At 34.8% G+C, this 72,089-nt stretch overlaps 1 protein-coding gene across 1 annotated transcript; it reads right to left on the bottom strand.

The window, feature by feature from the left end:
* Window positions 1-35,802: 35,802 nt before the first annotated feature.
* LOC137398374 (CARD- and ANK-domain containing inflammasome adapter protein-like) lies at window positions 35,803-60,822 on the bottom strand. Its single transcript, XM_068084483.1, has 16 exons — window positions 60,813-60,822; window positions 59,429-60,013; window positions 58,317-58,382; window positions 58,108-58,173; window positions 57,907-57,969; window positions 57,703-57,786; window positions 57,263-57,346; window positions 56,754-56,817; window positions 40,101-40,200; window positions 38,720-39,407; window positions 37,604-37,669; window positions 37,193-37,255; window positions 36,999-37,082; window positions 36,555-36,638; window positions 36,344-36,418; window positions 35,803-35,906 (listed from the first exon to the last, which is right to left on the bottom strand). The coding sequence occupies exons 1-16, from the start codon at window positions 60,820-60,822 to the stop codon at window positions 35,803-35,805; spliced, it is 2,286 nt and encodes a 761-aa protein (XP_067940584.1).
* Window positions 60,823-72,089: the final 11,267 nt, after the last annotated feature.

Here is a 72,089-nt window from a genome sequence, read left to right as displayed (position 1 = left end):
GTCCTCCTTATGACTTATAACTTGAATGCTCTAATAACTCGAACACTTTTGCTCGGTTTCTTGAAGTTTGAGTTATCCGAGTTTCACTGTATATATATGTACTTGCTTGTGTGTTGTCACTCTGCAAAGTTGTTTGCTCTGTAGATTACCCTTTGGTATTTCTTGTGATGTATTGTTCTCTTTCATAAGTAGTAGTGACAGTCATAATTGATTATCATATAGTCATAAATCTCTTTCATGTGTGGTGGCGACAACATATATGGTCATACATCTACCTTACTTATTAATATCTATCATCAGCTGAATTGGTTAGATGGCTCCTGTACTTGATACATAGGAGCATGGGAGTAATACATCATTTACTACATTGTTTGTAGCAGCGAGTGGAATTGCTATTCCTCTCAGCTTTTTAGTTTCTAATGTTTCCTACATGGTCTGTCATAGGAAGCTTCCAACGCTGGTTCATTTCTAGGTGTCATGTACAATGCTTCGCAATCGTAGTTTGCCGGTTTCTCAAGCTGACTTGTCAGTGCTTCCAACGCTGATGCATTCCTAGTTGTCATGTACATTGCTTCGCATTCCTATAAATAAACGATGAATAAACGTTGTAATAAGTTGTAACAACTAAGACTAATATAATTGTAACAGAATTCAATGGATTTTGCAGAGCTAGCATGCGTTTGCTCGCTGAGGCCATGTGATGTTTCCGTAATCATCCGTCATAGAATGATGTAATTGAGCAGCTTGTGTAGTTACATGCAGTGTAACTTTGTAGTAGCCTCAGAGCTCCAACCTATTTTCATAAACTCTTGTTAGTTGCGCAGTGCAAAAACCTTTTTGGGATTATCCAGTTCTACCATTCTCTATTCCTTCCTACCAGACTATTCGTCCTGATATTTTTGGATTGGCAAGCATTTTACCACAAGAAAATGTTTAGATTGATCAGTTCATAGTGATAAATAAAGCTCATAATATTAGACTTTGGAGTATTTTGTGGAGTTTGCCTCAGGAGACTTCATCTTTGGTACTTTTTACCTTTGACTCATCTTTCTCAAGTTTTACAAAGGTGGACTCATTCTAATTCAGATTTAATGAGATTCAATACAGCGGAACATCTATATATCATGGTCAAATCACTGAATTATAGTTATTTGTGTATTATACAAATAACTAGGAATCAATTGGTTTTCAGAGGTTTAATATTTTGTATTAAGAGGTCTAGTGTGACCAGACCTCTTAAAGATGTAGTTGCGTCAAATTTAAGTTGATCTTAAAAGAAAGCATTTTTTTTCTCTATCAGTTGATATGTTGTTTGTTGTATTACGCGATTGCATTGCCAAGATATTTGAAGATTAAAACCGAAAAAATCTGATCGTCGTAAAAACGCTCCAAAGGCCACCAAAACGTGCCCAGACTTGCCCAAAATGATGTCACGCGTTTGGCAACCTGTCTCTATCTCTCGTATTCACATCGGGTATTTGCGATAAAAGTCTAGTCTTACGCGGCTCTATTGGCATATATCTTATTTTGTATTTGCTCATGTTGGCTAGAATAAAATTTTAAATCCTGCTACAGATGCATTATTATGAATGTTTCAAAGGCCTCAAATAACGAAAATTGAAAATTTGTTCTACTGACTTTCTCCAAATGTTGTGTAAACATTTGGGTACCGACTACCAATTCTACCGGTCTACGGTAATTCTGTCAAGTCACTTTTGTAGAACGCGGTCTTTGTATCAGCACAGTTCTGCAGCTACCCATACAAACGATATACAGCCTCCCATAAGCCCCGCCCACATTATGTCGCCTATTACCTATTGCCTACATACTAGTTTCTTACTAGTAGTATTCTTACCGAATACTAGTTAAGTGAAATAAGCAAGCCACCTCTTTGAAAAGAATATAGACAGGGATAGAGTTTTAAGGATGAGAAGTCTGCTGCAAACTGGATTTGAACTCACATTCTCCAGTTCTGCGGACACCCATATACCATATCCGATTCACTACAATATTCTGCAAATCATGTTTTGCATTATCTTCAACAATATTATTTTATTATATAATTTTTACAAGCAAAAATATTTTCATCTTGGCATAAAGCTTTTATTAAAAATATTCATCAAGTCGTGGCCACTCACATAGTATTAGCTGATACAATAAGACAAATTCATCTACTGCAACAAACTCAAACAAAACATCATGGCTTATCCAGCACGCATTCAAGTCTCGCTTTCTTCTTTATGGCAGTTTCCACACTGACAAAGCTTCTTCGGCTGGTGGGACGACATAAACATTCTGTAATCAGTGAAACAAGTAAATGTAAACAAAGTAGATGCAATAAATATGTCATTCATAGATATGTCATTCTAAAGCGTATCTATTGACGGCTTCCAAATTGGGAGTTAAATAGATTGCGAGTGTAATTTTAAAAACGACTAAACATTTAATAAAGGCACAAGTACGCCAAGCCAACGATTCGAAGCTTTGGTTCTGGAAATTAAAGATTTGCAATGATCAATCGATTTTACCCACTTCCTATGAGTGAAAATAATTTGTAATCATCACTCTAATTTACCAAAGAAAATTCGAAAAAAATATTATAGCTAGGTAAAACGGCAGATAAGCTATGAAACGATGATTGGAGATAGCAAAGAATTATCATTTTATTAATTAGTATATGTATTTATGACTATAAAAAATATTACATTTACTCAAGTATAGAAGACTCTAAGTTAATTTACCTCCATTCTGTCTTCTTCTGCAGCAAAACGCTGCTGACGCCTGTCAGCTTTGGCCATAGGCTGTCTACTCTAATCTTTTACTAAAAGTTGCTCAGATAACTCTGAGTAGCCGTCGCTCGAACTTGAAGCCATTTTAAAACTATGTATAACTTAGTAATTGTTGAAACGCGTTGAATCTGTAACGCGTGATGAGAATGAATTCTCTAATTAGGAGAATCTTCGAGATCACAGATAAGGCGATTTACGAGTGATAACATTTATTACGGCCTATATAAAAATTTCGCACGCATGATTGGCTAACAAATCGACCTCATATTTATTGCTCGTGGTTTCGTTTCAGATACCTTGCTTGTGACGTCACGAAATAGGCACCCGCTGGAACGTGAGCTTTTTAAAAGAGGGCCTCATTCAAACGCATATATCTCTGGACAGGGTTCGTCTACAAAGACAAAAATGGCATCAATTTGTAGCTGATGTTTTAGCCTTTTATGGGTCCTAATTGACTTTTTTGACGCAACTACATCTTTAATACAAAATTAAGTAGTTTGAAGATGTACTTTGTATGTTAAAACATCAGAGTGCTTTACGAACTGCTTTATTTCCTGAAGATATTTTTGATTTCCTGACTGACTAGATGATCAACTTTGTATTGAGTATTGTTCTGATGATGGTTCTGATGAAAACAAACTTCAACGTTTTCTAATTTATTGAGTTATCAGTTTTCGCATCTTCTCCTATCTAAATTTATCATGAAGAGTAACTAGTCACACTGAAGGTTTAGGTTTTTGTAACATCTTCATGTTGTATGAGCAGAGATGTTTCATAGTTTGGGGGAAAGGTTCAGCATATTCTACTTTCCTTCTACTCTCATAATTCCTCAACACCATATGATTTGTCAGTTTTAATTGAAGCTACATTTCACACATCTATAAGTACTGTAATAGTAGTAGAGTTATTATTATACCATTATAGTAGTAGAGTTATTAGCGTACCATTATAGTAGTATAGTTACTAGTGTACCATTATAGTAGTAGAGTTACTAGTGTACGATTATAGTAGTAAAGTTATTAGTGTACCATTATAGTAGTAGAGATATTAGTGCACATATATAGTAGTAGAGCTATTAGCATACAATTATGGTGGTGCAGTTATTAGTGTACCATGATAGCAGCAGACTTACTAGTTTTCCATTACAGTACTATAGTTACTAGTGTGCCATTTTACTAGTGAAATTACTTGTATATCCCTATAATGCAGTGCACATAATCTTATCAATCCTTTCATAATTTTTAGTAGGTGGTTTTTCTCGCATTGCAGTAAAAACAAATCTTGCTTTACTTCAAGTGTTAATTCTGTCGCTCTAGAACATTCTATTAGTTTTATTTTAAAGGCAAATATGTTAGACCATAAATTTATTCTTGCAGGTACTAAACTCAATTGCTGCAATCATCTTAGTTTACCACAAATAATATGCTTCTGTATTTCTATATTGTTAGTGTATATACATGTATCGTCTGGTAAATACATGTACTCATGACAGTGCATGGATAACTTGAATGCTCTGATAGACAAAAAACCTTCACTCAGTCTCTTTAAGTTTGGGTTATTCATGTTCGACTGTACTTTTTATCATAAATGTATTCTTGCAGGTTGTACACAGCAATACCGGAAAGGGATGAAGACATAACCACACTGTTCATGGACACCCTAGTCACTGACAGGAAGTGAGTTCCAATTTGCTCGATCGGTGCTATGTTCATACGTACTGTATTTCGGTTAGTATTTCATTTAAAGTTTAGTTTGAGCATTATCTTAGAATCATATAATGTTCAGCTTTAAAACCTTAATTGAAATGTTATAAATACCGTCTATCTGTAAAGGTTTGATACAAAAAAGTTAGATGCATTGGTTATAGCTGATTTAGTGCCTGGCATTAAAGTTTACGGCGATAGCTGTATATAGTGTACAGGTGATGACTGTATAAAGTGTACAGGTGATGATTGCATAAAGTGTACATGTGATGACTGTATAAACCGTATGGGTGATGATTGTACACTAGAAGCTCCTATAACGTATACCTCCTATAACATAAATAGCAGATAACATAAAAAAAATAATGCAATGTTTTTGCTTCCTACTGCGGAAAAGATTCCATATAACATAAAATGTCACGTCGGGCGAGATTTCAAAATCGATTCAAGTGTTAGTTTATTTCGCCGCATTCGCGAAAAAAAAACGCCGTGTGCTTAGCGTACTATTTATTATATATGACATTCGTGACATTCTAGTTCATCGAAATAAATCGTTAAATGCGTCGACGAATAGAATAGCTGCGCAATGGTTCACAAATACAAAGGCGAAAGGTAAGTGTAGGTGTCAAAGTGTCGGTCTACCTGTTTTATTGTCACAAGCTAGAGTATCGTCGAAAATTATCTTTATTGTAGCCTTGACCCCTGGATAGTAACAGATGACGAACAGGTAGAACTGCTTTTTATAGTAAAATATTCTGTTGTTTTGCCTTATTGGAGACGAACAAAATATTTGTTACTAGCTTTTCTTTGCAAAGTAGACTTTACCGTTTAAAAAAATAAGCATATCGTTGTAAATGAACGTCGAAAATGTACAGTTCCTACCAACTTGTGTAAATTTACCGCAATCATGGTCTATTAAAGCAGTGAGATTGATCAAAAAAAGGAGAAAAGTTGTTGATGCAAACAAATATTTTTGCAGGTATGGTACATCCCATGAATTAAAAGAGTTAAGCAAAGGTTTTCCTTTTTGCATGGCCAATGGGGTGAGTTTGGAAAGATCTTGGAACGGCTTAGGCAATTTACATGTATTTTAATGTTCTTATAACGTAAATTCCCTAAAACATAAACGTTCCTAGAACAGATTATTTGCATTATAGGAGCGTCAACTGTATAATGATTCTAGCTAGGAATGCTGAGATATCAATATCCTTTCACTGAAATATGGTCTCCTTGATGTTTTAGCACATCTACTCTTTTTTATGAGAACTTAGTATTTGCCTTACACTACTCTATGGTCAAGGAGATCGGAAGTCAACTGGTCATTTCTGAAAAAGCTAGGCATACCCTTTCTAAGTATTTATAATTATACTAAAAAATCAGTGAGTTCTTGCTTTATCTATCTATAATAGTGGTATGTATTGTAGTATAATACAATGCATGTATTTGTATGCTAGTTTATGACACCAATACGCATGAGTGTGCATATATATATATATATATATATATATATATATATATATATATATATATATATATATATATATATATCATAATAACACCTTATTAGGGGCAGAAGTGGTACTATATATTGTAACTGTTGACTTACATTTAATAGGTACACATTTGAGTGGTTCTCACACAGAATCCGCTATATAATGATACAGATGGTGTCTCTTACGTTCTCCCGTCAAGGTATCTTTATCATTTGTTACGTTATGGGAAATCTATGCTGTTCTTTTAGTTTTTCCCAGAAGGCAATCAGGAAATATCTGAAAAAATAACAACAACAACAACATTACTATAGTTATCCATTGCCATGCCTAATAAACTAGCCTCTTTGATCATCTTCAGGTAAGAAAGATACTCCTCTATAAGTCATCATACTATTCCAGTATTCTACTCCAACTTTCTGTAGTACGTATTTTAGGTTGTAGAGTAGACAACTCTAAACCTCTTTAAATTGACTTGAGAATTACAAATACATAGTATTATTTTGAAGTCTATATAAATAATTAGACATTGTAAAAGTCATTTCCTGTTTCATCCATTTGCTACATTTTGTTAACGTACTTACCAGGGTCTACTCATATACACGTTTTTATACTGACAGGTAAATTTGGGGCTGGTTTGGAAAGACAAATGATGATTCCGTGTATTCTAAAATTGAGTTTCCTTCTCGAGAGTCGTGTCCTCCTTTCAGGAATTGCAAAGGGATGTCAGATGAATAAATAGTAAGGTTTGAAAGCAACAGTACATTGAACTTGCTAGCATATGATGAGCAAGCCTAAGGTTTTCTGTGTTCAGCATTCCAACTTTCTGTAGTACAACATAAACATGATAAAACATGTCAAAGAAGAGTTATCATAATAAAACGGAGAATAACAATAATAATTATAATAATGTACTAATATATTATTCTTGTTTTCTCTCTTCAGTTCGTGTTCAATCTTTTAAATGAGCTAATTTAGGAACACTTTGAGATGCTTTCAATGTAAAAGCTTAAAAAAAGTCAACATCATTGAATCAGCTTTTACAAAAACACCAGATCACAGTTATTGATGTCCTCTATCACATTAACTCTCTTTCCTAATAAAATGATATCATCAGCTTCTGGCTCACATGCTTTCCATTTTCCGACCAATCAATATCTTGTCAGCTGACGGCATCTGGCAACAGTTTTGTTCAATTTTTCAAAGCAATTTTATTTTCATGCCTCCAGCCTAGCCTTACTTCTATTATAGCACTAGTAGTTTTCATGACTCCAGCCTAGCCTTACTTCTATTATAGCACTAGTAGTTTTTATGCCTCCAGCCTAGCCTTACTTCTATTATAGCACTAGTAGTTTTCATGCCTCCAGCCTAGCCTTTCTTCTATTATAGCTCTAGTAGTTTTCATGCCTCCAGCCTAGCCTTACTTCTATTATAGCACTAGTAGTTTTCATGCCTCCAGCCTAGCCTTACTTCTATTATAGCACTAGTAGTTTTCATGCCTCCAGCCTAGCCTTACTTCTATTATAGCACTAGTAGTTTTCATGCCTCCAGCCTAGCCTTACTTCTATTATAGCACTAGTAGTTTTCATGACTCCAGCCTAGCCTTACTTCTATTATAGCACTAGTAGTTTTCATGCCTCCAGCCTAGCCTTACTTCTATTATAGCACTAGTAGTTTTCATGCCTCCAGCCTAGCCTTACTTCTATTATAGCACTAGTAGTTTTCATGGCTCCAGCCTAGCCTTACTTCTATTATAGCACTGGTAGTTTTCATGACTCCAGCCTAGCCTTACTTCTATTATAGCACTAGTAGTTTTCATGCCTCCAGCCTAGCCTTACTTCTATTATAGCACTAGTAGTTTTCATGCCTCCAGCCTAGCCTTACTTCTATTATAGCACTAGTAGTTTTCATGACTCCAGCCTAGCCTTACTTCTATTATAGCACTAGTAGTTTTCATGGCTCCAGCCTAACCTTACTTCTATTATAGCACTAGTAGTTTTCACGCCTCCAGCCTAGCCATACTTCTATAATTATAGCACTTGTAGAGTTTTCAAGCCTCCAGCCTAGCCTTACTTCTATTATAGCACTAGTAGTTTTCATGCCTCCAGCCTAGTCTTACTTCTATTATAGCACTAGTAGTTTTCATGCCTCCAGCCTAGTCTTACTTCTATTATAGCTCTAGTAGTTTTCATGCCTCCAGCCTAGCCTTACTTCTATTATAGCTCTAGTAGTTTTCATGCCTCCAGCCTAGCCTTACTTCTATTATAGCACTAGTAGTTTTCATGCCTCCAGCCTAGCCTTACTTCTATTATAGCACTAGTAGTTTTCATGCCTCCAGCCTAGCCGTACTTCTATTATAGCACTAGTAGTTTTCATGGCTCCAGCCTAGCCTTACTTCTATTATAGCACTAGTAGTTTTCATGCCTCCAGCCTAGTCTTACTTCTTTATAGCTCTAGTAGTTTTCATGCCTCCAGCCTAGTCTTACTTCTATTATAGCACTAGTAGTTTTCATGCCTCCAGCCTAGCCTTACTTCTATTATAGCACTAGTAGTTTTCATGCCTCCAGCCTAGCCTTACTTCTATTATAGCACTAGTAGTTTTCATGCCTCCAGCCTAGTCTTACTTCTTTATAGCTCTAGTAGTTTTCATGCCTCCAGCCTAGTCTTACTTCTATTATAGCACTAGTAGTTTTCATGCCTCCAGCCTAGCCTTACTTCTATTATAGCTCTAGTAGTTTTCATGCCTCCAGCCTAGCCTTACTTCTATTATAGCACTAGTAGTTTTCATGCCTCCAGCCTAGCCTTACTTCTATTATAGCACTAGTAGTTTTCATGCCTCCAGCCTAGTCTTACTTCTTTATAGCTCTAGTAGTTTTCATGCCTCCAGCCTAGTCTTACTTCTATTATAGCACTAGTAGTTTTCATGCCTCCAGCCTAGTCTTACTTCTATTATAGCACTAGTAGTTTTCATGCCTCCAGCCTAGCCTTACTTCTAATATAGCTCTAGTAGTTTTCATGCCTCCAGCCTAGCCTTACTTCTATTATAGCACTAGTAGTTTTCATGGCTCCAGCCTAGCCTTACTTCTATTATAGCAATAGTAGTTTTCATGCCTCTAGCCTAGTCTTACTTCTATTATAGCTCTAGTAGTTTTCATGCCTCCAGCCTAGTCTTACTTCTATTATAGCACTAGTAGTTTTAATGCCTCCAGCCTAGCCTTACTTCTATTATACCACTAGTAGTTTTCATGCCTCCAGCCTAGCCTTACTTCTATTATAGCACTAGTAGTTTTCATGCCTCCAGCCTAGTCTTACTTCTATTATAGCTCTAGTAGTTTTCATGACTCCAGCCTAGCCTTACTTCTATTATAGCACTAGTAGTTTTTATGCCTCCAGCCTAGTCTTACTTCTATTATAGCACTAGTAGTTTTCATGCCTCCAGCCTAGCCTTACTTATATTATAGCACTAGTAGTTTTCATGTCTCCAGCCTAGCCTTACTTCTATTATAGCACTAGTAGTTTTCATGCCTCCAGCCTAGCCTTACTTCTATTATAGCACTAGTAGTTTTCATGCCTCCAGCCTAGCCTTACTTCTATTATAGCACTAGTAGTTTTCATGCCTCCAGCCTAGCTTTACTTCTATTATAGCACTAGTAGTTTTCATGCCTCCAGCCTAGCCTTACTTCTATTATAGCACTAGTAGTTTTCATGACTTCCAAAGTGTTTGAGGAGTGTCTCTAAAGGTTAGATCTGGTCTATGAAGTTGTTTATATTCCAATTTTATATCAGGAGTTGTCATATTTTGCTGTAGGCTGAGAACACATCCATGAACAATGGGAGATTATAGTAAAGCAAAATACCATAGCTTAGTAAACAAGCTTGGCTACTCCTGCTAGCCGCATAGCTCAAATCATAGCTGCCATGTGTTTGCTATATTCCAGCAAACCAAACAGGACAGAACAGGCGCATGAAAGCTCAAAGAAATTTCATAGAATATGAAATTATCTCAAAATCATAACCGTAAAGATTGCTCAAGTACTGCAGTTATGGAGTATAATTATTACTAGTACTCAGGTAAATCTGTGTGTCATGAGAGGTCATCATGTGTAATAACTATGTGCATAATTATTCTATTATTATTTAATGACAGTATAATTTATTATGGCTGGTACTCTAGCAGTTCTGTGTGTCATGAGAGATTATCATGTGTAATAACTATGTGCATAACTATTCTATTATATACCAATATATTTTATTATTGCTAGTACTCTGGAGTTCTGTGTGCTATGAGAGGTCATCATGTGTAATAACTATGTGCATAATTATTCTATTATTTTTTAATGACAGTATATTTTATTATGACTGGTACTCTAGCAGTTCTGTGTGCCATGAGAGATTATCATGTGTAATAACTATGTGCATAACTATTCTATTATTATTTAATACCAATATATTTTATTATTGCTAGTACTCTAGAGTTCTGTGTGCTATGAGAGATTGTCATGTGTAATAACTATGTGCATAATTATTCTATTATATTTTAATGTCAGTATATTTTATTATGGCTAGTACTCTAGGGTTCTGTGTGCCATGAAATATTGTCATATGTAATAACTATGTGCATAATTATTCTATTATTATTTAATTCAGTATATTTTATTATTGCTAGTACTCTGGAGTTCTGTGTGCTACGAGATCATCATGTGTAATAACAATGTGCACAATTATTCTATTGTCATTTAATGCCAGTATATTTTATTATGGCTGATACTCTGGATTTCTGTGTGCCATGAGAGATTGTCATGTGTAATAACTATGTGCATAATTATTCCACTATTATTTAATGCCAGTATATTTTATAATGGCTGGTACTTTGGAGTTCTGTGTGCCATGAGAGATCATCATGTGTAATAACTATGTGCATAATTATTCTATTATAATTTAAACCCAGTATATTTTATTATGGCTAGTACTCTAGAGTTATGTGGGTCATGAGAGATTATCATGTGTAATAACTATGTGCACATTTGTGCTATTATTATTTAATGCCAGTATATTTTATTATGGCTAGTACTTTCGAGTTTTGTGTGTCATGAGAGATTGTCATGCGTAATAACTATGTGCATAATTATTCTATTATTATTTAATCCCAGTATAATTTATTATTGTGACTACTCTGGAGTTATGTGTGCCATGAGAGATTGTCATTTGTAATAACTATGTGCATAATTTTTCTATTATTATTTATTATCAGTATATTTTATTATGGCTGGTACTCTAGCAGTTCTGTGTGCCATGAGAGATTATCATATGTAATAACCATGTGCATAATTATTCTATTAATATTTAATGCCAGTATATTTTATTATGGCTAGTACTTTGGAGTTATGTGTGCCATGAGAGATTGTCATGTGTAATAAATATGTGCATAAACATTCTATTATTATTTAATGCCAGTATCTTTTATTATGGCTGGTACTCTGGAGTTATGTGTGCCATGATAGAATGTCGTATGTATTAACTATGTGCATAATTTTTCTATTATTATTTATTATCAGTATATTTTATTATGGCTGGTACTCTGGATTTCTGTGCGCCATGATAGAATGTCATATGTAATAACCATGTGCATAATTATTCTATTAATATTTAATGCCAGTATATTTTATTATGGCTAGTACTTTGGAGTTATGTGTGCCATGAGAGATTGTCATGTGTAATAAATATGTGCATAAACATTCTATTATTATTTAATGCCAGTATCTTTTATTATGGCTGGTACTCTGGAGTTATGTGTGCCATGATAGAATGTCGTATGTATTAACTATGTGCATAATTATTCTATTATTATTTAATCCCAGTATAATTTATTATTGTGACTACTCTGGAGTTATGTGTGCCATGAAAGATTGTCATGCGTAATAACTATGTGCATAATTTTTCTATTATTATTTATTATCGGTATATTTTATTATGGCTGGTACTCTGGAGTTCCGTGTGCCATGAGAGATTGTCATGTATAATAACTATGTGCATATTTATTCTATTATTATTTAATGCCAGTATATTTTATTATGGCTAGTACTCTGGAGCTATGTGTGCCATCATAGAATGTCATATGTAATAACTATGTGCACAATTATTCTATTATCTTTTAATGCCAGTATATTTTATTATGGCTAATACTGTGGATGTCTGTGCGCCATGAGAGATTATCATATGTAGTAACTATGTGCATTATTATTCTATTATTATTTAATGCCAGTATATTTTATTATTACTAGTACTCTTGAGTTCCGTGTGACTTGAGAGATGTTCATGTGTAATAACTAAGTGCACAATTATTCTATTATTATTTAATGCCAGTATATTTTATTCTGGCCAGTACTCTAGAGTTCTGTGTGCCATGAGACATTGTCATTTGTAATAACTATGTGCATAATTATTCTATTATTATTTAAGCCCAGTATAATTTATTATTGCGACCACTCTGGAGTTCTGTGTGCCATGAGAGATTGCCATAGGTAATAATTATGTGCACTATTATTCTATTATTATTTAATGACAGTATATTTTGTTATTGTTAGTACTCTGGAGTTCTGTGCGCTATGAGAGGTCATGTGTAATAACAAGGTGCATAATTATTCTATTATTATTTAATGACAGTATATTTTATTATGACTGGTACTCTAGCAGTTCTGTGTGCCATGAGAGATTATCATGTGTAACAACTATGTGCACAATTATTCTATTATTATTTAAACCCAGTATAATCTACTAGAAATTCCACTGTCATACAGCCCACGACCAAAGAGATGGCCAGAGATATTGGCAAAAAAATAAGGGTACTGATGGTTGAGAAATGCAATATTAGCAATCAAATGGCTCTGCAGTGCAATAGGATAACTGCAATGGTAGCTGTAATGTACTGGGTGTGGGTGTTATTATATACAACAATAAGCAATAATGAATGGAAAAGATGTTTATATTTTCCCCCTGCAACAGGAGAAATGCAATATTGGCCAATATTAGAAGTAAAATCCACTGATATTCTTAGAATAATCAATTTTATCAATATAGTAATAATAGAAAACCAATACACAATTTTGTTTACATTTCAAAACGTCATAGGTAGCAATATCGAGAAGTTGTGGTATTTATATAGGTTTTTAGAAAATTTATTTAAAAAGTGTTTGGTCATGACAAACAACGACAATGAAAGGAAAATATTACACGTTTATATCTCTCCCTTGCAATAGGAGAAATGCAATGTTGGCCAATATTATAAGTAAAATGCACTGATATTATTAAAATAACCAATATTGTTAATATAGTAATACAGCAATAATAGAAAACCTATGAGCGTTCATGCGTCTCGAAGATTTCTGCAAACTGCAGCAAAATAAAAGCTGTTATAAAAGTGTTATAAAGCTGTAGGCCTAACTTACTGTAATGTATGTAATTCAACAACAATAAAGAAATATGTTTATTATAACTCTGAAATGCAAAATTAGAAGTAAAATGGAAAGCTACTGTGTACTATACACAGTTTGAAAGTTGGTTGCGTTGAATGTAGAATGGTTTTGATAAGCGATCTTTAACAGAAAGCGGGTAGGAGCATTCACATGTATAAAAATGTAGCAAAATAAAAAATGTTCTCGTCATGAAGGGGCGTTGTAGTTCGGCCCTAGCTTGTACATAAGTTGTAAAGAATTTCGGCTAACGTTTCAAATAATGAAACCTTCGGTGATTGGACAAAAAAACAGGCCGATAAACTGTGTACCACAATTTCGTACCTGTAAATCGGTCTACGCCTCAAACGGTCTACCTTTATTACAGAAACCTTCGAATAAATTCGAATACAAGTAAAAATGGCCATGGACTGATGAAATGAGCACGGTTTTCTGGTGAAATGCGCACTGCTAAATAGTTCTACAATCGGTCGCACGGCTTTATTGGCAATTAAATTTTCGGTCTTAACTTATATTAAACCGAGCTTTTCAAGCTTTTTGTGGCAATTTTCGCTCAAATTAATCTGTCTATTTGTGTATAATCCGATCAGATGGGTAAGTTTTAAAATAATACCGACGGTCTACAAAGACTTGGTAACATATTTAAATAGGTTTAAATGTGTTTTGTATTGTTATTATACTTTAACGACTTTACATTCCAATGCTTAAATTTTTTGATGAAATTTCTTGACGAGGGTTCGTCTCAATGTTGATGAATAATTTTCGTAAGTTGTGTGCACATGCATTTATCATAAAAACTCCCACACTTCCGCTCCGCTTGTGTGTTCGTGGGATTATTACTAGTACTCTGGAGTTATGTGTGTCATGAGAGATTATCATGTGTAATAACTGTGTGCACAATTATTCTATTGTCATTTAATGCCAGTATATTTTATTATGGCTGATACTCTGGAGTTATGTGTGCCATGAGAGATTGTCATATGTAATAACTATGTGCATAATTATTCTATTATTATTTAAACCCAGTATAATTTATTATTACTAGTACTCTGGAGTTATGTGGGTCATGAGAGATTATCATGTGTAATAACTATGTGCACATTTATTCTATTATTATTTAATGCCAGTATATTTTATTATGGCAAATACTCTGGAGTTTTGTGTGTCATGAGAGATTGTCATGTGTAATAACTATGTGCACAATTATTCTATTATTATTTAATGCCAGTATAATTTATTATGGCTAGTACTTTGGAGTTTTGTGTGTCATGAGAGATTTTCATGCGTAATAACTATGTGCATAATTATTCTATTATTATTTAATCTCAGTATAATTTATTATTGTGACTACTCTGGAGGAATGTGTGCCATGAGAGATCGTCATATGTAATAACTATGTGCATAATTTTTCTATTATTATTTATTATCGGTATATTTCATTATGGCTGGTACTCTGGAATTCTGTGTGCCATGAGAGATTGTCATTTATAATAACTATGTGCATATTTATTCTATTATTATTTAATGCCAGTATATTTTATTATGGCTAGTACTCTGGAGTTATGTGTGCCATCATAGAATGTCATATGTAATAACTATGTGCACAATTATTCTATTATCATTTAATGCCAGTATATTTTATTATGGCTAATACTCTGGATTTCTGTGCGCCATGATAGAATGTCATATGTAATAACTATGTGCATAATTATTCTATTAATATTTAATGCCAGTATATTTTATTATGGCTGGTACTTTGGAGTTCTGCATGCCATAAGAGATTGTCATGTATAATAGCTATGTGGAGAATTATTCTATTATTATTTACTACCAGCATATTTTATTATGGCTGGCACTTTGGAGTTCTGTGTGCCATGAGAGATTGTCATGTGTAATAACTATGTGCATAATTATTCTATTATTATTTAAACCCAATATAAATTATTATTACTAGTATTTTGGAGTTATGTGGGTCATGAGAGATTATCATGTGTAATAACTATGAGCACATTTATTCTATTATTATTTAATGCCAGTATATTTTATTATGGCAAATACTTTGGAGTTTTGTGTGTCATGAGAGATTGTCATGCGTAATAACTATGTGCATAATTATTCTATTAATATTTATTATCGGTATATTTTATTATGGCTGATACTTTGGAGTTCTGTGTGCCATGAGAGATCATCATGTGTAATAACTATGTGCATAATTATTCTATTATTATTTAAACCCAGTATAATTTATTATTACTAGTACTCTGGCAGTTATGTGTGCCATGAGATCATCATGTGTAATAACTATGTGCATAATTATTCTGATAATTATCCGAAACTTCGTTTACTCATTGTGGCCAGCTTCGTAACCTTGACCCGAAACCTTTATTCACGGTAAAACTAATCATTTCCAGAACCCTCTGTTTTGCTACCTTTTGGTTGGTAGCGTTTTTGATTTTGTGTTAAGATAAGTAAGTGAAGATTTAACTTTAGCTTAACTGCATACTCCGTAGTTTGGTTTGTAGCGATTTCGGTTTTGTGTTGATCCCTCTGTATCGACACAAAGAGTGTAGTCATCTACATTTTATTATACTGTCAGGCAAATAAGAGGTTGGCTGGAAAGACCAGTGAGGATCCCGTGTATCCTAAAATTCAGTTTCCTTCTAAAGAGCTGTGTCCTTTATGCAAGAATCCCAAAGGAATGTGGAATCAAGAAACGGTAAGGTTTAAAAGCATCAGTACGTTGAGCCTCTAGCATATGAGCAGGCTTAAGCATGTATGTGTTTTTGTCTAAACCATCAATCAGTAAAATATTCTATGGTTTGAGTCACCCGAGTACATAACAATGATATAGACATAGAGTTACTCGCATTGTGAACTATCACAGTTGTGTTGCTGTATCCATCAGGTTGTTTTCTATCTAAGACTATTGTTATTGTCAATCAGCTTATTGTAAACCTTATCACTCAATCATGATTATGAGCACTGATGGTAGAAACTTCCTTAACCTTATAAGTATGGATACACATCTCTTGTTTTTTTTCATAGGTTGATTTGTTTGGTGGGTTGACTCTGTTCACTCATCTCGTCATAAAATAGACATAAAAAGTTTGTGGTCAGCAGCCAGATCTGTTTCATTGCTGGGTCAATTTTTGAAAATTGCCTCTCAAACGTTTTTCTAACTTTTGTTCGAACAATGTTGATGGTGGCACAGTAACATCAGGTTGAACTGTCATTCAAGTGTGTTATTTCTACTGCATGGACGCCTCGCAGCTGTTCGTGTCAGCAATTCCCTCTGATAACTCCTCTTCTTTTGCACTTCACCTCCTTGAAAGTTTGTTGAAGCTCTAACTTGCTTCAGATGGAAAATACATGCCAAGAGTGGACGAATAAATCTCTGAAGCAAGATTCACCTTGGCCACTTATGCCTGCGTTCCTTCATGCATGGATCTTATCGGTTTTATCATCTTGCCAGTGGAGACCTTGTTTTGAGACCGCATCAACAGCCTTGGGTGAAGTCATTGAAAACGGAATGCAAAGGCATTCCGTTGTAGACATTTGTCCTGCATCTATTGAGGTCAACACTCAAAATATTGTACTACATCCCTCCATTGGTATAAATCCCTCCTCTCCTACAGGATTGGTCACGGTCATCATGTGGGCGAGGTTGGGGTTGGGTTATGAACATGTCGAGCTCTGTTCGGATGAACCCGAACATGGCGCCAGAACAAAGAAATATGTCAAATAAGGCACCTTACAAATATTTACAAGTTTACAAATATTATGAACAATTATAGTTATTTTACTGATCTGTTAGTTTCATTTTGTTATTAAATAAATATAGTTGCCACAATTATGATCAGTCAGTTGCCATTCACAAGCATTCATGATATTAATAGTCGACATTGTGAAATGGCCCACACTTGGTTTTAGATTTAAATTTTGAGTATGAAAACTACACTGCACAGCTTTTCCTGCTGTCCCATCTTATTGGCCAGGTCAAACAATGTGACAACGATGAGGGACTTTGTCATTTTATGGTAGGGGTGGCGAAATATTAATCAAAAACTAGGAAAAAAGGGCCGTTGATTGTGTGAATTTGGTTAAATTATATTTAACTTTAAGCATATACTAAGACCTCTACCAATCTTAAAATTTGTAAAAATAGGTAATTTGAAATGTTTTATTTTCCATGCATTCATTTTTCTGGTTAGGTACTACCCCTACGCTGTAGGAATTCAAGATTTGCTGATTTATGGTTTATTATCCATTATCAACGCATTTCTGCAATAAAAACCTAGACCCAAAAACCTAAAGGCAGCGCAACCGCCCGGCGAGAGTTGTGTTAGCCCCGAAACCCAGGTTAGTGCAATCTCAACGGAGCTCGATCAACAAACCTCGCCCACATGATGGCCGTGGCCAATCCGATGTCAATGTCATTGGCCCCTCACAAAATCCATACTATGTCTTGGACAGTAATTCTTATTCTATGGGACAGTTTCTCCATCAAATGTTTTTAGCTGGAGTGTTCCTTTCTTCTTTGGGTGAGAAGAAATACTTCTCTGAGACCATGACAGAATTTCTTTGTATTGCTGCAATGGGCAGTGGATATTAGACTTCTTTTTCTGATAATTGTGGTTTTGGCTCTGTGATGTATTGCTGGAGTTTACTCCTTACTGTTAAAAGTTTTGCCTTGGTTCACTCTGGCACAACTCGACAGATACTGACTTCTTGCAACATTTCTCTTTTCAAGTTGGTAGTTTAACTTCACATCATCCTCTCTGAACCAATCTTGGTGTCTTTCGAACAGTTGGCCCAGTACTTCATATGCTGGGTTTAAAGTCATAGTCTTTAAAGTCCCACATCGTTCAGTGACCTCTTATTATCTTATGTAACTTTCATTTATTTGTTCTAGGCTTTCTCGAATCTTGCTGTATTTTGGCTCTCCAACTTTTAGGTTCTTTCGTAGTTTTGAATGGGTCCCCCATGTTTCGCATGTATTGCGACTGTTATCATGAAATAGACTATGTTTTGGTCTGCACATCATTATTTATCTCTATGAACACAGATGTCTAAACATGTCTCCAGTCTACTTGCTTTGTAATCACAGTCTAAAAGGTGCCAATGTTTGGACTTTTGACGCATCAATGATGTCTTATGATGAACCTTGTATGTGATGAATTTATGCTCTGAGCAAAAAGCAAGTAGAAGTTCACCGGTAGAGTTACATTTGCCTAGACCAGGAGTGTGCAACATGTTTCTTTTGAGGTCCACTTTTCAATATTTGAACAATACCTAGGGCCAGAAACCCATAATGATGTAATCTAATGGAAAATTGTGTGTTGAGTTGAGGAGACTGAGAAAATGTTGTAATATAAGTAAGTACATTTCTTGCAAACAATAAAAACAAATTATTATTAGCATGAATCTGTAATATTGGAACAAGAAGTTGAGACAAAAAAATAAAGCGCAGATCGGATAATTAGGGTAAAACTTGGTACTTTACATTTTCACACAACTTTTCACTGTCCGCTTTTACCGATGTAGTTGCAACTCGAAGTTCACTAGTCTGCTGTTCATCGATGAGTTGACTTCGGTACCTGTCTTTAGTAAATTTCATTTTTGAAAAAAAAATTGCCACAATACGTACTGCCAAAAAGTAATAACATGTTTCTAGCATGCAGCTCTAGATTTGGATACTTTCCAAATACATATTTCTCATAAAAGTTACTAAATCATTATTAGTATATGCTCTCCTCAAATCAGCATGTGATTTTAATTCTATCATCTCCATTTGATAGCGGTCAGGACTGTCTTCAGGTGCCATGTCAAAGGGCTGAGAAAGTAGTTTGAACCTAGGTTCACATTTTCTAAAATCAGTAAACTTCGTTGAAAATTCAGAATGCAACTTGTCAAGTTGTTTAGTATATTTTGAGCAATCTCTTCCTGGCAGTTCTGCTTTTCTGACTGCTAAACAAGGAAAATGAGTAAGTTGTGTTTTACTCAGTTGATTCCGAAACAGTTGAAGCTTCTTTTCAAAGGAACATATGTGTTCAAACATCTTGTTTACTAACTGGCATTTATCTGGTAGTTTAACATCTAAATTAGAAATATGTTGTGTGATGTCAGTTAGAAAGGCAAGGTCATTTATTGAGTCATCATCAGTTAAACAAGCAACATCTTGCTGCTTATTAACCATGAAAGTCACAATCTCCTTTTTCAGATTCCCAAATATTTTCAGCGTACTAGCTCGGCTCAACCAACGCACTGCAGAGAAGTACACAACATCTAGGTAATCTGAATCAAGTTTATCTAAAAATGCCTCGAATTGGTGACGATTGAGTTCTCGAGCACGAATGTAATTCACACATTTAATAACACTTTTCATAGGCTATCAGCCGAGATATAAAAAGTGCTTAGTTTTTTGATTTCGTGGCCACCTCCTTTCAGATGGAAGATCCCTTCAATTTATACTAACTCACGTTTGTAGATTTCAAATCTGATGAGTGACTCTGGATTTGATTCTCATTTCTTTGTAAAACCATTTTTTTTTATAATTCGGTAGTTATCTTCACCTGATATATGAACATATGTGATTTTCTGGGCCAAATAGCAATAAAAATACAAGTTAGAGCAAATAACTCACCTGCATGAACAGTTTCAGCTCCCATGAGTTTGTCAAGTACTGTCTCCAATTTTACAAACAAGTATCCGGTGTGTTTCTCGCAGATCACACCTACTCTCTCCAGTACAGGCTCATTTGTGGACAGCTTCACTTTACTTGCGGATCTTAATGTTTTCTTTGGTAGAGAGGATACTGAAATGTCTCTTGGGTCATCTGCCACTGACAACTGTAGTAAAAAATAAAGATAGTTTTTCACACCACATGACAAAACAGGGACCTAACATGCATTAACAAGCCAAATCAACCTTACTGTGAGGGTAACCCAATTAGTGCTGGAAAAGTGGATATTATTTTTTATCTTTTTATTCTAACTTTTCAAGGACTTAACTGCAGTGAGTCTGTCTATACTCTGTGCAAAAATGAATTAAAGCAATACACTGAGAACCTGACACACTAAATAATAAGACAGGATCTTAGCAGGATTGGATAGTGCTACTTAAAATTACCTCTGAGTAGTTTCTCTTTGCTTTCTCAAGCTTGATTTTATTAACTAGTCTGGAGTAGCAATTCTTGTGGATAGTTGCTCTAACCACCAATAAATCTCCTTCTTTTACTTTGCGTTGTTGAACTTTGCTGAATTTATTGATGTGAAATGTCGTTTGATGCTGTATTCCTTCAATACAGCGATTGTAGATTGGCAGATTACACGTATATATAACACCTTTGTTGTGCTCAACAACAAAATATTTGCTACACGAGGCTTAATTGAAAACTCTTCCTACAACCTCAATTTTTCTTTTCTTATTAGCAGAGATGATTAGCTACAAAAACTTTCATTCATTAATACCATCGCATAAAGCTTTAATGAGTACAATCAGCTGACACAGAACTGGGTAGAATTGATAAATTTCATTTAAATTTGTGATACAAGTTTAAGAAAAAAATTCTAAAATATTTTAATAAAAATTTATTAATTTTTTGGAGGAATAATTTGGCCCGGAAAATTCAACTTTATGTTTTGTATTTTACTTCATTCTAACAGAATGCCCAAATACACCCCAGTTTGGAGCTGGTAGTGCCAGTTTAGTCTCCGGCAATACGACCCTCTAAGCAGGTTGTGTATTATCCGATAGCAGGTGTAAGTATCAGGTGCAAGTATCAGGTGCGATGGGTAAAGTTAATATACAGTAGATGCTTCTACAGCGTAAACAATCTATTCCAGGAAACTTTAGCTTATAGGATTATGTGCAGTGTTAATGAATTGTCAAGACCATTTACTATGAGTGTAGTTGGTGAGTACAGTGACTATCAGTTAGTTACGTACACCCAGTCAACAGTTACCTGTATCAGCTCATGTTTATTTGATTGTTTGGTTTCTTACAGGTTTATGATTTTCTACATTCACTCTATGCAGATGTTAGACCCTTCAATTTTCATAAACTCCTCTCTCAGGCTCCGGAGCGGAAACGCTTGCCAGGCGTGGACTCACTGCGAGATTGGGAAACCAAAACAGCCATAGGTCGTGCAGAGATGTCTATGTGCTGTTTATTGTATATCACATCCGCTATTGTAATTGCCGGTTTGTTCTATTTTGTTGTCATCAATAGAAGACTTCGACTGCATTCCAGAAAGTGTCCCCCACGAGCTGAGTCAAACCTTGACTATCATAAACCAATTTACTAACCAAATAGAAAGCTATGTCACCAAAATATTGATATTTTTCCTTTCAAATTTTGTGCTAGCATACATGCCATCTTCTTTTATGTAGAATTTTGTCTACTGGTGCTTCTTTTTTTAGTCAATTAACTTTCTGCTGATATGTTATGTCTTTACACTAGCTTTGCCAGAAAATAAATCTATACCGATATTCTTAAAATTAGCAATAAATCGCTGTAACTGATTTAGTGGATAATAACAGCTATAGTTCTATGAGCACATGAGGAGTTGCTGTAGTACTATGGACAAGGAATCAATGAGTAGGTCCGACTTACTATAGCTGTACTAGGAGTAATGGTTACTGTAGAGGGAGCCACAGTTATACTATAAATAAAAAGTACAATTTATAGAAACATCAGTACTTTGTGTCTGATGTAAATTTATTAGAAACTTACAGTGTGCCAATGGGAGGCTCATGCTGCAAGATGTTGCTTGATAAGTCAGAGGCGATATCATGAAACTGGCTGAGAATTTATCAAAATTAAAGGATTTTAACTGACTGATACCAAACTCAATAAAATTGCAGCTGTTCTAACAACCGCAGCAGGTGTTCTACAGTTCAGTAATACTTGTTTACACTTCGATCTTTGGAGTTGTTGGCACTATTGGTTATAGAAGACGACTCCAAATACACTTTGTATTCTCAATTGTGTACCTAGTGAGCAAGCTTGTGCAGCTCGTAACTGACAGTGTTATATACTGTTAAATCAAAGTTATATAAATGGCTTCCATATAAACTGTTTAGTAATGTTTTATGCACACTCTGTAGTACTGAATAACTTGAACGCAAGGGTCATGACTTTCCAACCTGTACATGAAATAGATTCCATATTACCGAGCTAGCTTTCCAGTGAAATTGTCAAATATAAACAGCTGACTAACACTCACTAATATATTTCTACATTTTGTTCTCATGTAGTCTATTGGGGTATTTCAAATGACATAAATTTTACCTGCAACCTAAGGGAAGGTTATTATATTTTACAATTAAGAGAAAACCTCAACTTCTTTGTATTTCATGTGATCTATATAAATCAGGGGTTCTTAAACAGTGCAAGATTTCCCACCAGTGGAAAATTTGAGGTGAGAAATTCTCAAGCTTCAGATTGAGAATATTGATTACGTGCATTTCAAGGATATAGCTGTTGTACTGTATTTTCACCACATACATGGTGCAGATACATGCTTTCAATGTGGGTACGACTGTATTAATACAGAAACCAAGCCTTGTGATGTATCAAGCAGCTTATTGGATATTTAAATTACTCTATTGTTGTGTTTATCTTGAACTTTATTTTTTCATAAATAAAAAGTATATCATGACAAGCTATCCATAAAATATGATTTCTATCACAGTTCAATTAATAATTGATTCATTTTGACTGTATGGCAAAATGCTATCTGAAAAGCCTCCTTCTGCAATCTGAGAGTGGCAAAAATACCACAATTTTCAGCTGCTAGAGAGAGGGAAATCTCGAAGTGTGGTTTGTCAAAGTGGGAAATACACTGAAAAAGGTTAAGAACAACTGATATAAATAGTCAAAAACTCTCTAATGGCCCGTTATACACTGTTTTATGAGCTGTCACCTTGTGTCACAATATGTTTTATAGTATATGTACATTGAAACATTTAATTTATATACATGTAAAACACAATTTTAGTTTTAGTATACGAGTCATTCATAGCACTATTATAATACATGTCTTAGCTCTACCTTTTATTAGTTACACTTTATACATTTTATATTTCAATTGACTGAGCAATAAAACTATCAATAAAAATACTCGTACACTCTATGAATATTCAAGGTCCTTTTATGCTTCCAATGTCTCTGTTCATTTTGTAACCAACTCTTGAATTTCACAGATTTTTTACCAAGTTTTCTCTATAATATTATCTAGATTTTTTTTCTGGCAAATGCCCATTACTCTCAAAAGATTTCTGTAGATCTCTGTGAGTATTTTTAGATCACTAAAAGTAAATGGTTTATCTAACATGGTAAACTTTGTAACAAAACAGTTTCTTAGTCATGTGAGAGTCTGGTAGTTGTCATCTCTCTGATAAAATTAATACCAAGCATTGTGACAGATATTTAATCACCAACTCAAACAACACACCTGGCATTTAGCTCTAATGTACACAATATAATATCTCTAATATATAATATATATATATAATATAATATATCTAATATATACAATTTATGTCATTGATTAGCTAATCAGAGATCTGCTCAACACGGCGGCTGTTGCCACGAGTCAACGGGAAGAATATATTTTATCTCAATAATTTATTTTAGTACCTCTTTCTTGTCATGTGGTAGCAGGTGCCCCTTTGAATCTGTATAATAAATAGCTCCAATTTTACAGTTCATTTTATAAAGAGAATATTTTTACTATTTTAGAACCATTGAAACAGTAAATTAAGGTCAGGAGTCAGATATTTATTGTCATCATATTAACAAACTTACACTTCAAATACTTATCAAAAGTATTGATGACTTACACAATAATATTTACCAGTAAGGCTCTGAGAGCATGTATTAACGTGACTCATAGCTTTTGTAACAATACATTCCCTCGCTTTAAGATTCATCTCCTCGCACTCATTACCTCTATTGTTAAAGAGTTCATCTTCATGGTTTGCATACATTTGCCAGCCTCACAGTTACAAATCACTTCCCTATACAAATATCTTAACTACCATTAGTAGTATATAGAGAGCAGATCTACACATAAAAGTGACGGATCCAGCGGGGGGATAGAAAAAGGGGGTTGTGAATTAAATTGGCTAGGGGTGTAGATTGAATCGTGTGGAGTTGAATGAGATGTTGGGGTTTGGGGGGAAATTGTGGTGTAGAGTAGGGGGTTGAATTCGAGGGGTTACGGATCCGCTCCTGGCGTAATCGGCGGATTATCTGTGGATGAGTCATCCGATTAGCGGGGGATGAGTCATCCGATTAAACGCGGATTATCGCGGGATTAGTCGGGGGAATCGTCGCGGATTAGTCGGGCGAATCGTCGCCGATTATCGGTGGAATAGTGGGGGTGAATATCTGGGACATCGAGGGCTGGATGGTTTTCCGGAGTGGATCTCGCGGATTATCGAGGAGAGCGAGAGATTACCTACCGGATGAGTGAGGGGGTTAATATCTGGGACACCGAGGGGTTGATTTTCCGGAGATTGTTATATATTTGGTTGAATGAGAGATAAGTTTTTATTATAAAATATAAACTATAAATGTTACAAAAAATTCAAAATCATTCTGTCATTCGTTTTAAAAAGGAAAGTTTTGGAATACATCTTTCTTGAATTTCATTCAATCCCAATTTTCTTCTTCTTTCATTGTCGAAGGAGAATGAACCGTCTACAATCAAAACATACATTATTTTTAGTGAGATATAGTAAAAGTAAGACATACAATCAGATTAGATCATTCATTCAAACTAAAAATCAAATATAATGTAATACTTACTGAAGAAGAAGATCCATCCTTTTTCTGAATGGAATCTTCCTGTTGAGATACGGGAGCCTGCAATTGCAATGATTACAGTCAGGATGGATTACTATAACCTTGCTGAGATAGTAGACTCTACATTCACAATGGACTCCAACTTAAATTGTAAATTTCAATTGCATTAGTCATCGAATCATAGAATGATATGCAAGATGTAATGCAGACAGAATAGGATATGCAATCAGCTAGAGTAGGACATACAGACAATAAGAAAAACAAATATGTTACATCACATAGTCAGACTAGGACACACAGACAGAGGAGGATATTCAGTTAAAATAAAGAAATAAATATAATGTACTACTTACTGAAGATTCAAATTCATAAAGCCTTCTCCGAAAAGGACTATATTTAGTTCGGTGATGCCCAGGATCCTACAATTGCATTGATTATAGTCAGAGTAGAACATGCAGACAAATTAAAACACAGTCAGGTCTTACTTTGAATTTCAATTCCAACTCCTTTTGTTTTAAAGTGGAGTTATACAAAATATTAATTACTGTTTTCACAGATTGATACTCATTTTAACATTCCTACGTACCAATTGGAGTGAATTTTGTTGAATGTATTTGATCTTTAGTTACATGTTTTATCATTATACAACGATATTAGACGAAATAAATATAATGTAATACTTACTTTTAAAGTCAATGTAACATCGAAGTTACGAAAGAACTCCTCTCTTTACTGCTGCATGACCAATGATTTCTACAATAATTTCCAAAATTACTTTGTATAATTTAATTGTTTCATTTAAGCAAACCCTATAATTCGAAATATATTTAATATGTAGTTTATATTCTCAAGTTTCCTTTAATCAAAAATATAATTTAGTAAAATATTATAATGTAATACTTACTTTCTTTTGAAGCTTGATCTTGTTTCGAAAAGCCTTCTGTTTTTCAGGATCTACCTCTCTACCCCAAGGGCAGTAGCCCCATATCTCCACACACGTGTCGATGCAATTTGTCTGAGTTAGGAGTCTATCCACGTTTTTGTCTCGAGCACACATTGTAAACTATTATAAATAAAATGAGATGAAAAACTTATTCTTTCTCGTTGCTTATATAGTAAGTAGAAGCAATGTTATGGTTCATTAAATTTGTGTAATTTATGTTCACGAAATTGTAAAATCAGCTAAACAGTTTTCGCGAAATTCACTTTCGCGAAATTCAATTTCGCGAAAGTTGACTATATAATATATATGTGTAATTTCGCGAAATCCAATTTCGCGAAATTCACTTTCGCGAAATTCAATTTCGCGAAAGTTGACTATATAATATATATGTGTAATTTCGCGAAATCCAATTTCGCGAAATCCAATTTCGCGAAATTCACTTTCGCGAAATTCAATTTCGCGAAAGTTGACTATATAATATATATGTGTAATTTCGCGAAATCCAATTTCGCGAAATCCAATTTCGCGAAATTCACTTTCGCGAAATTCAATTTCGCGAAAGTTGACTATATAATATATATATAATGTGTAATTTCGCGAAATCCAATTTCGCGAAATTCACTTTCGCGAAGTTCAATTTCGCGAAAGTTGACTACATAAAATATATAATGTGTAATTTCGCGAAATTCACTTTCGCGAAATTCAATTTCGCGAAAGATGACTATATAATATATATATAATGTGTAATTTCGCGAAATTCACTTTCGCGAAATTCAATTTCGCGAAAATCTGTTTACTATTTTCGCTTCATTGATTCTGTTGGATACGCCACTATTCTTCAATACTCTGTATAAGAAGCTTGCTCAGTGTAATTTTCCTTTTCATCACTTAGTCCTGCTCCTGATGCCTACTTATATACAGATTGAGATTTTGGGGCAATCGAGCGTTGATACCATGAGGCTTGTATGCTTCAGCTAGAATTCTGTTAGCCGGCTACTCGCGATTAAGTTCGTTGAGTGTCGCTGTGTTCAGGCTGTCGTGTGGACAAGCGCCTTGGCAATCGACCTGAGTGTTTTCCTAGGCTTGCCTATGGAATTCTCCTGTTTGGTTTGGCTTAACCATTCCATAACAGTCTCTTGCCCAGTAAATAGAGGGATGAGCAAAAAAAAAAGAAGGCCCAATGGACAGATGGAGGAATTGTACTAAGGTAGGTATAGGTAAGTATTCGTTTTGAAGAGAATATAAAGAAAATGAATATATGTATTGTTTTGAATAAATGTAGTATGTATCATTTATTCTCTCAAAGATTGATGAATGATAACAGGGTTCTCTTTACCAAAAGTATTTTGTCATGATTTTATCGAAAGATTGTGTATTATATATCACTTCACAGTCTTTTCCATATTTTGAAGATATCAGTTAGAATGTGATGCTAGCAAGTCTACTAGTTTAATTTAATTAAAGGATCCATGGGTGCTTTACCGCTTCATGGAATAATTCTCAATATACTGATTACTCATGATGATCTCTCACAGTGCAATCAGGAGTGTTAATAAAGTACTGAGAATAAGTATATGTACAATTATTATAAAGTGTAGTAAGAGATCATCAGGTGTGTTAATAAAGTACAGAGAATAAGTATGTGTACAATTATTATAAAGTGTAGTAAGAGATCATCAGGAGTGTTAATAAAGTACTGAGAATAAGTATGTGTACAATTATTATAAAGTGCTGTAAGAGATCATCAAGAGTGTTAATAAAGTACTGAGAATAAGTATATGTACAATTATTATAAAGGGCTGTAAGAGATCATCAAGAGTGTTAATAAAGTACAGAGAATAAGCATATGTACAATTATTATAAAGTACTGTAAGAGATCATCAGGAGTGTTAATAAAGTACTGAGAATAAGTATATGTACAATTATTATAAAGTACTGTAAGAGATCATTAGGAGTGTTAATAAAGTACTGAGAATAAGTATATGTACAATTATTATAAAGTACTGTAAGAGATCATTAGGAGTGTTAATAAAGTACAGAGAATAAGCATATGTACAATTATTATAAAGTGCTGTAAGAGATCATCAGGAGTGTTAATGAAGTACTGAGAATAAGTATGTGTACAATTATTATAAAGTACTGTAAGAGATCATCAAGAGTGTTAATAAAGTACTGAGAATAAGTATGTGTACAATTATTATAAAGTGCTGTAAGAGATCATCAAGAGTGTTAATAAAGTACTGAGAATAAGTATGTGTACAATTATTATAAAGTGCTGTAAGAGATCATCAGGAGTGTTAATGAAGTACTGAGAATAAGTATGTGTACAATTATTATAAAGTGCTGTAAGAGATCATCAGGTGTGTTAATAAAGTACAGAGAATAAGTATATGTACAATTATTATAAAGTACTGTAAGAGATCATCAGGAGTGTTAATGAAGTACTGAGAATAAGTATGTGTACAATTATTATAAAGTGCTGTAAGAGATCATCAGGTGTGTTAACAAAGTACAGATAATAAGTATATGTACAATTATTATAAAGTGTAGTAAGAGATCATCAGGAGTGTTAATAAAGTACAGAGAATAAGTAGATGTACAATTATTATAAAGTGCTGTAAGAGATCATCAGGAGTGTTAATAAAGTACAGAGAATAAGTATATGTACAATTATTATAAAGTGCTGTAAGAGATCATCAGGAGTGTTAATGAAGTACTGAGAATAAGTATGTGTACAATTATTATAAAGTACTGTAAGAGATCATCAGGAGTGTTAATAAAGTACTGAGAATAAGTATATGTACAATTATTATAAAGTGCTGTAAGAGATCATCAGGTGTGTTAATAAAGTACAGAGAATAAGTATATGTACAATTATTATAAAGTGTAGTAAGAGATCATCAGGAGTGTTAATAAAGTACAGAGAATAAGTAGATGTACAATTATTATAAAGTGCTGTAAGAGATCATCAGGAGTGTTAATAAAGTACAGAGAATAAGTATATGTACAATTATTATAAAGTGCTGTAAGAGATCATCAGGAGTGTTAATGAAGTACTGAGAATAAGTATGTGTACAATTATTATAAAGTACTGTAAGAGATCATCAGGAGTGTTAATAAAGTACTGAGAATAAGTATATGTACAATTATTATAAAGTGCTGTAAGAGATCATCAGGTGTGTTAATAAAGTACAGAGAATAAGTATATGTACAATTATTATAAAGTACTGTAAGAGATCATTAGGAGTGTTAATAAAGTACAGAGAATAAGCATATGTACAATTATTATAAAGTGCTGTAAGAGATCATCAAGAGTGTTAATGAAGTACTGAGAATAAGTATGTGTTCAATTATTATAAAGTGCTGTAAGAGATCATCAGGAGTGTTAATGAAGTACTGAGAATAAGTATATGTACAATTATTATAAAGTGCTGTAAGAGATCATCAGGTGTGTTAATAAAGTACAGAGAATAAGTATATGTACAATTATTATAAAGTGCTGTAAGAGATCATTAGGAGTGTTAATAAAGTACAGAGAATAAGCATATGTACAATTATTATAAAGTGCTGTAAGAGATCATCAGGAGTGTTAATGAAGTACTGAGAATAAGTATGTGTACAATTATTATAAAGTGCTGTAAGAGATCATCAGGAGTGTTAATAAAGTACAGAGAATAAGTATATGTACAATTATTATAAAGTGCTGTAAGAGATCATCAGGTGTGTTAATAAAGTACAGAGAATAAGTATATGTACAATTATTATAAAGTACTGTAAGAGATCATTAGGAGTGTTAATAAAGTACTGAGAATAAGTATATGTACAATTATTATAAAGTGCTGTAAGAGATCATCAAGAGTGTTAATAAAGTACAGAGAATAAGTATATGTACAATTATTATAAAGTGCTGTAAGAGATCATCAAGAGTGTTAATAAAGTACAGAGAATAAGTATATGTACAATTATTATAAAGTGCTGTAAGAGATCATCAAGAGTGTTAATAAAGTACTGAGAATAAGTATATGTACAATTATTATAAAGTGCTGTAAGAGATCATCAGGTGTGGTAAAAAAGTACAGAGAATAAGTATGTGTACAATTATTATAAAGTGTAGTAAAAGACCATCAAGAGTGTTAATAAAATACAGAGAATAAGTATGTGTACAATTATTATAAAGTGTAGTAAGAGATCATCAAGAGTGTTAATAAAGTACAGAGAATAAGTATATGTACAATTATTATAAAGTGCTGTAAGAGATCATCAAGAGTGTTAATAAAGTACAGAGAATAAGTATATGTACAATTATTATAAAGTGTAGCAAGAGATCATCAGGAGTGTTAATAAAGTACAGATAATAAGTATATGTACAATTATTATAAAGTGCTGTAAGAGATCATTAGGAGTGTTATTAAAGTACAGATAATAAGTATATGTACAATTATTATAAAGTGCTGTAAGAGATCATCAAGAGTGTTAATAAAGTACAGATATTAAGTATATGTACAATTATTATAAAGTGCTGTAAGAGATCATCAAGAGTGTTAATAAAGTACAGAGAATAAGTATATGTACAATTATTATAAAGTGCTGTAAGAGATCATCAAGAGTGTTAATAAAGTACAGAGAATAAGTATATGTACAATTATTATAAAGTGCTGTAAGAGATCATCAGGAGTGTTAATAAAGTACTGAGAATAAGTATGTGTACAATTATTATAAAGTGCTGTAAGAGATCATCAGGAGTGTTAATAAAGTACAGAGAATAAGTATCTGTACAATTATTATAAAGTGCTGTAAGAGTTCATCAAGAGTGTTAATAAAGTACAGATATTAAGTATATGTACAATTATTATAAAGTGCTGTAAGAGATCATTAGGGGTGTTAATAAAGTACAGAGAATAAGTATATGTACAATTATTATAAAATGCTGTAAGAGATCATCAGGTGTGTTAACAAAGTACAGATAATAAGTATGTGTACAATTATTATAAAGTGTAGTAAGAGATCATCAAGAGTGTTAATAAAGTACAGAGAATAAGTATGTGTACAATTATTCTAAATTGCTGTAAGAGATCATCAGGAGTGTTAATAAAGTACTGAGAATAAGTATATGTACAATTATTATAAAGTGCTGTAAGAGATCATTAGGAGTGTTAATAAAGTACTGAGAATAAGTAGATGTACAATTATTATAAAGTGTAGTAAGAGATCATCAGGAGTGTTAATAAAGTACAGAGAATAAGTATATGTACAATTATTATAAAGTGCTGTAAGAGATCATCAGGAGTGTTAATAAAGTACAGAGAATAAGTATCTGTACAATTATTATAAAGTGCTGTAAGAGATCATCAAGAGTGTTAATAAAGTACTGAGAATAAGTATATGTACAGTTATTATAAAGTGCTGTAAGAGATCATCAGGTGTGGTAAAAAAGTACAGAGAATAAGTATGTGTACAATTATTATAAAGTGTAGTAAAAGTCCATCAAGAGTGTTAATAAAATACAGAGAATAAGTATGTGTACAATTATTATAAAGTGTAGTAAGAGATCATCAAGAGTGTTAATAAAGTACAGAGAATAAGTATGTGTACAATTATTCTAAAGTGCTGTCAGAGATCATCAGGAGTGTTAATAAAGTACAGAGAATAAGTATATGTACAATTATTATAAAGTGCTGTAAAAGATCATCAAGAGTGTTAATAAAGTACAGAGAATAAGTATATGTACAATTATTATAAAGTGCTGTCAGAGATCATCAGGAGTGTTAATAAAGTACAGAGAATAAGTATATGTACAATTATTATAAAGTGTAGTAAGAGATCATCAGGAGTGTTATTAAAGTACAGATAATAAGTATATGTACAATTATTATAAAGTGCTGTAAGAGTTCATCAAGAGTGTTAATAAAGTACAGATATTAAGTATATGTACAATTATTATAAAGTGCTGTAAGAGATCATCAAGAGTGTTAATAAAGTACAGAGAATAAGTATATGTACAATTATTATAAAGTGCTGTAAGAGATCATTAGGGGTGTTAATAAAGTACAGAGAATAAGTATATGTACAATTATTATAAAGTGTTGTAAGAGATCACCAGGTGTGTTAACAAAGTACAGATAATAAGTATGTGTACAATTATTATAAAGTGTAGTAAGAGATCATCAAGAGTGTTAATAAAGTACAGAGAATAAGTATGTGTACAATTATTATAAAGTGCTGTAAGAGATCACCAGGTGTGTTAACAAAGTACAGATAATAAGTATGTGTACAATTATTATAAAGTGTAGTAAGAGATCATCAGGTGTGTTAATAAAGTACTGAGAATAAGTATATGTACAATTATTATAAAGTGCTGTAAGAGATCATCAGGTGTGTTAATAAAGTACAGAGAATAAGTATATGTATAATTATTATAAAGTGCTGTAAGAGATCATTAGGAGTGTTAATAAAGTACTGAGAATAAGTATTTGTACAATTATTATAAAGTGCTGTAAGAGATCATCAGGTGTGTTAATAAAGTACAGAGAATAAGTATATGTACAATTATTATAAAGTACTGATAAAGATTGTACATGAACATTTTCTTATGTATATATTCAATGTTTCATTTATACTATATTATCTTTATTGTGTCCTATCTACTTAAATATTTTCATATATTTCAAGTTAAACATAAACTATTTTATTTTTATTGAAACAAAATGATGATGGAAATAATGAATAATACATATAAATATATCTTTTAAAGTGAATAATTTTGTAATAAAACTGATCTTTCATTCAACATATTAGTTTCTCCAACAAATTTCAATCTTACATACAAAAAAATACAAAAAAAAAACCGAAAATAAATTCCTTAAAATTCTTAACCATTCAAGAGCTTCAACATTACAAAATCATCAAATCTTCAAAAAATAACTTTGTACATAAACACTTTCTCATATATATTCAATGTTTCAAATATATAACAATCTCCGGAAAATCAACCTCTCGGTGTCCCAGATATTAACCCCCTCACTCATCCGGTAGGTAATCTCTCGCTCTCCTCGATAATCCGCGAGATCCACTCCGGAAAACCATCCAGCCCTCGATGTCCAAGATATTCACCCCCACTATTCCACCGATAATCGGCGACGATTCGCCCGACTAATCCGCGACGATTCCCCCGACTAATCCCGCGATAATCCGCGTTTAATCGGATGACTCATCCCCCGCTAATCGGATGACTCATCCACAGATAATCCGCCGATTACGCCAGGAGCGGATCGGTAACCCCTCGAATTCAACCCCCTACTCTACACCACAATTTCCCCCCAAACCCCAACATCTCATTCAACTCCACACGATTCAATCTACACCCCTAGCCAATTTAATTCACAACCCCCTTTTTCTATCCCCCCGCTGGATCCGTCACTTTTATGTGTAGATCTGTATACTACTACCATTCAATACATTATTATGACATCAATAGTGAATCTTTTTAGCTTTCGACATGTCTTGTGATAACTGCTGAGACACCTACACATTTCATCACAAATATACTATGTGTTCATATTAAAGTATTAAGTAGCCTTTTGAATCATCGAATCAAATATGTTTCATTGATCAATTCTAAATCAATACAATAAAGAATGTTGGTACCCATATTTGCGTTTTAGACTGCAAAGGTATCACAACTCCAGCAGCATCAACTGATTCTCTGCATCGCAAGTCAGCCATACATATGGAGCTATTAAACTGAATTTTCTAGCTGACAGAGTGAACTTTGTAACTAAACAGGTGTTTGGTCATGTGAGAGTCTGGCTGGCATCACATTTGTGATAACAATGCTATTTCCAGCGTGTCAAACATTTTATCACATCTTTAACGACCACCTTCTGACCTTTAAGCTCCTTATGTATACAATTTACATAAAAGTTTATCTTATCAGAGTTTCACCGCAAACAAAATGCTGCCTGTTATCATGAAACTCTTGAAGCAACTCACATGGTATTTGATCTCCCCCCCAATATACAAGCCAAATATGTATGTTTACTTTGGCATGAGACACTCGAGTGATACACTTTAACCTTTATACCCTTAAATCTTTATCACTTATTGACATACCCTTTAGTGACAAACTCTGTTTTCAACTCCCATAATAAAGCACTCCAGTTAATTGGGTTGATATTTCAAAATGTGAAGTTCAATAAAACATTCCTGGTATGATGACTATGATGTCACTATGATGACTTTATTCCTGTCATCATAGTGATTCAGCACCATAGTGTCATATAAAACTATTTTATAGACGCCCCAAATATCTAAAATATCTTAAAATTATTTAATGTTGTTCTGAAGATCTCCAGAATTAATGTTACTCCTAGTGTTTGCGGCAACTCTACTGAAAGGTGAAATGCCCACCATCTGTGAACTTGTTGGTTTTTCTTGTTGGTCCCATTCTGTTCAAGGAATCCTATTCACTTAACTAACATTTCCTTCTTCAAAGAGTCAACTTCCATAGAGTGTGTATGTAAACCCGTTGGTTATAATAGATCCAGATTACTTGCTGAAAACGAGAGCTTATACTACAGTAAAGTTTTTCCAGTCATTTCAACAGCATGTTTATTGATGTCAATAACCTTCACAGCAAAAATAAATCTTATTTATATACTAAAAAATTTAGCAAAATCATACAATTGCTATAACTTTAATTTTGTAAATTATATATTATGTATTTTATATTGGAAAGCATGACATCAGAATTGTCTCCTCTCAGCAGTTGCATCTATCGTGGAAAAATTATATGTTGATGGCAGATATGAATAGTTAGGCTATCTGTTATAGATCACGCATGACTCATAATGTATCTGTGATAGATCAGCCATGAATACTAAGGATATCTATTATAGATCAAACAAATACTAAAGCTACCTACCATAAGTCAGACATAAAAACTTGGGCTGTGTCATAGATAAGACATGAATACTAAGGCTATCTGTCATCGATCAGACATAGATACTAAGGCTATCTGTCATCAGCCTTAGTGTTGGCATACAGTATCACTTCTCCTGGCCGCATCAGACAAGTGTGCTATTTGTTGGTGCATTTTGAACATTTTCTCTTATTTTAAAAAGGTACTTTTTGTAATAGGTTTAAATAAGAGCCCAGCGTGTGGCTTGACAAGAGATCCTTTAGTACGACTTGCTGCCCAATAATGCCCACTATCTTTGGAGATGAATTTTACTGCAACTTAGATGGTCTACGACTCTACATTAACATTATACCATCATGGGTGTTTATGTTAACCATTTTAGAGCCTTTTTAGGCCAGCTGCAGCAGTGAGACTAGCTCTAAAGCATTGAAGGGTCCACAATGAGTAGGAAATATCATCTGTTAATCTATGGTGGTCTAAGTAAGTTGGAATTTTGCCAAGCTATGTAGGTGGCATTATATAGCATGAGTGCAGTTCAATGATGGACAGATGTGTTCATAAAAATCACTGCTAGATGAGTAGAGAGGAGAAAATGTATCAAGTATAAATATGAAATTGTATTTAATTATAAATCTTAAACAAGAACTACAAGTGCTTTCAATTAAACAAAGATAAAGGTATCAGCCCAGAGGCTCATGAAGCTGGTCCCCTGTCTCATCTGTATCAGTGGGAGTACGCAGATAAGTATCTAGTCTGTTAAGTCTTTTCATCATGGCAGCCATATCTAAAGGAACAAATATTTATCAGTATCTATCGTAAGCAACAATATCATTCATCTCTATCTATAAAAATTGCACCATCTCAAAACCACCTTGTGTAAACCGTCCTTCAGACTTAGGGTATGTTTAAAATAGATGGTTTGGAGTTGTAAAAACTGCAGTCTAATCTGTTAAGTATAGCAATACAATTTAGAGCGGATTCATACGACCATAAAAACAGATTTGAGCAATTGGCTCCCTTTGAGCATTAACCAATAGAATTAACTGCTGACCAGCCAATAGCAGCGATGAAACAAAACTTATCATATCCATTCCTTATAAGTTAATAACTAGCAAGACAAAGTACACACGAAGGTAAATTAATCTGTTTTGTTACTGATGAACAGTAAATATGTAGATATTAAAATTCAAATACTAGTTGAACTGTGAGTAAAAACTTTACCTGCGGTCATCTGATTGTTTGCTTCTTGCAGGGCTATGACCTGCTGCTGAGACTGCTCCCTCTGATTGGCCAATGCTACAACAAAAATAGAATCATGGCTCATATACTGCTGCACGCATGAAGGTAAATGAATACGTGTTGTTACTGATGAACAGTAAATATGTGGATGTTAAAATTCAAACATGAATTGAACTGTTTGTGAAAACTTTACCTGCTGTCTTGCGATTATCTGCTTCTTGCAAAGCTACAATCTGCTGCTGAGACTCTACTAACCCCTCTCTCTGATTGGCCAACTCTAAAACAACAATAGAACCAAGGCTCATGTACTGGTACTGTTACATCTTACAATAAGAAGCAATAAGCAAATGTAACATTACAATTAGATAGCTTTATTATCAACTGAACCAGAGTTAACCCTAGCCAACTCAACACTGGACAAGGTCTAAAGTAAGTAAGCTGGTAAGTAAGACAAAAGATAGGGGGATGACTCATCCTAAGCTATTTATAGAGCACTAGCTGTACATGTCTGGGCAGGAACCAAACTGAACTCTAGTGATAGTGCATACATATCAGGTACTACATACAAAAGAGGTGTAAAGATGTCATCCATATCTTTTGACCAGAAAATCCAGTTCTACTGAAATTTAAAACATACCTGCCGTCTTGCAATTATCCGCTTCTTGCAGAGCTACAATCTGTCGATGAGACTCTACTAACTCCTCCTTTAGTTTAGTCAATTCTAAAATAACAATATCACCAGGGTTCATATTCTGCTATTACAAATTGATAAACTGTTTCGTCAGCGGCAGCATCGACTAAAAAATAAAACTAATCTTATTCCATGCTTACCTTTTGTTTTGTGTCTGTCAGCTTCATGAAGAACAGCAATTTTCTTGTCAGCAGCAGCAAGGGCTACAACAAAATAAAGGTTAAGATTTCGTTAGAATTAACAGACAAATCATCTTATAGATAGGAAGACCTCCTCATCAATTAGTATAGCCTCTGATACTGCTGGTTTCCATTTTTCAAGTAATCTTATTCTATGCTCACCTCATGTTTTGAGTCTGTCCGCTTGCTGAAGGGAAGCAATTGTCTCATCAGTGGCAGCAGCATGTGCTACAAAGAGGAAAAATGAAGCTTCGGTAAAAACTAAAGAACAAAAACTAAAAAATACTTTGATCTAATCCAGTTTCTGGGAAAAAGTCTATGTTTCAAGATCCGTAGAGTTTAGTCTTCAAAGTAATCTTATCCTATGTTGACCTTTTGTTTTGTGTCTGTCAGCTTCATGAAAGGCAGCAAACCTCCAGAAAGTGGCAGCAGCTTGGGCTACAACAAAGTAAAAATAGATCATACTTCAATCTAATCAACAGACAGATCATCTTATAAATCTGAATACCGCTACATGACTCAGTATAGCCTCAGCTACATGTAGAGATAACGCTAGTGTTACTATGACAACAGGCTGAATGATGTACAAACAACGTTAATCTTGAACTCTTACCATGCTATGAACCAACTTGAGACCAAAAGTTGATAAAATAAAATAATACAAAAGTAATACTGATAGTGGAGTTAAATTAATAATAATTATTTGAAGCTATTGATGGTATTGTTAAAATATAACCTTAGAACCAACTGCTTAAAGTTTATAGTTAGGGTTACTAGCGAATGAGAACCACCTAATGTTGCTACTGGGAGTAAATATTCAATAAGTTGCTACTGGATGTTGTACTTATCTTCACTAAGGCTACAACCAGGTGTACAGCCTCCATGAGTAATAATAGACTGAGAACTTGCATTTAAACTGTTAAACAATATGAGTAAACATATAACATATTTTTTGCTTCCTCAAACATTGTGATTCTATGATCAGCAAGAGCTGCTCCATAAGAAAAATATTTACTATAATAAGAGCCGTGTCTGTCTGTCAGAATTACTACTACTATAATTCTAGTAAATATCTCATGTTTCTAATCAAAACTGTAGTGAGTGATAAGAATATTCATGAATCAGGAGAGTTCAACTAAGTGCTGACTAATAGCTGCCACAAAGTGTTGAGCTGCTAACATCACTTTAATCCTATCAGTTTTGAATAAGGAATTAAAAAACTCAGACTATAATTATCCAATAGAGAGCAGAGGTGATGAGTGATTAGCAAGGGCTGAGTGTTGGCTAAAGAGAAGAGGCTGAACTGACAGCATTTAATACAGAGACAGAGCTGAACAGCTTCTGCAGCCCACTGCAGTCTCTATGCAAGGAGAAGGTAGATGGAGTTTTCCTGGGTATGTTTATAAAGATACCCTGGAGACAAGCAGAGAGTTATGCAATAGAGTAGTACAAGTGAGTAGCTGGTATCACACTGTATAATAATCCTACCTGCTAATACTGGCTGCTGCCAGCTCTTAAGCATCTCTACTGTCTCTTTTCTTCCCTCAGACTCTGCAACCTTCAGAGGAGTTTTACTGCCTCTGTTCTTTATACTGAGGAGATCAGAGACTTTACCAGGAGGAATGGAGGTTAGCATTGACTGTAGAGTTGCTGTGTGTCCCATGTATGCTGCCTTGTGCAGTGCTGTGTTTAGGCTGATAGTCCGTATGTTGAGCAGGGAGACTCGTTGTTCTACTGACAGGCGGATCAGTAGAGTATCTACTATCTCTGTATATCCTCTCCACGCAGCCCATGTTAGAGCTGTGTAACCCACTCCATCCTTCACAGCTATCAGCTCATACTTCTTACCAGGGGATGCAGTATGAAGTATAAGCTCTACTAACTCTCTATCTCCCTTCAATACAGCCCTGTGTAGGGCTGTATATCCATCCTCGACCTTCTCAAACAGCAACTCATCTGCTATTCCTCTCAATGGAGTGAGTAACATATGAGTTACTACAGGGTGGTCTTGGGAGATAGCCAATAGCAGAGCTGTATACGACTCACTGTCTCTGATAGTTGTTATAAGCTGAAGTAGCTGATCAGGAAGAGTGGTTGTTACAGCAGCCCTAAGAGAGGTAATGTCAGGAGCTCCACTAGCTCTAATATATTCCCTTATCCATTGCTCCATTGTATCCTGTAAAATACTCCACACAGTAAAATATGATAGAGAAAAAAGAAGACAAATTGTGACTAAACTGCTGACTCTGGGTGAGCTGATGACTTATAAAGCTGCCAACCATAACAGAGTTGCTGCAGGTGAACCCTGGATATTCACATAGTGTAAAAAGGAGACTAGGAATATGATACTCAGAGCTGGGAAATCAAGCATCAACACTCCTGCTATTTGCTCTCTCATGTGTTAAACTAATGGAAATAAACTCAGTAACATTTCAACATTGAAAAAGCAGGAGACAGCAATAAGATTCATGCAGCCTCCTACTTTAAACACTAATTTCCTATAAAACTGGTGACTAAATACAATCAGTGGCCTGCAGCTGATTCTGACCAGAACAAAGACAAGAGAAGCTGCTAAAAATTCCAGTTTCAGAGCTCCTCGTTATATTCATAAGAGGCATATGACCTTTTTACAGTAGCAAATGTTTGCAGGTACAAAAATGACTGAGGAATGAAACCAGAGACTCCTGACCTTAACTTAATCTCATTAAGGGATAGACTCTATGAGTCTCCTCAGGGTAGAGAGTGATAGTCTCAGGAGGTCAGAGTTATATTATAATCACACTGACTCAATGTCTTTCCTCATCTACTCTATTATTCACAGTAAGTATAATATCAACAGATGCTAACATAAAAGAGAAGTTATACTTACCTGTAGGTGCTCTGTATGTGAAATGCTTGCTGGCTGCTCCATGTGTTTTATAGCTTGAAAATGTCTCCGTCCCTCATTCAATAATCTGCCTCTTGATTGGCTGAAGCAAATACAACTTGTCCAATTACAGAATAGTATGCCGGCCAGTAATGGCAATGAACAGTTAACTTTTTATTAATATTGAGTAATGTATCCAGGAAACAATATTTAAATAATTCATCATGTGAGTCTATTATATGAAAAAGACATATGATGAATATTTAAAGCAAATCCAGGACTAATGCTAGTTATATGTGTGAGTCTAACAGCACTAGTGTTTTGCTGTATGAGATTACTGCTGGGTCTCACAGTGGAAAAAGGAACCACAGTTTACATGCTGCTGAGTAACAATACAGTAATATTATATCCCTACTTCAGTAGTTCAAACATCCACCATATTCAATATAGTTAGAACTATTGACTAGTTGAAATGTCTATATTACTATCAAATGTATTATAGTAGCTTCACAACTCATAAAACAGCATATTATTCTCCATTTTCCAACACTCCAAAAGTTTGAATATGCCTAAGCAACAAGTAAATGTTTTACATGCGATCTCTATTTTTCATTTTAACTGCACTAGCAAAATACTGGACTAGAAAGTTTTGAACTGTCTCCCATCTTTATTATTAGATCGAAAAGGTTTTTTACAGTAATATCGTTGTTGTTAAATGTAATTTTTCAACAATAATTTTGAAGTTATTGCAGTCATATAGCATCCTGCCATATTTTAAAAAACATAGAGTGTTCAGTGAGTTTACAAAGAGCATGATAGAGTACAAAGGTGTTCAGAGCAAACACTACTATGCTGAGCATTGTACAGATGTCAGTGAAGAAATAAAGCAAATACATCAGGATTTATGAATTGTTCATATGAAATGTCGTACATAGATTCTCACCATAACAAAAGTAGATCTCCAGCTCTCTGCATCAAACTCAAGCTTTCTTCGCTCTCCTCTAGTGATGAATGCAAACTGACAGTTATACAGCTATTGCCACAAAAGAAGCCCAGACCACTCCAGTGTACCAGACAAATACCATACAAAGGATCACCCAACTATAACAAGCCACTGTACCTGAAGGCTACAGGAAGTAACAATGAGTACACAACTCCAATGTGATCTACTGGGAGTAGCTCATCTATCTACAAATACTGAATGGTTGCACAAATGTTGACTACGTAACACAACACTCAGTGGCCAACCTAGTCAATAACAACAGGTAGTAACGGACTGGCTACAACTTTAAAGGTAGTTGCACGCAATCCATTACATACGTATGACTGTTGATCGCAAGAAGTTCAGCTGTAGTCTTGATACCAATAATATTAATTGTTTATCAATCAGTTAATATTCGTTAAATGTTTCTTTTTTGCTGTATAGATACTGTGATGCTGTAATTAATGTCATTGACCAAGCAAGCTTAATTGCTTACAGCCAACTCTAACTCTAATGCATAATGGATTTCTATGTCTGTTTTTAATTTGCATTTATTTAGCTTTGACCCTGGGAGGTAACCATCCGAGTTTACATCAATAGGTTGATTATATTACAACATGTTTCATTGACTTTTACAATGCACCTAACCAGAGTGATAATTCAAGATTTGTAACTGAACTATCATAAGGGAAGACTATGCCGAGATACGCTACGGTAATTTTAGATTTCCTTGGTGGCCCTTGGTATAGCTGGTATACATATATGGTAATCGCTCACCTGATAACTCATAAGGTTACAATAGTTTCTGCGATGGTGAGGAAACAAGGTGGTATTTTAAAAAGCAATAGTATTTCTTTAAATAGCAATATAATTTCTTTCATATTCACCACAAATCCATAAACATGTTCATTGAGAACAAGTGTTCTTAAATATGAATTTACACAATATTTTAGTAGATTGCATCATAATGTATTGGCATTTTGCTAGTTTTATGTTCACAATTACAAATAGTAATGTCATTTTGCATGTATTTTTCTTTTGAGGATTTTAATCGCAATCTAGTTTAGTCTATATTAATTTTGAAACACCTGGTAGTCAGATAACTTCAAAGTTAAGTAACAATCTCAGTTGATAAAGAATTACCGATACTTTCTGATAGAATATAATAAAATTTTGTGAAAGTTCATCTTGAAAGCATGCGAAGGTGGGTTTTTAAGTTTTTAATCAGACATACATCACATATTTACCATATATGGTCAAATGATATTGGCATAGCTTTTTCACTTTCAATAAACTGGGTGAGTCTGAGAAATTGTTATCATCGCGGAACATCATTCTTCTTATACTAGAGCGGTGAAGTGTTGTACGTCATTTTTCCGATGAAGATAAATATCACTCGGAGAAACATTGTTTTTATGAAAATTTCTATGGAGGAAAGATGGTTGTGGTAAGGTACTAAACTGACTGTCAATGATTTGATCCTCATGCTGCACAACAGTTATGAAGTGCTTCATTTTTTTCAGTTTTGAAGTGAAGTACCACTGATCATCAGTGTTATTCGCTTCATGATTACAATAATAGAGTTATTAGAATTATGACTTAACATAATCACAGTTGTTCTACAAGATGCTATAGTGCAGTATTTTTCACATTTAAAGGTTACTTTATTTATAGCACCATAATCCAAAGATACGGTTAATCATACAAAAGCTACAGACTCGAGTCATTCAGAGCATTTCAGAGTTCCTCATAATCATAGGGTGGGCCAACCACCCAACCAGCCTGACATCACTCAAAGAGTCATGGCTAAATATCGCTGTCCTTGCTGGTAGGCACATATCAGACTGTCTCTGTTATTTTAATTAATTGCATAATTACTTAGCAAGTGTTTCCGTGCCTGTTTGGGAGTTGTCTGCATTTGTTTTTGTTAGCCAACTACAGTGACACACGAATAACTTGCCCTCGGATAGGTCGAACACATGGTTAACTCGAACGGATTTGTTTGGTCCGTTCCCACGCAATGATAAATTGCTTTAGATAACTTGACCGTAATTTCGTTAACTCGAACAGTTTTTTGCCCAAGGCTACCGAGACGGTTGTTATCGCTTTAGGATATCACTTTATTCCAAGCCATAGAGATAAACTTTTAGTAGTTGTTAGGCGTCATTATTACCACTATTGGCAAAATATTTTTGTTAGCGACTTTTTTAAAGGTTTGCAAAAAATCTAATTTTATTAAACATCCGCTAGGGATAGCCCTCCGTAAGCATGGAGAAGCGAGGTAACCTTCAGATAAACTTAAAAGTTGACTTGCAATAAAATGCAAATTACAGTTATTTGGTATCAAAAGATTCCCCATGTCTTACTCTGTTGTGTTGTAAGTGCCAAATATGTGGAAATGTGATTACAAGCTCTTAAAAGCTCAAAAACGAAAAGCCACTGTAGATTGGAATCTCTTTATTTCGATGACGTAGCTATGAAATTTGGTTATCGTCTTGTCACATATGTTCTCACGTGAATTGAAAGGCCAATAAAAAGCTCAAATATAAAACTTCTCGTACCATTAGTTTATGACAAACGCTTCAGGTTTTACCTAAGACCCCATATCAAATATAGATGCTCGCTACTTTACAGTTTTGTTTCGGCCTCGTCTAATCGGCAAGTAGTAATCTGATCATGTGACTCAATACTTTGCAACTAATTTTTGCAGCACTTTTTGATTATCACAGGTGACCAACAGGCCCGTCATTTTTATCAGACAATGATATGTACTCCTTCGAGGTAAGGTTAAAAAATTAAATGAATTTGTACGGTAAGTTATAAGATATCACTGCTAAAAGCAACAGCATTACAATGACGATAAAACAGATGTGTAAGAACAATAGACATGGTTTTATTGCATGCATGAAGTACATTTGTGAAAATATTTTGACGAATAAGGTTGCATGAAAGTGTAAACAGAAACCATCCTATAACAACTACATCACATTTGAGCTGTTTTAGAAAGAGAATCCAAACTACAGCGGTCTCGTGAGGCTGCGATTAACTGTTTGTTTTTGAGCTTTTAAAAGCTTGTAATCACATTCCCACATATTTTGCACCTACAACACAACAGAGTAAGACATGGTGAATCTTTTGATACCAAATAACTGTAATGTGAATTTTATTGCAAGTCAACCTTTAAAGAAAAATCGGCAACACTGGTTTTTGTTAAAACGCTCAAAAGAAAACTCTGTCTTTTTTTAGCGTTTCAACCGCGATCAAGTTTAGCCTATTTTAATCTAAAAACGTCCTGGCAGTCAGATCACCGAAAACAAACAAATAAATCTCAAGTAATAGGAAAATATTTATACTTTCTGATAAAGATTGTTAAAACATTACTTGAGAGGCCCCTTAACTTGCAACAAGCAATCAATGCTGTTGATTTATATATAGTTTGTATATGTACTGATAAATACATGCACTTGTGACAGTGTTCTCATAACTTGAACGCTCTGATAACTCGAACACTTTCTCTCGGCCCTGTGAAGGTCGAGTTAGTCGAGTTTTACTGTATATGACAAATTGTGTTTGCTCCCAAGGCATGCATATTGTAACAAACTGTTAGATTGTGTCGGGCTATGTGATATTGAGGAAAAAAAATTGTTTAGTTCTTTTCTTTGTGTTGATACAATTCAAATGTTCACCATTACAGATCTGAAAGAAAATACTTAATATTCAGATTTGTTCATTGTACTGCAGCTTCATGATAATGGAGGGCTTGTAGCACACGATATTTTATAAATTTAATAAATAGATGCAGCATAATTCTAGTTCGAGCTAAAATTAAAATGTCATTTTTGGCCTGCCCTCACATAATTAGACACTAAGGCTATCCATATTATGGGTTTTAAAGGATCTGACGATATAGCTTCTGCAATTTGAAATTGTAAATTCTCTTATTTAATTTTTATAACATTTACGCTTGTGTCATTGAATAACAATATATATTTTCAGGTATAATTTTTGTTCTAACTAAGCAAGTTGCCATAGAAATGAAATTATCACATCTGTCTTATTTTACTAAATAATGTGTAAATAAAAACTTGGTCTGTTAATAGAGATCATTTGCTAATAATGGACAGTGTTTAGTGAGAGTGCCTTCAAATATCCTATGTATTGGGTGCTTTTGGGTTTCTCTATACATCAGAAGTATTTGTATGCCATCTGGTTTCCAGTTGTGAATGTCTCACAATTAAAAAGAATCGGTGATAAATTTTGCGATTGTGAAGCTGCAAAAATGCTGCAACTTTTACTATAGTAAAATCCGTGCTTGTTTGTATGTTTGAAGTCAGGTTCAGAGGTCCGAGTAAATGATTACTTCTCACGGGACTTGATCTCATAACATTCAGTTTGTTATATCGACACTAAAACCTGCGCTAATCAACCTCCTTCTCTGCGTTTCAGATTAATTGTGCAGATACATATTCTCTGTGTTTTATGACAGAAAAGTAAGTGGAGAGAATATCGATGAAGTTTGAAATATGATGATTTATATTTCAACCTGATGATCTCCCATGACACACTGGACTTCTCTAGAGTTACAGGTTTGGATAAAACAAGAAATAAAAAGTATCAAATATGAAATATATTAGTAATTCAAACTGAAGTTTGAATTTGTGATTAAATGAAGGCATTTATGAAGCAAGTTTTACTTACTTGCCTTACTTCAGATACAAATTAGTTTATTATTACATTCACGGGTGCTAGTAAATATTAATTTGAGGCGTTAAGTTAATAAACCTAGCCTTAGATCTTGGTCACTATTTATGAATTGCAGGCTACTACATATATCAAGTGTGTTAGGTGAGGGTTAAACGGTTTTCACTGTATCCATGTACTGGTCATTGCCTAATCTGTACAGTAATTAATATGTTGTTCACCAAACCCATAATCGATATGGAGAGGACAACTCCTAGTTGATGTTTATCCATAGTCCTGTGCTAAAATTATGCCCTTGGACATTTCTGAAGACATTTTTAATCACTGTGTTGTGATTCATAGTAGTTGTTCCCTCACAATTTCATGGTTCTGCTTCTGTGGACTCAGTTTTTCGTGAATACAAATATTTATTTCAAAATTGAATTGCTTATCTAAATGAATTAAAAAAATAAAATACATGAATCTCTCTCATACTCTGGCCTATTGGAATCGCTCAATGAGCATCACTGTGATAGCAGTAGTCATGGTTTAGTAGTTCCTGCTACATTTAGTAAAGCATAAACCTACCTATTGCCTGTGCATATGTTTTTTCATGTATTTTAAATGTCCTTGACCTTCAGAGGCACGCTATGAACTTGAGTAAAAAATTAATTCATTTAAAAATAATAAAAAAGTAATTGTATTATACTGAAAAATAAGACAATAACATCTGTTACAGTAGTAAAGGAGTATGGGCTGAATGATTCTACGCATATACAGTGTTAATAACATTATAATTTTGCTTTTTAGCTTATAAAACCAGGTTGATAAGTATTAAGATCGTTAAATCATTAATAAAGCCTTCAAAAATACATATGGGGGTGAGATTACTTTGCAGACATTCACCTATCATGAGGGTACAGGTCCTCATTAACTGTGATGAACGAGGGAAACCTGTAATCAATTTGGAAAACATGATAGATGTATTTTTAGTAGTACTTATACTGTGTTGGGCAGCCATTGTACATCCGATTTAGGTTTTTGTTGACAATAGTTCATATTAAACACAGCAGTAAATTTTACACCCTCCTAAGAACAAGAGATTATACATGTATATGAGTAATATGCTTGTATCACAATATCTCTAAATGCTTTGTGTAAGTATGAAAACTGAGCATTAATAAAGTAGCTAGCCAATTATATCCTTGCTTGCAGAAGCTGGGCCAATCACCATTGAGATTTGTCTGAGCAGTCACCAATCAATAGACGAGGTAATTAAAGCTCTTATATGGTTGTTGGTGATCATTGTGGAGATAAGCTGGATTTTGTACAGCCTTCTGAAACCAGCCGCAAGGTGAGCAGATGTTTACCAATTGTTACATTTTTTATTTCATCCAACGTTTCACCCATTAGTTCAATACTAGAATGAGTGTAGATCTTTTACTATATTATATTGTGGCGCTCTATGTTTATGTTAGTCTGTGCCTTCTGGACTTCAGTGGATATATCTTGCAGTAATTATCAAGGTTAAATTCTTCCTAGAATGAAGCAAGATTACGTTTTGTCTCCCGCGTCAATGAATCACTCATGTTTATTTGTCCAGGTGTTAGACTAGTTCACAGTAAAACAGACTCAGTGGTTTATATGCAGGATGGCTTGCACCTTTCTAAAAGCTCGATATTATAGCTTAGGGAGGTTTAAATGCTTCCAAAGGTTTGCCGAGTATTAGAATTTTCTTTGTCAGAAAATGGTACCCACTTGCTGATTTGATAAGTTTTAAGACCTTCAGAGTTATGATATGGTTAACTAAACAAACTTTTCACCTAAAAGTCTCACAAGATGGCATATGATGACCTACACTTAGGCCTGTGCTCATTCTTGTTGCTCGATATGCCATTTCATTTCATACTCTTTTATACTACTACATTTCATACCAAGCCTTGTCTTACCATGTCATCTCATACCAAGCCTTCTCTTACCATGTCATCTCATACCAAGCCTTCTCATACCATGCCATATCTTATCATACCATCTCATACCATGCCATCTCATACCATGCCATCTCATACCATGCCATCTCATACCACTATATATCATACCACTCCATATCATACTACTCCATTTCAAACCATCTCATACAATTCCCTCTCATACCTCTCTATTTCTCACCATGCCATCTCATACCACTCTATCTCTTACCATGTCATATCATACAACTACGCGTCATACCCCTACATATCATATCATGCCATATCATACCATTACATCTCATACCGATACATCTCATACCATGCCATATCATACCACTCTATTTCATACCACTCTATTTCATACCACTCTATTTCATACCACTCCATCTCATGCCATGCCATCTTATACAAATCCATTTCATACCATGCCATCTCATACTGTGTATGATTACCTATAAAAACAGCAAACTTTTATTGTTTGTCTTTATGTATGTCTTTTAGCTTCAAATTTAGTATAGTGCATGAGAGCTCCTGTTCTCCATCTCTATTCATTTTCAGAGGCAGAGATTTTAGCTTGTTTAATTAATCACTTGTCTAATATTGTCTCTTGATGCCATGACAATAACGATCTGGTTTCCTGTTTTGAAAAATAGTTAGAAATGGAATTGTTTAGCCAAAAGATTTTTATTGGCTACATGTGATTGCTAACAAAGCTGTTTCATGAGATACAACATTTGATTGGCCTAGCTAATGTGTAAGATTCACAATGAAAAGAAAAGTAAAACCATATTGATAAGCCGGTACATCGGCTCACGGTCTGTATACTTATATAACCGTGAAAACCGATACGTCGGCTTACCATACCAAAAGAGTTAAGAAACTTGGTCTTAGATCAGTATTTGATCTTTGGAGGCTATATACAAAATGCACTCTACAGATGAAGGTCAGCATTATCTAAACAGCATGGAGACCGACCATTTTTATGCCGTTATTATTGATGCAGCTTTATGTGAACAAAAGCCGAGCGTCACAAGTGTTTTGCTGCGCAATATTAGGGCCAGAGTCTTGCAATCGATACCAGGCTTAATGTACTTGCTCTGTCATTTTATTTTATTATTCTGACATTTTAATTTATGTAATTTTAATTATTATCAGTCGATCATATCTCTTAGTTACCTAATTCTTAGATGTTTTATGAATCTCTTGCTGTGTGATGTTATTGTAATTATTTGTGTATGCTATAACTCTATCACTGTGTTTCCATAATGTACATAATTTACAAATTTGAGCCAATCCGCTAGCTATCCGAGTCATGGAAATGGCATGAATGCGCAAGCTAAGCGAGTTTTGCAATCTGCAAAACTTTATCGAATCCATCATGCTTGCGATTCATGAAAACGGCACTTGCGAATAATGGCATTAGAATATTGATGGCTATTACATTACAAACATTTTCACGCTTCAGTTGTTTTTATTTCGATTTGTGCAGTCTCTAATGCCCAAAGTTCCAAAAGATTGCTGTTAAGCTTAAGCTTGGTTTCCATATGACAGCGGAATGATTGTGCGCAGCCCAATGATCGTGCGCATCACATTTCTTGGGGTTTTCGATTGCTGCTAAGCTTAGCGTGACAAAACTGCTAGCTATTTATAGAGTCATTAATTAGGCTAATACTTGACCTATGGGGTCAAGCAGTCGGTTAAATCCGCATCAATCCACATTGGCAGGTGTTCATTGAACAGATCCTTCGCAAAGTATCTCAACTTGTGAATTATTCGAATCGTTCTAATCATGTGAATTATGTGAGTCATGGAAACATAGTGTATAACTCTGCAGCTATAACTCTGGGAGTTAATTGTGGAGGATGAATATCATAGTTATGAAAAGACTGTTGCTAAACATGCTTATGAAAACCTTATTAAGTACAATCTGAAGGATTTCTGAAGCTTATGAAAACATTCAGAATACAAATTGACACATACTAAGCTTAAATTGAATTTTAGCATTTCATATTATCTCAAGTTTTCTTTACACTATATTTTAGCTGATGATTTACTATCCACCTGCGGAACCTGCTGGTTAGTGCCACCTGCTAAACTGATCATGTAACTACAGCTGGGATACATGCATTCAGGTTACTATCTGCAAATACCTGCTTCGTCTGCCATGATTCCTAGACATACACAACAGGCAATGCATATGCTCCCTCCTTCACCACTCAGCCAATCAGGTATGCTGTTACTGATAGTACTTGATAAAAGTTACAAGCTATGGGGCTTAGCGCTAGTCAAGCTAGTAACAGATGATTTACTGCTGCTAAAAAACACTAGATTCAGTTACTAATTATATACAAGGTAAATTTTAAGTTTATTATAATGTATTATTATAAAGGTAAAAATATGGATATGAAGACATGTTTGTTACTAGTTCTCTCACCTGTTTCACAAGAAAATACTTTCATTAAAATGAGTTATTGTATTGTTTACCATTCATACCAACTGACCTCTTAGTGAACTCTATCACAATATTTACACATGATACTAGAAATAATCGTAATGACACCTACTTGTAGTCAGGTAGTGCTGCCATTATCATCATATCAAGTTATTTTAGAGTATTGTAACTGAGAGTAGTCTCCTTGTTGAATACTTAGATAACGCGTGACTATACACTGTGATCAGCAGTGTCTGCATTTTGGTTCTATGTGACTATCTATTGTTTAAAACTGGCATAGATATGCTGAGATACAACAATAATTATAATCGATAGTTGATGGTGTTTGAAAGTTTAAAATGGAACTGGATTAGGTACACACCTTCAGCTAGGATTGCCTCCAGTAATTATCATCAACTAATCAAACTTATGCTTTAACTTCCATATCATTTTAAAATAGGGAGTCAGACATTATTACCATTGCGATGAAATTTGGGTCTCCATACATATGAATTTAAAACTCTATCGTGTTTAGCTATAGCTATTGAAATCTGAGAATGGCAGATCTGCTTTGTGCTGGATTTGATCTCGGAACCTCCTATTCACCGAGTAATAGCTTAACCAGTTAAGCTAAGCCAGATGTAATGAATTAATTAGTTGACATGTGTTGTTATATTGGTTAAAATGTGCCTAGCACTCTGTGTTATGCAATGTCACTAAAGCTTGCTCTCACGGCTCTTAGTAGTATGTTTAGCAATACAGATTGTAACTTACTCAAATTAGTCATTGGCAATGTGCCAGGCTAATGGCAGTGGTAGGTGACTACATTACCTGTCACTGTTTATAAGCTGTTTTTAATGCCTATGCCATGTCTAGAATTCGGTTAGTTTTTCATAACGTTTTTTCAAAAGATTATTTTGAAATTTTTCATAATTGCAGCACCTAATCTACCCTTTTAATTCAGCATGTACATGTAATATAAATGTGTAATAAAGTGGGTCATCTCAGTACCCGGATATACTAACATGGCTGATGTATGTTAGGAGTCAGTACTTGCAATTCTGTTTCTGACTACATATTTGTTCTAATGGTAATAAGTTCTCAACAGGTAAATAAGTACACAGACTCAGTGCCACTAACGCACCTTCAATCTCAACATACAGAGGTTACCCACACCCTCTAAGAGTCTCCAAGGCTATTTTGATATTTAACTGAATTGCTAAGTGGTTTTTACCAGAAAGACATTTTTGTTCCCCTTAGAATAACATATTGATTAAAGCTGGAGTTATCTGCTATCGGTAAAATAACTTCCATTTCTCATGTACCACATCCAGTCTTCGGTTGTTGGAATGCTTTAGCAATGTCTGTGCTGTTTCTAACAGCGCCATTAAAAGGCATAATTTGTTATTTGCTTTTAACAGAAGGCCTTAACAGTGCTCTGGTTGACTTGAATGCCAGCAACTCCATGTTATGATTCTTCATTGACTCACAGTCTACAGTCATCCCAACTTCTTTGAACTTCTCTGATTCCTCTCTTGTGAGTTTCAACTTCCTTTTCTACCACCTCATCAGACTTGAATCTATATATATATTGATATATAGGTATATTGATATATTGATATATAGGTATATTGATATATTGATATATAGGTATATTGATATATTGATATATAGGTATATTGATATATTGATATATAGGTATAGTTCACGACCTAAATGAGTATCTAATGTTTAGTTTATTCCTTCTCTAAATGGATTGCTTAGTCCCTCCCATAAGTCTAACCAATGTTTAAGAAGTCGTTTTACCTTTGTACTCCCTCTGTTCTCTACCTTTGTTCCAGTTCTCTCTATACTGTTATGCAAATATAGTTATCAGCTTGCTTAATGGCTTTTGTTTGATATCTCATGATGCAGGCGTCTATTCTGTTTCTATTGGTAGCTTAACTTCTGGTATATAGGCTGTGGAACTCTATGTACATGTAGATCATTATTGTAATATTGTTACCTGACTATCTCAATGATATGTATAAATACACTTGCTCATAGCAGGATACCGTTGTGCTTCACTACATGTGGTTACATATCTACTCTGATGTTTCAATATACTACCAGTTGGACTAGTGACCCAGTGCAGTTCAAGCTGTACACATCAACTACAACAAGTGTTTATAGTAATTATTGGTCTGTTAGTTGGTTGCTAGGCAATGACCACGATCGATTTTTGTCGATTTTAATTTTCAAATATCTTGACGATGAGATCGCCTAAAACAACAAACAATATTTCACCAGTTGAAAAAAATCAATACGCTCCATTGAAATCAACAAAAATTTGACGCAATCACATCTTTAAAGAAGAAGTTCTGAGGCTATGGTACAACACAAATTTTTAGCTAATCAGTCAGATGATTAAGGCAGCCTGTGACGCTGCAAGCTTGTGGCAGCCATTGACACCCCCTTTTAAACTGTTGAAATTTTTACAGACATTCATCTTCTTGAAACAATGAAGTATGTACTTTTAGTGTTTTCAATAGTATGCTACACATTTTATTTTTGAAGGCTTGTCCTCTCTTACACTAAGAAAGATCATAGATTTATCTCATAATTATACAAAATCTTGTAACCTTGCAGCAACACCTGACCTGGTATGTTTGACAAGCACATTGTTTAGGTTACTTACAGTAGTTGTTTCTCATCCTAGTCTCAACAGGCATATTCTACACCTGAGTCACCTCCATGTCTTGACGCGAGGTTATTAGGTGTCCTTGGTATGATGGAAAATACCTAATTTCCACTATGTCTGGTCAAAAGGGAGATGTTTGACCTAGTCGTAACCAGTTCACTTCAGTATTAGCCAATCATTGCTGTTCATGTTAGATCCTTCGGTTTGTGCTTTCAAGTCAATGTTATTTATAAATAACAACATTTCAATCAGGCAGCCTGCAGGTATATTTCCAACCCACATTTCTACACTACTTTTATGACAGCAATGCATGAATGTTTCATTGAGGGAGTTGTCCTTCTTGCATGTTACTGTGCATTCAAGATTTGCTATTATGGTAGATTATAAAGTGTTTGCACTGAAAACAAAAGTTCTAATTAAGATTGCCAACTTAGCCAGATGTCACTTGGAGTTGGTCTGTTTCTCACAATAAATAAGCTGTAGGTAACACATTGAGTTCTGGTGGTCTGCTAGTATAACGCTTCTTTCTTGAGAGAATTTTTACATTTTGGATCTTTTGGCAGAACACGGCTCTTATTATAGCGAATATTAATAAGCTAAGTCAAAAGAGCTAACTGCTTAAATTTATCTAACTTTCATCTTGTAATCTTGAAACTGTCAAAGAAAATAATATATATACAGTAATCAGTATGTTTCATGAAAGATCAATTTTTACAGGATTCGAACTCACAACATTTCACTTGGCAGATCAACACTATATGACTCGTACTAATCGACCACCCACCATACCTTCCGGTATGAAATCAGCTGGTATGATAGCCAGTATGAAATCAGCTGTTGTGATAACCGGTATGAAATCAGCTGTTGTGATAACCGGTATGAAATCAGCTAGGGTGAACACATTTTCATGCGTCCTTATTCCATCGGTCTCTTCACCGCACTGCAACTATAATAGAGGTCATAATCACACTTCACTCCAATCTTAGTGTATTAACCCTGATCAAGCATTGTCAATCTCAATCTGGCATCGTTGTGGCTGTCAGATTACCTCTAACATCAATAACAATCGTGATTAATGGAACAATACTTATTTTCCTGATAAAATCTGATACAATTCTGTGTAAGTTTATCTAAAATATGAAATACAAACCAAATTCTATAAACTTTTAGCCAGCTGGTTAGGAAATCAGATGTTAAAAAAAGCTTTTAAATATTCAGAATTGCATATTCATTCAGGCTGAACAATATAAATTGAAATTCACATTCAAATTAAAATAATCTTAAAAAGTGTTAAATATTCTGTGGCTCTTTTTATTTACATACATATGGTCTTACTTAGAGGAACTCAGTCTATCATATGAGATACAGATGATTACCAGAGCTCTATTCTCTGCAAAGAACTTTACACAGGGGAATAATCTTAGAGACTGAGAGGAGGTCAAATCTTAAGATTAAGTTAAGTACCACTTAAATGTCTTATCATCGTAAGGAAACATCGGGAGTGAGAACTACCTTCGAGTCTGAGAATAGTCTGATAACTGTTATTAGATATGACAGCCTTTATGACATCACATCACATTCTGTCATGTCTGTCTACACAAGTTTTTGTATCCTATCTAGACTACCTACCATCAAACCCTACTATAATTATGATGACTGACTCTAAGATGTGAGAGGACTAGTCATGGAGGTTACAAAACATCAACTTTTCCCTCACGATGAGAACAAACCTTGTTTCCTTTCGTGTTAATCTGTTGCTAGGCATCAAGTAAATAGATACTCACCCCACACAGTGTGGTATTTATACTAGACTAAGTTCACACAATAGCCAGAATATTTTAATAAATTGGTGTGAGATGTTAATCACATTCCTTTGTCCTTCTCACAGAATGGATAAAGTCGGACCTATGAATAGCTTACTTTGAGCCTGCTATAGTTTGCTAATAAAATAACATGGGGCTGTCTAGATTATAATAATACCTTGTATGGTTATTTGAGTGCAACAGCTGAAAGGACAATAGACACATTGCAGTTATGTTTGTTCTCTCTTATGTATATATAAAGACCTGCTAGACCTAATGCAGTCACTAGTGCTAGACATTTGCAAGCACTCTCTGTAGGGTTCATAATTTAACTATAATCTCCATACCAGTCCTCTGGTAATATAGCACCCCTATAATATATGGATGTACAGCATGGCTATAAACCATTTACTTATAGGATGATACTTTGGTGTTTAAAAAGCAAATGCCTTGAAAAGAAGGTTTTAGGTTCTGCAGCTGAGATACAACAAAAAACTTATCAGTCAGTAACACAATTGAGACAGCTTTGGTGACATCTTCATTGACATTAATTTCATCTTTACAAATTGAGATTATTTTTGCAGACTTGTCTCCTCTTAACCGGATAGTATTATTACCAAAGAATCATATCATAGCTTTACAAATGGCTCTACATTACCGTGGTAACGTTAAACTAGCGTAATATTTAAAACGACTACTGGTCTCCTTCCTAGTCACAAGATGTTATTTACTTGAGTCACCTGCTTGTCTTTACACTAGGTTATTAGGTGTCCTTGTTATGTTGGACAATACCAGTGTGTCTGGTTATGAGGAAGATGTTTGACCTAGTTGTAACCAGTTTACTTCTATGTTAGCCAATCATTGCTGTTTATGTTGAACCTTTTTGTTAATACTAATCTTTAGTATTGGCCCTACAGTATTGCATCTCCTGGCAGCAGCAGACAAATGTGCTGTTTGTTGGTACATTTTGTCTCAATTCTAAAGATTTAATCACTTTTTGTCAGGTAAGTTTACATAAGAACCAATCACTTGCCTTGACAAGAGATCCTTTGGTACAACTCGTTTCTTCAATATTGCCCATTACCTTTGGCTATTAGAGATTAATTTTACTGCAGTTAAAGATGCACAAGCTTATCATTAGCCAATCATTGCTGTTCCTGTTAGTCACTTTCTTATCAATGCTAAGGAACTGTTCATATTTAATAATATTGGAAGAGTGGTCAGCTGCAGCAGTGAGACCAGCTTTAAAGAATTGAAGGATATCATTGGTAGGAATAGCATATGTTAATCTATGTCAGTCTACAAGAGTTGGAATTTTGCCAAGCTATGCATTTGGCATTATATAGCATGAGTGCGGTTCAATGATGGACATCTGTGTTCATAAGAATCACTGCTAGATGAGTAGAGAAGAGAAAATGTATCAAGTATAAATATGAAATTGTATTTAATTATAAATCTTAAACAAGAACTACAAGTGATTTCAATTAAACAAAGAAAAAGTTATCAGCCAAGAGGCTCATGAAGCTGGTCTCCTGTCTCGTCTGTATCAGTGGGCGGTAGATACAAAAAGCCGAACGCGCTGAATGACTGAACAGACCGAACATCTTTTTGGGAGTTGCCCTCCCTCAACTATTATCTATAAATCAATTATTATCTATTATAAATAATATTGATTGCATGTTTTATATAATTATAATAAATATTACTATATATAGAAAAAAATATATTTATTTCCAATTGAATAAAGAAACAATTTTGGCTAGTTATTTAGCTACTGGTTCACCAATGGTTAACGATACTACTGAACAAATAAAACCTTTTGCTTCTACTAGGCATTTCCCTTTTATCTGTCAAAGGTAAGGCAAGTACTGATTGGACAATAGTGACAGCAAAAATACTTCAATTGAATATGTCATATTTTTATTCACAGCGTGCTTCACTGGCGCGAAAATAAACAACAGCCTCTAAAATGTTTCTACGGAATTCATTGAGCTCTTTATTTATAGAAGTTTGAGTTACGCACCCTTATCCTTAAATAGTCACACGAGAGGGCAACTCCCAAAATATTCGGTCTGTTCGGTCATTCAGTGCGTTCGGCTTTTCGTATCTACCGATCAGTGGGTGTACGCAGATAAATATTTAGTCTGTTAAGTCTCTCCATCATGACAGCCATATCTAAATAAACATATACATGTATTTGTCAGTATCTATTATTAGCGATTATATAATTCCTTTTGATCTATGAGTACGGAACCATCCCACAATCACCTTGTGTAAACCATCCTTCAGACTAAGGGTAAGTTTACAAAAAATGGTTTGGATATGTAAAAACTGTAGTCAAATCTGCTGAGCCAAACAATACAACTTAGCCTGTGATTCACCTGTTCATAGCTACCAATTTTGAGTGTTTTGCTCCCTTTGAACATTAACCAATAGAATTAATTACTGACCAACCATTAGCAGTGATGAAACAATACTCATTATATCCATTCCTTATAAGTTAATAACTAGCAAGACAAAGTACACATGAAAGTAATAGAATACGTGTTGTTACTGATGAACAGTTAATATGTGAATGTTAAAACTCAAACACAAATTGAACTGTGTGTAAAAACTTTACCTGCTGTCTTGCGATTATCTGTTTCTTGCAAAGCTACAATCTGCTGCTGAGACTCTACTAACCCTTCCCTTTGATTGGCCAACTCTAAAACAATAATAGAATCAGGGCTCATATACTGGTACTGGTACTGTTATATCTTACAATTAGAAGCAATAAACAAATGTAACATTACAATTAGACAGCTTTCTTAGTAACTGAACCAGAGTTAACAATAGCCAACTCAACACTAAACAAGGTCAGCTAACCAGCTGGTAAGACAAAAGATAGGGATGACTCATCATAAGCTATTTATAGAGCACTAGCTGCACATGTCTGGGCAGGAATTAAACTGAACTCTAGTGATAGACATACATATCAGGTACTACATACAAAGGAGGTGTAAATATGTCATCCATATTTTATGACCAAAAAATCCAGTTTAACTGAAATTAAAACCTCACCTGCCGTCTTGCGATTATCAGCTTCCTTCAGAGCTACAATCTGGCGCTGAGACTTTACTAACTCCTCCTTTAGTTTGGTCAATTCTAAAATAACAATATAATCAGGGCTCATATTCTGGTATTACAAGTTGATGAATTGTTTTATCGGTGGCAGCATGAAGTTCATGCAATTATAAAATGAAACTAATCTTATTCTATGCTCACCTTCTGTTTTGTGTCTGTCAGCTTCATGAAGGGCAGCAATTTTCTTGTGAGCGGCAGCAAGGGCTACAACAAAATAAAGATTAATATTTTGTTATAATTAGCAGACAAATCATCTTATAGATAGGAAGACCTCCTCATCACTCAGTATAGCCTCTGATACTGCTGGTTTCCGTTTTCAAAGTAATCTTATTCTATGCTCACCTCCTGTTTTGTGTCTGTCAGCTTGTTGAAGGGAAGCAATTGTCTCATCAGCGGCAGCGCCATGTGCTACAAAGAAAAAAAATGGAGCTTCGAAAAATAGTAAAAACAAAAATTAAAAAATACTTTGATCTAATCCAATTTCTGGGAAAAAGTCTAAGTTTCAAGAGCTGTAGACTTTAGTCTTCAAAGTAATCAAATCCTATGCTTACCTTTTCTTTTGTGTCTGTCAGCTTCATGAAGGGCAGCAAACCTCCAAAATGTGGCAGCAGCTTGGGCTGCAACGAAGTAAAAATAAATAATACTTCAATCTAATCAACAGACAGATCATCTTATAAATCTGAATACCTCTACCTGAATTAGTGTAGCCTCAGCTACATGTAGAGAAAACCCTAGTGTTACCATGACAAAAGGCTGAATGATGTACAAACACATTTAATCTCGAACTCTTACCATGCTATGAGCCATTTCAAGACCAAAAATTTATAAAATAATACAAAAGTAATAGTGATAGTGCAGTTGTATTAAGAATAATTAATTAAAGCTAGTGATGATAATGTTAAAATATTGCCTTAGAACCAATTGCTTAGGGTTTATAGTTAGGGTTACTAGTGAATGAGAATCAACTAGTGTTGCCACTATAGGAATAAATACTCAATAAGTTGCTACTGGATGTTGTGCTTATCTTCTCTAAGGCTACAGCCAAGTGTACAGCTTCAGTGAATAGTAATAGACTGAGAACCTGCATTTAAACTGTTAAAAAATTTGAGTAAATCTATACCATATTTTATGTTTACTCAAACATTGTGATTCTATATTTAGCAAGAGCTGCTCCATAGGAAAATATTTACTATAATAAGAGCCGTGTCTGTCTGTAAAAATTACTACAGCTATAATTCTAGTAAATAGCTCATGTTTCTATTCAAAACTGTAGTGAGTGATAAGAATATTCATGAATCAGGAGAGTTCAGCTAAGTGCTGACTAATAGCTGCCACAAAGTGTTGAGCTGCTAACATCACTTTAATCCTATCAGTTTTGAATAAGGAATTAATATACTCAGACTATAATTATCCAAGAGAGAGCAGAGGTGATGAGTGATTAGCAAGGGCTGAGTGTTGGCTGAAGAGAAGAGGCTGAACTGACAGCATTTAATACAGAGACAGAGCTGAACCGCTTCTACAGCCCACTGCAGTCTCTATGCAAGGAAAGTGTAGATGGAATTCCCCAGGGTATGTTTATATAGATACCCTGGGGACAAGCAGAGAGTTATGCAATAGAGTAGTACAAGTGAGTAGCTGGTATCACACTGTATAATAATCCTACCTGCTAATAATGGCTGCTTCCAGCTCTTGAGCAGCTCTACAGCCTCTTTCCTTCCTCCAGACTCTGCTTCCTCCAGAGGAGTTCTACTGTCATCATTCTTTATACTGAGGAGAGCAGGGACTTTATCAGGAGGGATGGAGGTCAGCATTGATCGTAGAGCTGCTGTGTGTCCCTTGTAGGCTGCCCTGTGCAGTGCTGTGTTCAGGATGATATCCTGTATGTTGAGCAGGGAGACTCGTTGCTCTACTGACAGGCTGATCAGCAGAGACTCTACTATCTCTGTATATCCACTCAATGCAGCCCATGTTAGAGCTGTCCAACCCCATCCATCTTTCTCAGCTATCAGCTCATACTTCGTACCAGAGGATACTGTATGAAGTATAAGCTTTACTAACTCTCTATCTCCCTTCCTTACAGCCCTGTGCAGAGCTGTATACCCACCCTCCTTCACAAACAGCAACTCATCTGCTATTCCTCTCAATGGAGTGAGTAACAGATGAGCTACTTCATGGTGGCTCGGGAGATAGCCAATAGCAGAGCTGTATACGACCCACTGCCTCTGATAGTTGTTATAAGCTGAAGTAGCTGATCAGGAGGGGTGGTTGTTAGAGCAGCCCTAAGAGAGGTAATGTCAGGAGCTCCACTAGCTCTAATATATTCCCTAATCCAATGCTCCATTGTATCCTGTAAAAGACTCCACATAGTAAAATATGATAGAGAAAAATGAAGACAAATTGTGACTCAACTGCTGACTCTGGGTGAGCTGATGACTTATAAAGCTGCCAACCATAACATAGTTGCTGCAGGTGAACCCTGGATATTAACAGAGTATAAAAAGGATATTAAGAATGTGATACTGAGAACTGGGAAATCAAGCATCAACACTCCTATTTGCTCTCTCATGTGTTAATCTAATGGAAATAAACTCAACAAAATTTTAATAATGACAAACGCGAATGACAAAGCAGGAGACAGCAATAAAATTCATACAGTCTCCTACTTTAAACACTAATTTCCTTTAAAACTGGTGACTAAATACAATCAGTGACCTGCAGCTGATTCTGACCGGAATAAAGACAAGAGAAGCAGTTAAAAACTCCAGTTTCAGAGGTCCTCATTCTATTCATAAGAGGAATATGACATATTTACAGTAGGAAATATTTGCAGGTACAAAAATGACTGAGGAATGAAACCAGAGACTCCTGACCTTTACTTAACCTCACTAAAGGACATACTCTATGGGTCTCCTCAGGGTAGAGAGTGATAGTCTCAGGTCAGAGTTATATTATAATCACACTGACTCAGTGTCTCTCCTCATCTACTCTAGTATTCCCAGTAAGTATAATATCAACAATTGATAATATAATAGAGGAGCTATACTTACCTGTAGGCATTCTGTATGTTATAGCTTGCTGGCTGCTCCATGTCTTTTACAGCTTGAAAATGTCTCCGCCCCTTATTCAACAACCTGCCTCTTAATTGGCTGAAGCAAATATAACTGATCCAATTACATAATAGTTTGCCTTGAAGCAATGACAGTGAACAGCCAACCTTGTAATAATATTGAATAATTTACACAGGAAGCAATATTTAAAAAATTCATCACATGAGTCTATTATATGAAAAAGAAATTTGATGAATATTAAAATCAAATCCAGGACTAATGCTAGTTATATGTGTGAGCCTAGCAGCACTAGTGTTTTGCTGCATGAGATTACTGCTGGGTTTCACAGTGGAAAAAGGAACCTCGTTGCTGCTGTCTAAGAATACAGTAATATTATATCTTTACAGTAGTTCACACATTCACAATGTTAAATATACATGTAGTTTGAACTATTGACTAGTTGAAATGCCTATATTGCTATTAAATGTGTTATTATAGTAGCTTCACAACTCATAAAACGGCATATTACACTCCATTTTTCAAAATTCCAGAAGTTTGAATATGCCTAAGCCACAGGTAAATGTTTTACATGTGATCTATATTTTTCATTCTAACTGCGGATTGGACTAGCAAAGTCTTGGACTAGGACGTTTTGAACTATCTCTCATCCTTATCATGAGCTTGAAAAGGTTATTATACTAATATCGTTGTTGTTAAATATAATTTTTGAACAATAATTTTGAAGTTATTGCGGTCATATAACTTCCTGTCATATTTTAAAAGTCATAGAGTGTTCAGTGAGTTCGAAAAGAGCATGATAGAGTACAAAGGTGTTCAGAGCAAACACTACTATGCTGAGCCTTGTACAGATGTCAGTGAAAAAATGAAGCAAATACATCAGGATTTATGAATTGTTCATATGAAATGTTGTACACAGATTCTCACCATATATAAAGTAGATCCCAGCTCTCTGCATCCAACTCAAGCTGTCTCCGCTCTCCTCTAGTGTTGAATGTAAACTGACAGTTATGAAGCTATTGCCACACAAGAAGCTCAGACCACATTGGGGTACCAGACAAGTACCATACAAAGAACCACCCAACTATAACAAGCCACTGTACTTGAAGGCTACAGGAAGTAACAATGAATACACAACTCCAATGTGATCTACTGGGAGTAGCTCATCTATCTACAAATATTGAATGGTTGCACTGCTTGTAGGACAAAGATAAATCGCTTAATGGATAACAATTCCTCTTCCAGTTTCAGCATATGCTAGACCAGACTTGTGAAATATGGCCTGTGAGCAGGACCTGCCCTGTTGGATGATTCAATCTGGCCTGGCGTCAACTTCTGAGTATGTCGAAAAAGAAGTGAGTCACTTACTACTGCTCTGAAATGCTAATGTAACTATATAGATATTCAAGCTACAATTTACTCCAACTGTAATGCATTTCACATATAAACATCAGCGAGTACTTATCAATGTGCAGTGAAATTTTTATAATGAACTCAAGCCTGTTGTAAAGACAAGCTAACAGAAATCTAAACATGGAAAAACTATATTAAATCTTGTGTATAAGTCTAAATATAGAGAAGTTAGGCTGTACGAAATCTTGAAAAGTGCTGTGTCTCTATTAAAGATGTGGTTGCGTCAAAAAATTAGATTTAATGAAATTAAGACCCATAAAAGGCTAAAACATCAGCTACAATTTGATGCCATTTTTGTCTTTGTAGACCAACCTTGTCCAGAGATATATGCTTTGAATGAGGCCCTCCTTGAATTAACACAAGGACAAACAAACACCATATCAACTGATAGAGAGATAACAATGCTTTCTTTCAAAATCAACTCAAATTTGACGCAACCACATGTTGAAAAAGAGATATAACAGCTGTACATTCCACAAACCTTATAAATTCATCTAATGGTTTCAAGCTGACAAATTTTATTTAAGAAAAAAAAAGATTTTCAGATCACGATTGAAGGTCATTTAGCATAGTTTTTGAGCAGTAGCAAAAGTCAAGGACAACTGTGAATCATCGTTACTATGGTTACATAGTGTACAATAAATATGGCAAAGGAAAAAATATACTCGTTGTACTACCTGTATTATTTATTCAATGTGAAGGTTTAGGGCCGTCCAACTCAAGCCATTTCCACTCTTCGCTGATGATGAGTGTAATCTGATTGCTATAAAGCTATTAGGGCACAAAAAGGACCACCCAAGTGTTAAAAGCTGCTTTATTTGAAGGCATGAAGCGGTACCAATGAAAGCACAACTCCGATGTGATCTGCTCAGATCAGCTCATCTTCAAATACAGAATGGTTTTACTGCTTGTAGGACAAAGTTGAGTCACTGAATGGATAGCAGTTTCTCTTTCAGTTTCAGCATATGCTAGACCAGGAATGTGAAACATGACATGTGGACAGGACACTAAGTATGTAAGAAAAGAAGTAAGTCTCCAGGTATTTCTATCAAAATTTGTGATTTTTGAAGATAAATACAACCCAAATGCTCCCTACAGCTGCTTTAGGATATTAAATCTGTAAAAGTGCTCATGCCCAGCATTCATCCCTAGACATGAGTTAGTCACATAAAATCAACACTACACGATGGGTCCAAGCGATGATAAAAGTTTACCCAGCATGTTTCAAGCATTTTAAAAGTTTCATGCCCAGCATGATTCATGATGCACTGACACAAGTTAGCCACTATAAAGGTTGCATATAAAACTATAGATACAACTATAGTTTTATAGTATGCAACTTTATAAATTTATATTTGCAAACTATAACACTTAAGATATTCTGATCCGCTATGAAAGTCGCATACGGACACAAAAAAATGCATTATTTTCGGTCTTGTTATAGCATTCATTCAGAAGAAAAATATATCATACATTTTTAGAACTTGTGTAATAGATTTAGGTGTTCATTTTACACTACCACCAGTAATCACAGTACTAGCTTCATGATCACGCGTCACATTCCTTAGATGCATTCTCTATGTGGCAGACAAATAAATGAATGCATTGCTTCTAGCAGTTCAGAGAAGCTGTGCAAAAAATCTTCAATTCTAATGACTCGCTGAATCAGTTCGAACCGGTTTAAACCGGTCTACTGATGTTAGTGAGACCTACTGATATTTGTCAACAGGTGGTCTTCATGATCAACAATAATAAAACAAAGTAGTGATCAAGACTAACAGACAAACACATTAATGACATTGTTAAATGTTTTGCTACTCAAAATATCACACCTAATAGTGATGCACTTGTGATGATAATAAGATGCCATGTTAAAGAAACAGGCAGTAGCAGATAGACTACAGGAGTGTAGTGAAAGAGAGAAAAAAGGGGCAGATGATATGAAACTTGTTTACACACATGAATAGCAAACATTAAAAACCAGATTGCTTTGCTTTAACATAAAAGCAGTTAATATTTTAGAGTATATCCTTAGCTTCAGCATATTATTTTAGATTTTTTATTTATTTCAAAGCAGTATGACAGTAAGGGTTACACTATTTCTTACAGCTTCTGTCTGTTTTGTCTCCTCCCGTCCTGTCTTAGTATTAAATTGGTAGGAGTAAAAATGAAGATGTAATTCAGTTGTATGCCAAGACTTTGTTTTATTTTCAATTAGATAGTCTGAAGTACACAAATAGATTTTAACACAAATTGCTATGCTGTTTAAGAATAGCAATATAATATAATATATCAAAAAATATTCAAAATATTTTTATCATAAAAGCACAGTATTACCTGTTTGTCATCTATCTGCTTTCAGGGGTCAAGGTTAGGATAAAAAAGAACTTTCGACAAAAACCAACTCATGACATTCAGATTGATGGACCGACGCTGTAACACCTGCACCGATCGCCTTGTATTTATGAATAATTGCACAGCTATCCTATTCTCTGTGTTGGCGACACATGTGACGGTCTATCACGACGAACTAAAATGTGAAGTAAGTTGTATATATAATAGATATAATGATATAAACTCATCATTTTTTATTTCACAAATGCAGCGAGTTTGATTAACATTCAAATCGAAATTGTGAACCCGCTTGACTTGAAGCTTTTAGTTATATGGAATTTTTTATGTAATACAAAGCAAAAATTTTACATAAATTATTTATATTATCTGGAATTAAGGTTATAGGAGGTATAACTTATAGGAACGTCTACTGTATGGAATTTGAACCATATAAATAATAGTGTATATACTAGTTCTTGCTTTGGTTATAACTGACAAACAAAGAATAGTTGTACTTACCACAGTGAATTCTCTCAACCCTCACACCTCAGAGCTTGTAGTCAAATAGAGAATATTACTAAAGTGATGGTTAATCACAGCCAAGATGATTACCTGGTAGACTTCTGACACAATGAGAGCAGGTGACCTCGATCATGTCTATCAACAATATAATATCAGTGAGAAGGATACATGTTACGATGCTTATAATGGAACTGGTGTAACAAAGAACAACCTTAGGCATATACTGTCATACCAAAACATACAAGCTTAATGGGTTCCAGGACAAAGCGAGGATGTCAATTCACTTGACGCTGAGTCCCAGAGTAGCCCCACCCACTCGTCAGGTGACCAAGCAACTATAGTCGCCCTCCGACACGCATAAACCGAAATGGCAGCTAAACGAAGTTTACATTGTTTACCGAGTGATTTTGGCGAAAGCTTTTTACCGTATATTCCAACTCTTAGGCAACGAATTCAAGAAAGAAAGTCTGCAAATGAAAGCTTCTTTGCATCAGTGAATGTGTCGGTTGAAAAAAATGATGAAGAAAGTACTGTAAAGGCGACAACGTACCGGTCACAGCGAAGGAATGAGAAGTCGCTGAAGGTCACCGATGCACACTGTTCTTGTAAAGTGGGGTAAATTAACTCTTTAATTCTTACAAAAATAAGTGTATGCTTTAGTAATATTCACCATGACTGCCTCAATTTCGTTCCATGTGTTCGATCTATACCAGGTACAGCACCTGTCGAGATTAGACCAAATAATTTGTACATTGACAGTTTTTTTTATGATTTTTGATATGGCAAATGGGACATTGGAAGAATTCTGTGCAACATGTCTACTGATATTATTTTAGGCACGTTACTGTCAAGATGCGCAATAATTGATACATTTAATTTTTAATTGAATTTAATTGAGGCCCATTATTTCATAATAAGACATTTAAATTTCAGAGCTGGAGGAGAATGTGTCCATGTCTTGGGACTATAGTTCTCAAGTTGACCGACTGGCTGACCAGTGGCCTGCAAGAGGTTCCCAGTGAACCAGTCTGCACATCAAAACCGCAGGAATGGGACAGGCCAAGGGGTAGTGAGTTTCAACAGTTTCAACAGAAAAAAAGTAGTGAGTTTCAACACTTTATTGAAGACACTGTGTTTGTAAATAAAACACATGTGTTTTAGTTACAATGCTATGAATAAATAGTCAACAATTCTTCAAGTATGAATTGAAAAAGTGTTCCTTATAATAATAAAATTTTAATGTTAACTCTCTAAAATATATACAACGTGTGATTGTACATTCTGTTTCACTTTATTTCAGAAAAGTTCAAATGTTGAACAGGGACATTGAGCTTCTCGCCGCAATGAGGGGTGCACCACTTGGGTACTTAGCATCCAAGCCATACAAGACATTGGCCACCAGCAGTGGTGAACGGAATGCTGGCTCAACGCTACTTGGGTACTTAGCATCCAAGCCATACAAGACAGTGGCCACCAGCAGTGGTGAACGGAATGCTGGCTCAACGCTACTTGGGTACTTAACATTTAAGCCATACAAGACAGTGGCCACCAGCAGTGGTGAACGGAATGCTGGCTCAACGCTACTTGGGTACTTAGCATCCAAGCCATACAAGACAGTGGCCACCAGCAGTGGTGAACGGAATGCTGGCTCAACACTACTTGGTACTTAGCATCCAAGCCATACAAGACAGTGGCCACCAGCAGTGGTGAATAGAATGCTGGCTCAATGCTAGAGCTAAATATATTAGCAATATTTATTTCTCTTTAATGTACTTGTGTCCAATTATTTATGTATGTTTCAAGCGACCAGCAATTTTTCTTAATCGGATAAAAAAATGACTGTTGGAATAATGATTAATTCTGCCCTTAGCATTATGTACATGTATGTATGTTAATGTTTGTTCTGTTTATTGTATGAAGTCAATATTTGTAGAATTATCTTTATTGAAATTCAAATAAAGTCGCAAAGTCGAAAACGATGTCAACGGAGTCACAAAGACCCCATTGACATAATTTCACCATTTTAAATCGTCAAATAAACGGTAAAAATAGAAACACAATTAATGTTCAAAACAACATTCACTATTATTGCTTTATCGGACCTTGTCGGAGGTCATGGCGGATAGCAACATCGGTTGCTAAGCCTTGTCGTATTTGGACGCTGATTGGTCAATAGTTCAGTTTGATTGACAGGTCGCGTCATGTCAATTCTCTCAGGTCGCAAATCAATTTATCCTACACAAAATTGGTTACTACAAATTAATTCTTTCCAATCCTATAAAAACTACCTCATAGCAGAATATTATGATACAAGAACATGTTTGTGATAGTTCACAATGACCCTACCATGACCCGACCCTACCATATACTTCACCACTTATGCTCACCAAATAACAAAAACCTACCTACTGGTAATGATCTGCAATGAAATGCACGATTATTATGTAAAGTGTTAGTTCTTAACTTCTAGCTAACAAATGTCAATAATGTGACATTTACAAATACAAATCTATAGTCTAGTAGTTAAAGGAGGTGTGACAACTCCAAAGTCAACACTCAAACGACAAAACTTTATATTAATAGAAAATAGTTCTATAAAAGTGTCTAGTGATCAATAAAACAGGTCAAGGAACAACACGAAGTCGAGCTGTTAGTCATGTAGCCAGCTATCTACTTGACTCACTCAAATTCAATGCTCAGGATAACACAATATTGTTGTGCCGTTTGCTGTTGACCAAAATTGTTGACCAAAATAACCTAATATTTGAATAAAAACAGATCTTATTACTATTATAATTATGTGTGGGTTGTGATTCCAACTTACTATTCAGCTAAGCATTCCGAAAGAACTTAGGTTTCGATTGTTTGCTCCTGTTCATTGATAAAAGCAACCGGATAACTTTTGTGTATTCAGAAGAACTTGCTTCAGAGAACAATTGGTAACACTTCCACTTTCTAAAAATGAGTTGTTGGCGTTTCAACAGCGCATCACATACAAAAATAATCTAGACTTGGTTTTAACCAGGGATGTGACGCAATAGAGCTGCACCCTGTCATTGCAGTGCAGTAATTTTGCAGTACATTACAACTTCTAGTGTGTGGTACACAATTACTGCTACTTCAAATTCACTCTTGCAAATTGCTGAATCCAATCTACTTGTATGAAGCATTACCTACAAACCAGCAATTCACGTGTACTGCAACTGCGCATTCTGTATAAATTGAAACTGCATATGTACTGCAACTGCGCATTGGTATGAAGTTGATACGGTGAATCACTTAAAACAGCTGGATGTCTAAGCATCTGCACTGCATTGTATGAAATTGTCAGATGCTGTATTCAACAAGCATATGGACTCATATGCTAACTCTCATATCACTTTAAAATAAAGCGTCAGATATTATCATCATTTGTTGATTGATGAGCCTCAGTTCCTGAACTGGACACTGCTAAAAAACTAGTGTTGGAATGGCTATTGAAGGAGTTTAAACGGTCCGGAGGCTTTCAATTAAATTAAAACTTTCAAAAAGTTTGAAGTTTAAAAGCGCTTATACAGATTAAAAAGTTATTTGCCCACCCAAACTCTAGTTTGAGCAACATTTACTTCTTACACTAGTGAATTAGTTGCAGCAGATTCCACTCAATACTTGATTATGGTACAAAATTTTATGAAAATGTGCTACGCTTGACTGTACAATATAATAAATACTCATACATAAAGTATACTGCAACTGCAATGCATTTTACATATAGACATCAGTGAGTACTTATCAATGCGCAGTGTGACTTTATAATGGTAACAATCTCGGTTTTAACACAAAGTGCAAACGCGGAGAAGTTATTAGCTCCTGTATAAAATCTTGAAAAGTTTAATACGGTATCTCATCTCTTTTAAAAGAGAATTGATGGCTGCACAGTGCATACGCCTTATGAAAGTCATCAAATGGTTTCAAGCAGACAAATTTCAAACATGCAGAACATTTTTTTTAGATCACAATTGAACATCATTTAGCAAACTTTGGAGCCATAGAAAAGGTCAAAGATTATTATGAATCGATGCTATTATGGTTACAAAGTGTACTCTCTATATGATAAATTTAAAAACTGGATTATTTTTTATGTGACAATTTCAAGTCTTCCAACTCAAACCCTTTCCACTCATCTCTAGTGACAAATATGTTCTAGTTACATCATAATATAAATTGCTCATATGAAATGTTGTATATAGATTCTCACCATAACTAAAGTAGATCCCAGCTCTCTGCATCCAACTCAAGCTCTCTCCACTCTCCTCTAGTGTGAATTTAAACCAAAGGCTGTAAAGCAATTACCACACACAAGCGGACCACCCAGGTATAACAAGCCACTGTACTTGAAGGCTGCAGAAAGTAACAATGAGTACACAACTACAATGTGATCTACTGGGAGTAGCTCATTTATCTACAAATACTGAATGGTTTTATTGCTTGTAGGACAAAGGTGAGTCACTGAATGGATAACCATTCTTCTTTCAGTTTCAGCATATGCTAGACGAGGTAAGTGAAACATATGGCTTGTGGGTCATATGGTCCAAATACACATGAAACATATCTATAGACTATCACATGGCCTGTGGACACGACTCTGAGTTTGTCAAAATACAGTGAGTCATAAGAAAGTGAGAAGAGAGAAAAATTAGCAGTAGGAAAGAAAATAAAATTGTGTAAATTAAAAATATTTGGTTGATATTATAAGTGTTTGATAAGACAATGCTAGCAACAAAGAGTAGTAGTGAAGAATGTCTATTGCTAGGGTTGTATATCACTGAGAAAAAGTTGTCTTACCTTTTTAAGTAGTGTCACAACTCCCTTTATACAAACATTCCTTAGAGGAGAATAACCCGTTCTATATCAGCCTATCACCTGAGAAGAGAAGAATGTTATCCATGGTTACTCATAGACAGGAGAGAAAAAGGCTGACATTGGAAGAAGGCAGGACAAAGATACAACAAGGAAAAGAGTATAAGTCACATACCTCTCACTTGAGGGGAAGGAGGTACTGGGATGAACATAGTAGGTATTGTGAGGAGGTGAAAAAGGAAGTTGAAACTTACACTTTGAAGCTGCAGGAGAGAAAGCAGAGGAATTCAAAGAAGTTGGGATGACTGTAGACGGTGAGTCAGTGATTAGTGTGAGGTGTCTATAGCTTAAGTGATCTAGGGTAGGGTGGCGTGGAGAGGTCCTCAATGTGTAGCTTGAGATCTTCCTGATTCTGAACTTCAACATAAAAACTGCGACAGTGGTGCATGACCTGCCCATAAATAAAATATAAGAGGTACCAAAGAATCTAGAAAGTTGATATTATCAGACTAAAGGAGAACAACAATTAACAAGATAAAATGAATGATAAGATGAATACAGACAAAACATGATGAGCTGATGAGACATGATACTAATTGAATTCCTTTCTAACTGCCCTGCTAACAAGACATATTCAAATGAGCCCTGAATATGACTTTGTCAGTGACTCAATTTCATATGGTGAGATTCAACATCTTAATGTGTGGCACATGAACAGATATTGAAAAACTCTACTAAATATTTGATAATTATTAAATTACTGTAGTTTATACAGTGCTATCAGTATTACTATATAAATATTAGTGCTTAGAGAGATTTCTATTATCTGAATATGGGGTGCCTACATAAGCCCTATTTTTATATAAGAATATACCTCATCTTAGTCGATGTTCAGAGCAAGTACAGCAATATATAAGTGGAAGGAGGGACACAACTTTAAATCTTATCTACCTCATGTTATGATCTTTAGAAGCACCTGAGTATATCTGACGATTATAAAAATTATAACTGTTCATTGATAAGTACTCACTGATGTTTATATGTAAAATGCATTACATTTGCAGTAAATCTTTGCATGGATATCTATGTAGGTACATTAGCAGTGCAGAACAGTGGTAAGCGTGCCACAACCAAGCAGTATTACAGCTTTGCGTAGTTTTACTACTGCATGATATGCACTATAAATGCACTACAACTACATTATTTGCTAATGCTCATGAAGCAGTATTGTTATAGTGGTGGTATTATCTACAGTACAATATGTAGTGCTGGATAGAGTGGGTGTGTTGCTAGTGCAGATTTTGCAGTGTACTATGTAGTAGGAACTTTGGCGTTACAGTGTACATATATGCGCAGTAAATGTTCGTGAAAACTCATCACAAAATCAAGTATTGTGTTGACATATGTGTAACCACAATACAATTGCTAGATGTGAATTCTGGTTAAATTTGAGTGTGAGTGGACAAACAAATTGATCACAATGAACACATTGTGTAGAGTTGAATAAAAATATATTATCCTTTTAATATACAATGTCCATCAGAGTACAACATAAAGACCCAAATTTCATCACAATGAATTAAGGAATCAGGTGATAATGTCTGACTCCCTATTTTCAAATGATATGAATGTTAAAGCATAGGTTTGATTAGTTGATGATAATTACTGGAGGTAATCCTAGCTGAAGGTGTGTACCTAGTCTAGTTCCATTTTCAACTTTTAAACACCAACGACTGTGGAGAGAACTTTGTGTGATGTGCAGTAACAATGAAATTACAGAGCAGATGCTTAGGCCTGGTTCCCATATTGATTGCGAGACTCTGGCGGTAAAATTGTGCAGCAAAACGCTAGCGACGCTAGGCCCGACGGCTTATTTTCACATAAAGCTGCATCGCTAATAACGGAATTAAATCTTCGCTCGCCATGCCCTTTCGATAATGTTGACCTTCACCTGTACAATGCATTTCGTGAAGGTTTTCCTGCGACTCTTCGCAAAATTTGAACAGCGCTAAACACTTGCGTTGCAGCCGACAACTACCAGCGGTCCTCGGCGGCAACCGAGGACCACGTAGGTTTCCATTACAATGGTAATAGCCTGCGGTGCTGTCGTTGGTGATTTGCGACAGGTATGGGAACCAGGCTTTAGAGAGC

Source organism: Watersipora subatra, chromosome 6 (assembly GCF_963576615.1).
Source record: "Watersipora subatra chromosome 6, tzWatSuba1.1, whole genome shotgun sequence".
Classification (NCBI taxonomy): domain Eukaryota; kingdom Metazoa; phylum Bryozoa; class Gymnolaemata; order Cheilostomatida; family Watersiporidae; genus Watersipora; species Watersipora subatra.
This window is presented reverse-complemented; position numbering and strand designations above follow the sequence as displayed.

Bases quoted from the DNA above. Each gene is read 5' to 3' on its own strand.
- LOC137398374 (XM_068084483.1), bottom strand. The intron at 58,174-58,316 runs GTAAGCATAGGA...TTTTCTTTGTAG, and splicing joins TGACAGACACAAAAGAAAAG to CACATGGCGCTGCCGCTGAT. The intron at 57,347-57,702 runs GTGAGGTTTTAA...TTATTGTTTTAG, and splicing joins TGATAATCGCAAGACGGCAG to AGTTGGCCAATCAAAGGGAA.